General features: G+C 33.8%; 1 protein-coding gene across 4 annotated transcripts; it reads left to right on the top strand.

The window, feature by feature from the left end:
- Window positions 1–25,602: 25,602 nt before the first annotated feature.
- LOC143253653 (uncharacterized) lies at window positions 25,603–68,086 on the top strand. Of its 4 annotated transcripts, none has more exons than XM_076507853.1 (6): window positions 25,603–25,748; window positions 49,725–49,873; window positions 54,078–54,354; window positions 61,011–61,157; window positions 66,125–66,318; window positions 66,839–68,086. In XM_076507853.1, the coding sequence occupies exons 1-6, from the start codon at window positions 25,671–25,673 to the stop codon at window positions 67,095–67,097; spliced, it is 1,104 nt and encodes a 367-aa protein (XP_076363968.1). In that variant the 5' UTR covers window positions 25,603–25,670; the 3' UTR covers window positions 67,098–68,086. The 4 variants fall into 4 exon arrangements, with proteins under 4 accessions (XP_076363968.1, XP_076363967.1, XP_076363969.1 ...); XM_076507852.1 differs by lacking the exon at window positions 25,603–25,748 and adding an exon at window positions 32,468–32,829; XM_076507855.1 differs by lacking the exons at window positions 25,603–25,748; window positions 49,725–49,873 and adding exons at window positions 49,902–50,163; window positions 50,789–50,880.
- The last annotated feature ends 4,003 nt before the right edge of the window (window positions 68,087–72,089 follow it).

Genomic DNA, 72,089 nt, shown 5'->3' with positions numbered 1-72,089 from the left:
CACCGAGGTGAATGCATTTCGGCAAAAACTAATTTTTTTTGAGTCCCAATTTACGAAGGGTTGCTTCACACACTTTTCATGTTGTGAAAAGTTCAAGCAAGAAGCGGGATCTACATTTCCACACAGGTTTCCACAAACTATCCTTTCTGACCTGAAACTACGATTCAAGGAGCGTTTTTTCTGATCTTGATGTGAGTGCAATAGAAATAAGGATCTTTTAAAACCCATTTGATTGTGTTATTGATGAACTGCCACCTGAAGTTTAAATGGAAGTGACTGATCTGCAATCTAACGACATGTTGAAGGACAAATACACAGAAGGGAAACTGACAGAGTTCTATAAATGTCTTCCAAGTGATCAATATATCCATTTAAAAAACTTTGCTTGTGGATTCGTTTCAGTTTTTGGCACTACTTATTTCTGTAAAGACATTTTCAAAGGTGAAGTACGTGAAATCTAGTTACAGATCAACCTTATCTGATGAACATTTGTAATTACTTTTGATGATAGGAAACACTAACTCTGAACCTCAAATATGTGTAATTTTATCATAAAACACCAGTTTCATGCTTCTCACTAATGAAAAAAGATTATTGTCCATTTTAAATATGTGTTCTTATGAGAAATAAATTAGTGATGTTGTATGCATTCCATACTTAATTTTACTACGAACTCTCCTGCCTGTGAAAACTGAAAAGATTTACCTCCCGACTCTTGTTCAAAAAATTTGAAAACCCCTGGATTAGGCCATTGACATTTCTTTGGAAAAACTCTTTCAAGACGAGTCTCTTGTTCATAGCTCAATTAAATAACAATTTAGATATTTAATTATCCATTCTTTAAATAACAACCATTTTGTAATTAATGGAAAACTTAACGTTTGTCGAGATTATGTAAACATTATAATAAAAAGGTTATATTACATTATTATATTAACTTACTTGTTTTAAGCCTTTTGACTTGAACCCAAGTCAGCAACTGCTTACTTTTAAAACCTAAGGCATAATTTTACTGGCTAATTCCTTCTAGAGAATTCTGGCAAAATAATTAATTTGCTTTATTTTGTTTTCTTTGTACTAATACTTTTGGATCAAATTTATTTTGTATTTACTTCCACTTAATTTAACATCGGTATTTTATTTTACTAACACTTTTGATAAATCTTAATGTGTTATCTTAACACCTTTTTATTATTTCTTTCATTGATATGCAAATCTTCTTATATACAATTAAAATTTATTACTTTTTTCAATCACTTGCAGACGCTCCGAGTAGACATTCTTTGTCGAGACAGAAACATGCCTATTAAGTTAACGTGAAACCTTACGGAACATTTTGAAATGAAACTACGTATATGGAAACAGAATGTAACGTTGATAGAACAACGAGAATTAAACAATGCCACAGCTTGTATTCCAACGTATTATAATTTTATTTCGGACGACTCTCCGATTTATTGTGCTATGCACGTTTCGTATTACTATCTCAATCAACTGGAAGTTCGAATTTGAGCCTAATAGTTAATATGTATTAAATTTATATTATTTGCCAACAATATTGATACACACAATTTTTTTTCATGTAAATATATTTTAATATAAAAATAACAAAACAATTCATAATTACGGTTATTACTTTTAGTTTTTACAGATAATGGTTTATATACAACAGTTTACAAACTCACAAAAAAATACCAAGTCGTATATCCGGTTTAAAACTGAGTATTTTATCGACGATCCAAGATCATGTCGAACAAATTAATTTTGAGTTTATATTGTTGCACCTCGCTTAAGCTAATGCCGTCTTTATTAACAAGTCTCATACCCTTTCTAATTTATTTCTTTCGGCGGAGATATTTAATGTCTCATAAGGAATAACAACGTCTGAAGCTATTTATTGAAGTTAAACGGTTGATAATACTCGAAATCAATTAACGTTCCTGGTCCAATTCTGTAGCTTTCATATTAATAGACGTTTTTTACCGTTACAGTTTCCTAGGCCAACCAACATCCACAGTGAATATAGCTCTCCAACAATATTGTGTTTCTCGTCTCTCGGCTTTTTATAAGATTCGCGCGAGTTTGTAGAAATTTCGAAACTGTTCTTGATCGTGTTCTTCCAACAAATATTGTTGCTTTTCACTTTCGATAATGTAGGCGTTTAGTACTTACTGATAAGGGCGGATAAAGCTGAATACACGATATAAGATATTATCACTATTGGTGACGGACATATTAAGTACATATTTCTTAAAAAGTGTTTAATGACAGATACATAACAAACGTCACTAGTACTGGTTCTTATGAAGGACAGCAGTGATATAAATTCCCATAGCGCGCGATGATAACTTTTAATGTTTTGAAAAGCACTCAATACACTGATGAAGAGCACATTAACTATACGTATGTATGTATATATATATATATATAAACAAATCAGTACTGTGTAGAGATTTTTTTTAAATACATTAAATTCTTAATCCAGTTGTGGTGTTTGAAGTTTATCTTCAGGATACAGAAAATACTTTCCTCAAATAAAATTTATTTATTATGTAAGGTAAACTGCTTTAAGCAGGCTTTCTTGTTTTATGTTACAATTTTCAGTGAGTAGTTTAACAAGAAATTCCTGATAACCTTCGAGTAGTTTAGCTAGTAACTCCAAAAACAACAAATATTTTGTTGGCAACACATTTTTCTGTAAATACTTCACTTCAAATAACATATAGATATATATTTATCATATTTATTACCAAACAAACTGTATACGCAATACTGAATAATCCTATTCCCAACTCTGATCACAAAGAATGATTACAATGACAGTAACTACATATGTTTAACATATCTTCCTGCAGATATACAAAACGATTACAATGACAGTAACTACATATGTTTAACATATCTTCCTCCAGTTAGCTAGTGTGTTTGTTTTGAATTTCGCCCAAAGTTACTCGAGGGCTAACTGCGCTAGCCGTCCATAATTTAGCTGTGTAAGACTAAAGGGAAGGCAACTAGTCATCACCACCCTTCGCCAACTCTTGGGCTACTCTTTTACCAACGAATGGTGGAATTGACCGTAACTATATAACGCCCTCACGACTGAAAGGGTGAGCATGTTTGGTGTGATGGGGATTCGAACCCGCGGCGACCCTCAGATTACGAATCGAGTGCCCTAATCACCTGACCATGCAGGGCCTTCCTCCAGTTAGACAAAACTATTACAACGATAGTAATTACATATATATCACATATCTTCCTCCAGTTAAACGGAACGATTACAATGACAGTAACTACATATGTTTAACATATTATTTTTCCAATTGGACATAACGATTACACTCACTTGATCAAAGATGTAAGTGCTCACACACAAACACACATTAATAATATAGGGAACGTTACACAACTATATATATCCCAATACATTCAACGAATCTAAATTATAAATAAAGAAAACAGACTCATCCGGAACAGTAGTTATGTTAAGATATATCCACACTTCTTTGTACAAATGGTTTAAAATAACCACGTAGTCTAGTTTTGTATTGCCTGCTTGCTTGGTTGAAACTTATGTAAATTTCAGTAAGTATTTCAGGACCTTCCGAGACGTATCACATGTGCGCGTGACTCATAGATTTTGATTGAATAAAATTGAAAATTCATGCTTTTGAAGCACAACAGTGTAGTAAGTTACATTTTCGGAATGTTCTACTTCTATGCCATCTGTAACAAATTTTTTAGCTTGTTTCAAAATTTGCAAATGGACACAGGAAGAATTTCTTCCGTCTGGACGTTTCTGAATTTGAACTATTAACTTTGATGGAAGGCAGTTGGTCTATATCAATAAATGCCAAATGTTTTATAGAACATTTGTGCGACCAAATAGCATAATGTGATTGTAATTTATAAAGTGCATCCAAACCTCAAAGTGTAAAGAGGGCTTTTGCGCCAACGAGCGAGGAACCAAGAACCGTCGAATTCACCGTACGAGTACATTACATAAACTACCAAGTCATGCTTGATTCTAAGTTAATGGAACTCCGAAAATATGTACAATACGATATAAAGCTTACCTTTTCTCACAATATCTTGAAAACGAAGGAAGTATATTCACAAACACGAGCGAACTAACATTACACAGATATATAATACCGAAGAAAACGTTATACGCCAAAATCAATAAACCAATCACAAACACACACACACCGAATGTTCCTTCTTTTCGATTCACTCACGTTTATTTTTCTCATTCTGTGTTTTCCGTTACATAACTTTACAAATCAGTTTTTTTCCCTACTCTCCAGGTTACTGTACTTTATTTTTCTGTAGCAAAATAGAGAAGGCCAACTACTTCCGGCGACAGGTGTGCCATATAAGCGTTTTCTCACGACACAGGAAACATGTCCGACGTATAGTGGTCACTGAGCACGTGAGAAATGTATGTGAAGGAACATGAAAATAATAACCCGTAGAACTGAGTCATGAATCATGTTTCACATTACAGAAGCAGAGACAATGGCTACTAATTGGAAATCTATATGAGATGTTTGCTGGAATAGTTAATTCATAAGAGAATTCAAATATTTCTATTTAAAAACATGGTTTTAACAAGGAATAAGAAATATATGTCAACTAAAACTACGAAGCACTAATTGAGGTCGCTGCCCCTTTTATAATTTTATGTGTAGGCGTGTAGTTGAGTTATTTTGAGTAAAAGAAAGTTTGAAAATCAGAATTAAAAGAAAAAATGATAGAAAACATCAACTTTTTGAAGTAAAGAGATAAACGAATTTCGCTATAATTGTGAAGTGGCTGGGGCTTAGCGGACGTGTACCCCACCTTTTATGTAAGTTATCTATCATTTAGCTAAATTGTCAGACGCTGTTTGAAACAACATATATGGCAATACATATTCTCCAGCCAACTCAGTGAAGTGACCAGTTGCCACTGGTCATCCTTTACCTGACGACTGTACATATTGAAAACATCCCAGTTGTTATTGCAAAAGTCTCCGTCTTAAGGCTATAATGTCTAATGAACATCGTTCACTCCATTTACTTTCCATAATCTACCTAGTGTACGAGTTCGACGGTTTCTCAGCTCTCATTTCAACAGTCAGAACGAACAAATAATCCAAGGATTGTCCAACCGCCGACTTGACCTGTATTTCTACGTATGAAGTGGCACGAATGCCCGTCTCATTCTCTAGCGGCTAGAGATGTGCAACAGTTGAATGGGTATATCATGGAAATATTTTGTATACGTGTAACTTGTGTCGATTTTCCAGATTAAGATCCTTCTTCCTGTTTATGTTGCATGGAGCTCGAGGTTGGCTTTATTCATTGTTCATACACTTTTCAATAGCGATCGGTTTTCGGTATCATAACACATAACACTATCCACGTAATGCCAAACATGTCAAGATGTATTTATGATACATGCCGTTCCACCATCCGTGACTATACATCAACTGCGGTTATCACATAATTTACTAATTAAACATTGAAAACCGCTTTAATACAACGTATTCACCTTTCTGTAGAAGATTAACAACAACGTTTCTATTTGTAATGAGATACAGTTTGTTTAAATTGAAACAGAAAACTACACAATGGATTACTTGTACATTGCCTACTAAGGGTATTGAAATCCTGTTTATAGCGTTATAAATCCGCAGATGTACGCCTGTGACACCGGGGTGCAAAGTTTATAATAAAAAAATATGAAAACATTACCTTTAACACATAATTCTTTAAAGTAAAAAATATTTGAAGTAATTCTATCAACTTGAAGTATTTAATGAAATCTTTTTTTATTACAATAAAGTTGGTATTTTTGGAATACGTATTTTTCTTAAAAAATAAGAATCACGTAGTTCTATTGTTCTAAACCAGGGGACACCGAACTTTTTTCACAGGGGGCCAGATTACCTGGGGAATGAGAAGCGCGGGCCACATGATCATTATGTTCAATACTCATAAGCTAGAACTAAAGCTCTCTGTAAAAGACTTAACACTAAGTTTAGGATGCCACATTAGCCATGTGGGAGTAGCATGCAATACATACATATAATAAAAAACAAACAGAAATACAACCAACATTTTTATTTACCAAAAGGTCATCAAAGAAGGTGACATTAGTAAAAACAATTGTCACATCGCACACAGTGAGTACATATCTGAATTTCACTAAGCCGCAAACAAGTTAGTGAGATTTATGAAATTGGCCTCTGGCTTTCAAAATATCTTCAATGTTCGGTTTTGAATTGCTGCATCCAATCATTAGAATTGCTTTCAAATGTTCATCAGTCAACCTTGAACGATGTACCGAATTCACATACTTCATTTTTGAAAATGCTTGTTCACAGACATAAGTTGTTCCGAACACTGATGCCATACCAGATGCGAACTGCTTCAGCTTTGGAAAATCATTTTCAGGTATGCAACTGTAAAATGCAATAAGTTGTCCTTTCTGTGTTTTGCTTTCAACAAGTCATTTCCTTGCAAATCGATGACCTCCAGCTGAAGTTCCACTGGCACGTCATCAATGACACAATCAAAAGGATTCTGAAAAAGGAGAATGTCACTTTCGATTCTGTCGAGATCCGAAAATCTCTCTAAAATACTTATTTAAATCACCAATAATCTTTTTCTGAAACTCCAGGTTGACATCTTCTGTGATTCCAGCATGAAACTCATTGAAACACTGAAAATAAGAGAGGTTTCCTCCTTCCAAATGTTCTTCAAACAATGACAGCTTTCTCCAAAATCCTTTAATGATTCTATAGAGATCACAGACAATTTTATTCTTCCCCTAAAGTTTCAAGTTCAATTCATTCATGTGGGATGAACAAAAATGACAACTTTGACAACCAGGTTGGATCCGACAGAAGTGGATCGGCTCTATATTTCTCAATAAAAAATATATCCATTTCTCTTCTCAGCTTATAAAAACGAAACAAGACTTTACCGCAGCTGAGCCACCTCACCGCCGTGTGATAAGGCAAGTCACAGAAATCCGAATCAATTTCTTCATGAAACGCCTTGAACTGGCGATGATTAAGTGCATGACCCCGAATGAAGTTCACTGCAGAAATGACTGGTTTCAGTACGCAAGAAATATCTAAGTCTTTTCTACAGAGTGCTTGCTGATGTATGATGCAGTGTATGAACAGAGTGCTTGGAAGTTGAAGATCTACCAACTGTTTCCTGATCAGCCCCACCAGACCCTTCTTTACTCCAGCCATGTTTTTTCCTCCATCAACTGTTACACCTCTAAGCTGATTCCACTTAAGGTTATAGTCTTACAAAGTTTTATGCACCTCCATGAAAATGTCTTCTCCAGTTGGTCTTCCGTACATGCTGCAAATTGATGCCAACTCTTCCGTGACCTGAAAGTCCAAATTAACTCCACGAATGAACACGAGAAGTTGTGACGTACTCGAGAGTTCAGTAGACTCGTCCAGTGCCAGAGAATATCATAGGAAGTTTCTATCTTTTTGGCGTATCTGTAATGCGATGTTCTCCCCAAGTTCTTCTGCTCTCCGTAGAATTGAAGTTTCCGTCAGTAAAAGGTTTTCCTCGCTCTGCCATCCTATGCACTATTTTGTAACTTGTACGAGTGACAGATTCATTTTCAGCAAACTTTCTCGTGAAGAGATTATTTTGAAATTCAAAAACACCTTTCATGGATTCAAATTTCTCAGAACGGAACTTTCCTGAAAATTTCAAATATATTGATAGATGTTTTGTTTCATAGTGACGCCGAAGGTTGTACTCTTTCAAAACGGCAACACTTCCGGTGCATATCACACAAGTAGCTTTCTGGTTTTTTGTTTCCACAAAGAAGTGCTTTTCTCCCCATTCTTCACGACACTCAGAGTCCACTTTTCTTATTTTAAAAACAGCCATAACGATGGGTGAAGAAAACAGGATTTGAAAATGAAAAACACAGAACGCTGTGAGAAAAGTATTGTACTGGTCCAAGAACGCACAAACAAAATATATTGAAACGTACGTTTGCCACGACACTTACCCAAGAACGAGGTACGTAAAGCGCATAACCCGGCTACTAAGAGAAATGAGCTTGCTAAAGCGGTAGCCTTAGGAGGCTGAATTTACAATACGAGCCGATAGGACAAGGGTTAATTAAGTCTGTACTTGTTTTCGAAATCCTAATGCTTTCATACATACGTGACTCGATATGAATAAACGGTCAGCAAGGACGAAAGAAGAATTTTCCTATTGGTTAAAAATGCGCGTGACAGCCTTGTTTCTTTTTATCATAACGTCGTGTGTTTGCCAGCTTAAAGCGACCATCGGTGTGATTTATTTTGTTATGACAGTCGGACACTTGATGAAATGTCTTAATTGTTTGTTTTGGAATTTCGCACAAAGCTACTCGAGGGCTATCTGTGCTAGCCGTCCCTAATTTAGCAGTGTAAGGCTAGAGGGAAGGCAGCTAGTCATCACCACCCACCGCCAACTCTTGGGCTACTCTTTTACCAACGAATAGTGGGATTGACCATAACATTATAACGCCCCCACAGCTGAAAGGGCGAGCATGTTTGGCGCGACCGGGATGCGAACTCGCGACCCTCAGATTATGAGTCGCACGCCTTAACACGCTTGGCCATGCCGGGCTGGATGAAATGTCACTTTTTATTTCTAAGCGGCAAGCTGCTGGCGGGCCGGACAAAATGACCTCGAGGGTCGTATCCAGCCCGCGGGCCATAGTTTGGTGACCCCTGTTCTAAAGTGTGTGTGTGTGTTTTCTTATAGCAAAGCCACATCGGGCTATCTGCTGAGCTGACCGATGGGAATCAAACCCCTGATTTTAGCATTGTAAATCTGAATACATACCCCTCTACTGGAGGGGGGGGGGTTGTTCTAAAGTACTGGTGTTTGTAAAACGGCGCTAGTTCCACATGTAGATTAGAATGTCACCAGCACATTTACGTTTCTCTGGTATAGGGTTCACGATTGCAAGAGAAATCGTACGTTATTTTCAATTCGCAACTTTACATATGCCCAGCAGTACATTGTACTGTTTTCCGAAATAAAATGTATTTATTTTATATACATTTATGCACATTTATCTGTTTCTTTATATTTATATATTTATATACTAAATATAAATATAGTGAATCTGAAACATATCTTATATGTTTTCATAAAGTAAATTTCGGATTTCCACAAATATTATTCTAACGAAAACTTGGTAACAGCGACTACTAGTCCAACAATTTTATTCAAAAATAGAGAATGTACGTTGCGTAAGATCAGCACTGGTGATATTTGTAATGAAGACGAGTTCTTAGAACGAGAAAGAATTCCTAAACGTCATTTATTGCAGCCAATTATGTGTTGTTTGTTATATGTTAGACGAAATATATGAGTTCCTTTTATCACTATGTTCAAATATTGCATGACAATAAAACAGGCTGTTTCTTAAGTAACGGTGGTAGACATGTTTGTAACTAATTAAGAAAAGCCAAAAATTCATCAATGAATAGTGGGATTGACCGTTAAGTTATAACACTCCCACGGCTGAAAGAGTTGGTGCAACGGGGATTCGAGCCCGTGACCCTCAAATTACGAGTCGAGTGCCTTATCCACCTGGCCATACCGGGCCAGGTTAATAAAAGTAAAAGAGAAGTTAGACTGCATTTAATATAGAGGTGAGTGATTTGTGAAGTGTTTCACACCTTGCATGGTAATAACAAAGACAGAGAAGAATAATCTGTCTTGTCAATTGAGTTCTAAAGTAACTGAACCAGCCAGTCTATGTGGATTTTTTACGTAAAAGTATTCAAACCTAGATACAACTGTGGTAACACACGGGGTAGTATAAGTGAATTTGACACTGATTGTATTACGACCATAAAGTATAAGAGAATAACTCATGTTGTGAAAGGGTGTCTTAAAGTAACTGGACACGCCTGTATGGATTTTGAAGAAAAAGAGACAATTATTTAAAGCTGTGGATACAGCTGTTATAACCCATAGTGTAAAAAAAGGTTGTACGTATGTTTAACTTGTCTTAAACATATTATTTTAAAACAAATGGATTGTGTGCTGTCATTTTGTTGTTGAAATTTATCTCCAACAAGTCACAGATACCTATTGTAAAGAATTCGGCCCTAGCAAAACCTAATATTGGCGAGGCAGTCAGAAGTATACTGTGGTAAATGGTAGTGTAGAATAATAAAAAAAGACGTGAACGAGGGTGAAGTTGTACTGGTGGCGAAGACAGTTTAAATATTAGAATCACGCTATATAACTATGTCGACAGATTTTGATAAATAGATGGAAAGAGATAAGCAACTTGGGATAAAAGTTGATGGACTACGAGAATTTTCTGTACAACAAGACCTCGAGAGAGAAGAGTATAGGTACAAAAGAGAGAAAGAAAAAAGAAATGAAATATAAAGAGAAAGATTGAAATAAAAAAGAGAGAAAGAAGAGACAAGAAATATATACACGTATATATATATAGAATAAGAGCATAAACTGAGTTTGCTAAGCTCACCCAACAGAAAGATAAAGGAACCCAGAATGACAATGGAGGTAGGACAGCCACCCTAATCTGCCCAAATTTGATAAAAAGAAAGAAGATATGGATGCATTTCTGGCAAGGTATGAAAAATGTGCCCAAAGTTAGCACAGGACAAAGGTAACTTGGCAATCTGTTTCAGCCCAGTTCTTACAGGAAACGCCTTCAAGTTTATACAAGCATGACGTCAAAAGATGCTATGGACTAAGATAAATTAAAAGTAGCTTTACTGTAATACTATCAACTTACCAAAGAAGGTTTTTATTAGAAATTCAGAGTCAAATACGACAGCGGAGAAACTGTATTTCGATTCGAAGCATAAATACAGAGATACCTCACACGACGGACTGACGTGGCCAAGTGTGAAAATAATTTTAAGAGATTGGCAAATCTACTAACTCATGAACAGTTTATGATCATGTGGTAACTTGACATGCCACTGTTTTAAAAGACAGGACACTAAAAGGCGTGGATAAGATAATTAAACTGGCAGAACAAGACCATATATTCTTGGAAGTCCAGGAATAAGCAGTTAAAGTACAAATAAAGGATGGCTGACCAGAAACAAGATATCACCAAAAGTGATAAGAAGTCAACAAAAAGAAGGGAGAAGATTGTTTTTGGATTTCGCACAAAGCTACACCAGAGCTATCTGTGCTAACCGTCCCTAATTTAGCAGTGTAACACTAGAGGGAAGGCAGCTAGTCATCACACCCACCGTCAACTCTTGGGCTACTCTTTTACCAACGAATAGTGGGATTGACTGTCACATTATAACGCCCCCACTGCTGAAAGGGCGACCATATTTGGTGCGACCGGAATTCGAACCCGTCTGAAGGGAGAAGAGATATTATGTTTGTTTTAAAATGGGGCACATTGTAAGAAAGTACAATTCATCACAAGAAGAAATTACTGTCTTCATGATAAAGAGTGCAAGACTGATGATCAGTTCAAATTAGCAAATGGATCAACAGTGGCGGTTGTGATTGGAGCATGTGACAAACATCAAGGGATACCAGTAGATCACAAGATGTCAATAGGTGAAGGGTATGTCTGGGACAAGAAAGTTAAGTTTTGCAAGATACTGGGTATAGTATTGCAGCAGTGAGAACAAGCCTTATATCTGATGGTTAGATGATGGGCAAGGTACATCTGTGTGTGGTGATTGATGGGACAGCGAGAAATATTTCTATAAAGAGAATAAACGTGGACATTCCATATTACGTGAGAGACCTTGAAGTCAAGTATATGATGGCATCAATTTATGTCTTGCGATTAAAAATATACCAGACAGTAGAGTTTGAAGGAGTCAGACAGATAGGAGACTGTTGAGACACTTTCAGTTACCAAAAGAGCTCAAGAAAAGAAAGACAAGTAAGACATGAAGCCCCTGCAAGTCTCAAAAGGCGACATTACAAATGTAAATCTACGGAAACTGAAGGAAGCACAAAAGATAGATCCTTCACTGCAAAAACTTTGGGACAATGCCTGGAAGAAGGTCGAGTACAATACAAAGGGAAAAGGGACTTACCAAATAGAGTACAATGAGAGAGTGTTGTACCGATCTATCAAAATAGTTGTATTAAGGTAGCTAAACAGTTGTAATACCTACAGAATACTGACTCAAGTGATAAAGATGACTCATGAGGCATTTGTGGACATCTTTAACTGAAGATATTGGTAGACAGAATAAGCAGTAACTTCCACTGGCTGGGAGTCAATGGAGATGTGACCAGATTCTGCAGGTCATGTGATATCTGCCAAAGGATAATACCTAAAAGGATGATAAGCAAGGTTCCATTTAGAGTGGACATGGTCTTCATTCGGTCACCAGTACTTGTTTCTGACAAGGGCAACTAGTATGTAATGAGAGTAGCTGACTATGTGACACATTATCCAGAAGTTATAGTGCTACTGAAAATAGAAATCGAGAGAGTAACAAAAGCTGTCCTAGACGTGTTCTGGATATTAGGCTTTCCGAAGAAGCCCTAAATAACAGAGGGACCCAGTTTACTTCAGAAGTGACGCAAAAGGTGTGCAGACTCATCAGTACAAGGCAATACTTTATCACCTAATACAACCCTAGATGTTATGGAATTTTTGAGAGAATTAATGAGGTCTTAAAGAGCATGTTAAAGAAGAAGTGCCAGGAGAGACTACGTGAATAGACCAGGTACTTGCAGGTGGCATTATTTGCTAACATGCTCCCCGATACAGTGACGATAGCATATGTGTATGGAGACTTGTAATAGATAGTTAACCAGGTATGCTAGAAAAATAAATAATCAGTTCATGGATTCTAACTGACTAGAAAATATATTCAATAACTGTATGCTAAATGAAATGTACATTTTCTGTCAAATATTGAGAAATAGAATATAATAAAAACACATGTTAATTGACTTTTAAATTCAGCAACATAAAGACGTTGACCATCACAAGTTAAGTTAAAATAAGGTTGATATTAAATTTATAATCTATTGAGTCCTTTTAAATTTATGTACAAAACATAGGTAGGATATTTATATACAAATGTCATGCATTTTAATTAACTTGTTCAACTTTTGTTTTCATGGAATTTTCTTTTCTGCAATATTGAACTTTGAATTCTATAAGCTCCTCTCTTCTCAGTAAAATTTCAACACATTGTTTGATGTAATGAGTCTATCTAAGCATCGAATACGGTTGTCATGTCCACACCATTTAGTGAATGTATGTATTGACTTCCTTGTTGTATCTCGAGAAGGCTGGTATGGGTATTAAAACATTTATTAAAATAGAGAACAACGCTTCGACCGTCTTAGGTCAACTTAAGGTTAACACGAATGACATTCCTATTGTTTACATTCAACGTTAATAACCTAAGACAGAAATAAAAAGAACGCTTACATGTAGCATGTTATATTTAGATGTTGTACAATATATTAATTATAGAAATAAATTGGCGATAAGTGACTGACTTATAAAATTTCAAAATTTGCAAAAAGTATGTCATGCAAGTTAGATTTAGAATTAAAAAACCATAAACATAAGATGAGACAAGTTGAAATCTGTATGCAATCCTATGGAAGCATAGTAACACTGTATGTTTATAGAAACTCCGTTCACCTTTGTAAAAAATATGCAATATCTATTGGAGAACAATGATGTTCATAAGTTTAAAAATATCAGGTTTAATGTTTTACTTTTAAAGTGAAACTATAATCGTGATAAAAACTTTATAATATTGATGATTATAAAGAAATTGTTATACAAATTTGATCCTGTTACTACTTTTTGAGTTAAACAAACATCAATTTTAAAATAGATATATAATCGTAAATCCGTTACAATTACACATTATCACCTTCTAGTGGTTTGCTCACGAACAATATAAACAGTCACATACTAGCATAACTTATTGTGCCACTTTGTGACTTACCAACACGCTCAGTAACACTCGAAGTATCATTTCACGCCTAGCAATACGTTCTGTGAAATGATACAACTTTCAAATGTCATGACGGACTAGCAATATGCCCCTAGTAATGCACCCTTCTGGTGACGCTTCGTGGAACTGTGACGCCATCTTCTCTCCTCTCCTGGTCAGCACGCGTCTAAACAGGCCTTGTTATCGTTCCTAATTAGCCAGGCATGGCTAGATGGTTTAGGCATTCAACTCGTAATTCGAAGGTCACGGGTTCGAATCTCCTTCACACTAAACATGCTCGCCCTTTCAGCCGTGGGGACGTTAAAATGTGACGGTCAATCCAACTATTCGTTGATGAAAGAGTAGCCCAAGAGTTGGCGGTGGGTCGTGATGACTAGTTGCCTTCCCTCTTGTCTTACACTGTTAAATTAGGGACGGCTTTGCGCGAAATTTAAAACAAACCAAACAAAACAGACTTCATAATAACTTGTAATATTTCATTACCGCTATTTTATTTATTAGAGGTGAATTATTTCATTGCTTAAAAGTGTTATTTAATTATGCTCTGGGTTTAAATCGTGTTTTCTTTTTAAGTATTTCATTTCTTTATATATGTATTATCTTATTAAAGTTGTAATTAAAAGGTTTGGTTTTGTTGTGATTCATTATGAAAGTTTTTTTTTTTTTGTTTTTCCAAGTCTTAGTGATAAGGTAAATCTAACATGTTTCTGGATCATGTTGCCAGCTTAAAGTTAATTAGGACATGCCTAAATGAGAGATGGAAGGGCTGTGGCATGCAGGCATACCATGTTTCCTATTTTCCTTGTAACATAGAATTATTCCAACTTATTTATTATTTAGTTTTTTTCTGTCATGGCGGCAACACATAGTTTCGTATGTCTAACGTTATCTTAGTGTATTCACTTCAACTCTGCCTACGTTTTTTTGTCGTATGATGTCCTTTGCCCGAAAGGATACTTTAGTGCTGTATTTCGAAGCAAACTTGATCTAGATAAAACTGAAATATCCTTTGCTGGCTAAACTATGATACCCACAAAAACTGGTAGGTGGCTGGCTAATGCTGTCGGAAAGAAGAGTTTACAACATGAAGCTGTACACGACCAAAGAAAGCAAACTGATGTTCCAGGTATATTTTCTTGGTTCAGTTCTACTTTGTTTTTTAACGTAATTAGACGTAAAGCTTGTGAGCTATTCACTCATCTTTATGACTTGTATGAATATTTTATGTCGGAAAAGGATGTTTAATCTTACCCAAAAGTGATCACCATTACTTACGAACGCTAACAATGTCAAAATATAGTTCAGGTACATGACATTCTATTGCGACTTTGTATCGACTATGATTGTTATATGACTTGCTAGTTTGCATAGTCAAATCGATTAAATAAAATATATTCAGTCTAGTGTACTGTAAGAGGGCTGTTAGAGTTGTTTAAAATGTATTGTTGGATTATGTAATGTGAGAAAATACAGTCAGTTATGTAGAAGTGTGTTGATAAAGCTGTTGCTTTGTGGTAAAGTTTTGATATTTGAAATGCTGCCTGTATTTATGTTAAAAAAGTGTTACCTTTCGATTAAATTATATATTTCAAGCACATAGGTGATGTTGTATCCTTGTTGTTTGGAAGAAATTTTGAATATTTTGTGCACTCTTTCTTATTGTTTTTATTGGATAAGGGGAAGAAATGAAATGATAGCTAAGTATAAGTTCTTACTCATATTGAACTATTTCTTGACGTGCAACAAGACGTTTGTATTTAGAACAGACTTACTGTATTTGGAATAGAGTAACTTTTACACAGTTTATTCACATATAAGGCAGATAAGAAGACAGAATGAGTAAGTAAAAGTTTTGATACCGATATCATGTGTGACTTATTGGCCTAATTTATTTTTTGTCTGGCTATCATAATACTTATATGCAGACCTATATATTACTTGAATATCATATAAATATAAAAACGAAAAATAAAACAATTTTTTAATATTATTGATCGGAAAGTATCATTTTATATACTCTGTGAGTATTATTTTGCGTTCATCAGTTATTCGTACTTTTTACGTATATTTACACAATGAAACAGATATGTAGCCACGAAAATAGCATGAAACACCTATTTACGGCAAAAATGAAAAGTGCCTACTAATATAAATTTACTGCCACTGGTATTCTAGGCCTACATTGACAAAGGTGATATTTTTCCATCCACAGAGTCATGTTCAATTTCTATCTAATGATTAAAATTCGTTTTAAATAATTAATGAGTTCTCTTGTACTGGCCATGACGTTTGAGTAATAACATGCTAATATATACGTCATCGGAGTAAGTTACCAATCGGCTTGTGATAGCTGAACAAATATTTATCAGACTATCAAGACGAATAGATTCTTACTAAACTTATGACTTATCTACTAATTGTTCGGATTTCTTCAGAATAAGAAAATTTGCTTAACTGTGTCGTTTGATTACAACGTGCTTGTCTTTTATTTTAGTTATGCAACACAAAATATATCACACACAATAGCGGCAGTGTTGCAAACTTTAAATTTGTTTTATTAACTATTGTTGGACCCATGATTCTCGGAACGTTAAGTCGACGTTATTGTTTACGTCATAGCGTGTACTAAACTGTTACGATTTGGCCATTAAAGCTTGTTCAGTAAAACTACAGTAGTAACAGTTTCTATTTAAAAGCATCCATTTTCATCAGATAAGAATGATACGTCGTAGGAATAAACAAGCGAAGAGAAAACTGAGTGACAGTTTCTGCTATTTTTAAATTTTTAAGTTGAAACTAATATTTTCCATAGGTACAAAGAGTTGACTTAAGCGAAACTTATTTGCACTGTTAATTGTTTTCAACAGTTTGTCGCTATGTTTCAGTTCATCTTGATGATCAACTATATTTTTTTCTAGATTTATATAAAAGTCATTAGGTCGATTATATGTTATCAATATATTATAACTTTCATCAAACCACATCTAATAAAAAAATAATAAACTTATATTATAGTAAAAGGAAAGAATTCCAGGCCTTGCAAATGCCCGCCTCACCCCATATCCTCACTTCTACCCCTCTGTATCACTGGTTCATCTATCATATTGCCTGTCGCCGGCTACTGTCAGATTTAATTTTGTATCGAGGCTGTACATTTTTCCGAAAGTGAATGAAAGGTGGATTTGGTCTAGAAATGTCAACAGTTTTATTGAAAGTCAAAGTCATCAGTCAGATTATAAACAATTAAATATACACACGTTAATACTGGAAAACGTTTCACAAATATTGACGGCGAATCCAGTAACAGAAGTCGTGACAGTGTACCAAGTACGTATATACTATTATGTAATAACACTAACCAGATTTCTGAGAAGTTTGTATGATAAAAATACGATAGTCACGTTTTCATAAAGTTCACTGCGACAGAACGTGTAACAAACGTCACAAAATAAATAGGCCTGTCTCAAATTTATTTTATATCTTATAAATAACTTTTTAATAATACTAAAAGATAAATCTATCATAACATGAAAGAACTGAGGTAAAACAAATAAATTTGTACGTTTTACACATAATACATTTGATAAGACATCATCAGGTACCTATACTGGCAAAATAATGGTCGTAAATATATTTAATTATTATTATTATTATTTTTACAATTCTGTAATCATGGAGTTTCACCAAGTACCGACGATTTCAAGTATCACTTTTATATTAGGTTGAGGAATAATTCGTGAGCGTTTTTAAATAATTTCATTCAAGGATTACATGCAAGACTATACAATACTTCAATGCATGAACACATTACACCCAAAACATTTATTATGATACTTTATTTCATGTAATACCTAGGTATATAGTATGCATTGTTTTAAACGAAATTGCAAGAAATTAAATGCGAAAAGCAGATGGTGTCGAAAATGCTCGATTTTGTCCACTTGACATTCCATTTAATGAGCTGAAAATGAAAGCAAAAATTAAAGACATATGAAAATCAAACACACCATCTATTATAGCAAAAAATTATCTACCAAATGACATGAAATACTTTACGAAAGCGTTTCATTTATGAATATATTTTTTTAACTTGACAAAACGCTCACGAATTATTCCTCAACCCAATATTATACATGAATTAATAAAAATTAAGACTAATAATTAGGTATTATAATTTATTTCGGACGACTTTCTGATTTGTCATGTAATGAACAATATATACTAAAATTTATATTAATCGGAAATTTTAATTTTAAAGTTACTTGAATATCAATATGTATTAAGCTTATGATAGTTAATAACAACACATACACACAGTTTTCTTTCTTAAAACAAATGTATTTTAATATACAAACAACAATACAATTTATAATAACGGTTTTTACAAATAATATTTATATACAAAAATTTTACTAACTCGAAAACAATATTCAGTCTTCTATCTGGTCTGGGACTGAATATCTTATCGATGACCCAGGTTCAGAATGAGCGAATTAATTTTATGTTGACACACAGATACACTTCACATGATGGGAATGCTAGTTAGCTCTATTCTTCACACGAGTTTTCCTCGACGTAAATATCTAATGTCCTTGTAGAAATAAAAACGTCCGAAGTTAATTCACTGAAGTTTCTAATGTTCAAAATCTATAAAGGTTCGTCGCCAAATATCTGTAGTTTTTTGTTAATTAACATTTATCACACTTATATCTACTGAAGCTTATAGTATACTGGTTGTAGCAGACCATATTCTGTTACTGTCTCTTGGCGTCTTGTTATGGCTTGCTTTTATATACGCTCATTAGGCGAGATTCTCGAAAGTTTAAAAAATGTTCAAAGATACACTAGTGTTTTCGTAAAACATATATTGTTGATTCCTACTCTTAAGAATATTCTACAAATTTAGAGAACAATCGGGACTTGCGCAATACTCATCTAATAATTACGTCACGTGCATCAAACTGAAACAAACGGAGATATTAAAACAAATGTATAATAACAGTAAATACGTTACAAGATAAAGATAAGAATTTTGCAAAAACCTACTTTTGCTAGCTTTTCATGCAAGATTTGTATTAAATAGTTTTTATACCCTATATCAGACACCATTTTTAATCGATTCAAAAGAAAATTTTTAAATTCTGATTGTAACGGATTTACTGTTATGTATTTATTTTAACATCGATGTTTGTTTTATTTAAATATACATTTAACAGATGCATGTAACTTATGCTGTTAAATGTGTATTACGAAATTGTAACCTATTCACTGAATTTGCAGAAGATTCTCGAGTGTAAGAATCAACAATGTACGTATGTACGTACGTAAATACTAGTAGCGTTGCTTTAGCTGAAATTTGTAGAAAATCTCCTCTCGCGTTCATAATAGGTACAGTTTGGTACAGTTAGTATACTATAAACCTCGGACGTTATAACTGTGATTAACGCTTACAAACCGGAAGTGTATAAATATTAGAACAGGAACGTTTATAGATTTCGAACATCACAAACCCTTTAACTTCAGTGAATTAACTTCGGATGCCAGAATTTCTACGAAAGTCTAAGAAAAGTCAGATTTTGAACTGCGTGAGGCCAGCCAAGAATAACTAGCTATCTATTAAGCGAAGTGTAACAGTATAAACTTACAATTCGCTCATTGTGAACCATCGATAAAATATTCAGTTTCAAACTGGATAGAAGACTCAGTATTGTTAGTATATTTGTAAAGTTCTTATATATTATAAATTGTACTGTTGTTCGTGTATTAAAATATATTTGTTTTAATGAAGAAAATTGTGTATATCAATATTGTCAGCAAATATTATAGTTTGATACATATTTACGGTAGGCCCGACATGGCCAGGAGAGTTAAGGCGTTCGACTCGTAATTTGAGGATCGTGGGTTCGAATCCCTGTCGCATCAAACATGCTCGCCCTTTCAGCCGTGGGAGCATTATATTCGTTGGTAAAAGAGTAGCCTGAGAGTTGGCGGTGGGTGATGATGACGAGCTGCCTTATCGACTAGCGCAGGTAACCCTTGTGTAGCGTTGCGCAAAGTTCAAAACAAGCCAAGCTTTGCGCGAAATTCAAAACAAACAAACAAAATAGTTTCCGTCAATCTGAAAGAGTAATACACAACATAATAAATTAAAGAGTTATCCAAGATAAATGGTAATAAGTAACATAAATAAAATATTAACTTTTATTTTTAACAAAGTCATAGTTTGTTTTTGAATTTCGCGCAAAGCTATACGAGGGCTATCTGCGCTAGCCGTCCCTAATTCATTAGTACAAGACTAGAGGAAAGGCAGCTAGTCATCACCACCCACCGTTAACTCTTGGGTTATTCTTTGACCAACGAATAGTGGGATTGACTGTGACTTTATAACGCCCCCACGGCTGGAAGGGCGAGCGAGCATGTTTGGTATGACGGGGATTCGAATCCGCGACCCTCAGATTACGAGTGAAACGCCTTAACACACCTGGCCAAACTCATAGTCACTCATTAGAATTAGCTACGATTTTCGATGGATTTGATGTGAATAACGCTAGTCGCTAGGGCCTTATTTTCGCTTATTTTATTGGAAACAGTGCCATCTAGTCGAAATAAAATGAATCAAGACATGTCTTAAATAATGAACTGAAAAAAGTGTAAAATATAAGACATCAAGAGCATTTAGTTTGTGTAAAGAAATAGAACATGTTATGTAATATGTTAAACTTTTTAATAATGAATAAGATAAACTGGGATAACAACAATAGTATGCCATAATTCTTGCAATTAATATTTATATTTTTAGGATTGTGATATTCATCAGCTATAAAAGTTGACTTGATAAAAAAGACAATAGAATGTACAATGTAAACAAGAGTAGTTTTAGAATTTTTGAAAAACGCTTATTAAAGTAATGTGTATTTCCTCTCAGGAAAACACATTTTTACAGGTGTTTGTTCTACAAACATATGCAATCATTATTGTTTGTACACAAGGTCCAAACATAGAAAATTATAAACTTACAAAAGGTAGTTCTTAGGCCTGAAATAGTCATGTCATTAATAAACACTAATACCTGTGTATTTATACCTATTAATTATTTTTACTTGGATTTTATATCAATCTGCACCTCACTAATATTGATAACAAATAAATAGTAATGACTACAACAATGCAGAAGATTGAGTATGTTTTATTAAAACAGTTTTGTTGCAGTCGAATGGAATGTATCAGAACTACAATTTTTCATTGCTTGGCACTTTGTTAGTTGTATGATGCTACTGAAAACTGATCGCTTTGGGGAAAGGTATGTAACAATCTTTTCCGACGTAAAATATAATCATATATTCAGATAATAAATATTTGTTCAGATAGGGATGTAGAATCTTCAAGATAGTGATATACTCGTACTTAATGGAATTGAAAAACAAAGAAATATGGATTTATATGGGAAATGGACCATCCAGTAAGGGACCTACGACCAGTTGTAACCTTTTTGTGGTAGGCAAAGTGTGGCGTCTTGTGACCAAGGAAACAGCACCCAGTATAAACAAGAAGGATCTTTTCCTGGAAACAAGGCTAACATGATGTAGGTCTATCGAAATAAAGATTCCAGCCATACCTTTCGATCAAATACCGCAATTCTCAAGAGAGTGAAATGGGAATTCATGTTAATTCTGGCGAAAACGTAACGATTAAAGTACCGGATGCAATGTCTGTATATTTACATGCGACTGGACTATTGAAACAGGCGCTAGGAAATCGTCATCCTGATGCACCAGATGAATAACGGAAAACACTGAAAGACGAGTATTTAAATGTGGACATGAAAAAATTTATAACGGAGTATTTTTCAACGAAACCTACGATACACAGCTATTCCTAAGAAAATGAAAGCGTGGCGAGTCTGCGAAATCCTTGTAATATAATATACTCGATCTGTATTATATATATTAATATAGATATTAGTTATTAATTTTTCGAAGATAAACTTGATGACCTGTATGTTTTATCTTCCTTAGACACGCGTGATCGAAACACCCATTCTGATATTATAATCTGAAGAGAAAATGATATTGAACCTTATAGATTATATTACATTTTCTTGTCGTATATAATATAGAAAAATATTTTAATTTTGATACTTTATTGTACTTATGCCGTTACTCCCTCTTGTAGCACAAAAGCGATATTTGTATTTTACCCCTACGATGTTTATGTTGCATTAAGTGACGTAATAAGCTGGTATTCCACGTGTTAGGCCAAACAAGAATCGTCAACTAGTACTAACAACTGGTATGAGTTTCTGCTGTGAAAAATTAAAACTGTGTCGGAAAGTATTTTCTTTCTTTTTTTTCAGGGAAGAAATTAATATGAAAACTGAAAATTGTCATTACAATGGTATTTCGGTTCTTGAACGACTCCCTTCTCGACAAATTCGGTTTTCGAACATATTGTTTGAGAAAAATATGTATCGGTTGTCGAACACAAACTCGGTTCCTGAATCAAGCTGTTGTGGCCCGAACCCCCGAAATAACCCGAAGGACCCTTCGACCATTTTCGGCCCATGCCAAGCTTACCTAAAAAATTTTACCCGCACCTGTCGCTCAGTCCACAACCCCGCAAAAATCTGCTGTGAACGTTCTCGTTTTTCTTTATGTTTTTCTAAATATTCTGATTAAATAAGTCACCATGGGGTCAAAGAAGGATAATGAAAGCAGCAAACCAAAAAGAAAAGTTGTTAGAGCCACAATAGAGGTGAAAAAAGATATCATAGCGAAGTATGAGAGTGGTGTTCACGTGTCTGACCTTGCTACACAGTTTGGTATGGCGAAGTCTACAGTCTGCACCATACTGAAAAATAAAGAGGTCATCAAAGGAGCTGATGTTGCAAAAGGAGTGATAGTACTTACGAAACAAAGATCGCAAACAATGGAAGAGGTAGAAAAACTGTTGTTGATTTGGATAAACGAAAAACAGTTAGCTGGTGACAGCATTTCTGAGACCATCATTTGTGAGAAAGCAAAGCAGTTGCATGGTGACTTCCTGAAAAACATCCATGGAACGAGTGCTGATAAAATGATGCTTTTAAGGCGAGTAGAGGTGGTTTGAAAAATTTAGAACGAGAAGTGACATACATAGTGTGGTGAGACATGGGGAGGGTGCCGGTTCTAACAAAGACGCTGCTGATAAATTTGTTAGGGAATTTAAGGACCATGTAGAAGCTGAGGGTTTTATTCCCAAACAAGTGTTCAACTGTGATGAGACAGGCCTCTTTTGGAAAAAAATGACAAAGAGAACCTACATCACCAAGGAGGAGAAGTCACTGCTAAGACACAAGCCAATGAATAACAGGCTAACTCTATTGTTATGGAGTAATGCAAGTGGTGACTTAAAACTTTAGCCTTTGCTTGTGTACCATTCTTAGAACTCGAGGGTTTTTAAGAAAAATAATGTCCCGAAAAGTAAACTAAATGTCATGTGGAGGGCTAATAGTAAAGCATGGGCAACCAGGCAATTTTTTATGGAGTAGGACCATGAAGTGTTTGCCCCAAGTGTAAAGAATTACCTTACGAAAATACAGTTGCCACTCAAGGCCTTTCTTGTGATGGACAATGCACCTACTCACCCACCAGGCTTGGAGGACAGGTTGGTGGAGGAGTACAGTTTCATTACGGTGAAGCTCTTGTTCCCGAACACGACTCCTCTCATTCAGCCCATGAGCCAGCAGGTCACATCGAACTTTAAGGAACTCTACACCAAAGAACTGTTTCAAAGGTGCTTTGATGTGACCTCTGACACAGAGTTAACCCTCAGAGAGTTCTGGAAAAATCACATTAATATCCTCCATTGCTTGAGGATCATAGACAAAGCCTGGAGGGAAATGTTTTTGAGGACCATGAACTCAGCCTGGAAGAAATTGTGGCCAGACTCAGTAGCAGATACAGACTTTGAAAGCTTTGAGGCTGAGCCTGTTGTCAAGGATATTGTCTCACTAGGAAAGTGTATGGGCTTGAATGTGAGTAGTAATGATGTGAGGAGTTAATGGAAGACCACAACACTGAGCTCACTACGGAAGGACTCCAAGACCTTCAGAAGGAGCAGCAACAGAAGACAACTGAGGAAGTGTCTTCAGATGAGGAGGAGAGAAGCGAGGATGTTTCTAGTTCACTAATCAAGGAAATATGTGGGAAATGGGGAGAGTTACAAAGTTTTGTGTAAAAATTTCACCCTGACAAACCTGTAGCAAACCGCAGCATAAACCTTTTTTTAATGACAATGTCATGTCTTACTTCAGAAACATTTTAAAATGCAGGCAGAAACAAACCTCATTAGACAAGTTTTTAGTGAGAAATAGGTCCAGTGAGTCTCAAGCAGGTTGGAGCGGTGCAAAAAGACAGAAAAGAGAAAGATCCCCAGAAGGAGAGTTACCTGACGTTTTTATGGAAGGTGACTCCCCTTCCAAACAATAATAACCCTCCTACTCTCCATGTTTCTCACCACCTTTCACTTACGCCATCAGCTTTCCTCAGCACTGGTAAAGTGTGGTTAAATTTTTATTTATTGTTTTTTTATTGTGTTTATAGTTTTTGTTGTTGACTTTGTGCATGTAAGTAATATTATACAGGTATAAATAAGCAATATTTTTACCTAAATTGCTTCATAATGCGTAATTTTTGGAGGTCTGTAATGGATTAATTTAATTTACAGTATTTCTTATGAGAAAAATTGATTTGGTTTTCGAACAGCCTTCTGGAACGGATTAAGTTCGAGAACCGAGGTACCACTGTATTTTGTTGTGAGGCGTGGTTTGAAATACTTTAAGTACTAAGTTTTCAAGCAGATCGTAGCACAAATTACGAGAATTGTAGTGTCAATAAGTCAAAGCCACGTGACTCATGATAGGGTGAATAAACATTCCTGAGGTTGAATACACTTTTATGAAAGGTAACAATAAATGTATTTACATTCTGTTTATTTTAGCACAATAGATGAAATTTTATTAAAAAATAGCTTATTAAAATGTGCCATAAACTCACCAAAGTCATCACTCTAAATCTCTTCTATATTCCATGCAATTAGTAATTATTGAAATATACTTGACGTAAGAATAATTGTACACGGTGTTCGGAAAGTCACTGTGCAGTTTTGTCTGTTAATAAATATATAAGTGCACAGTGACTTTCCGAACACCTTTTAGTATTTTGTGCGGTAAGAGTCTTGTGACTTCCGTACATCAAACGAAATAGAAAATAGTTTAATAATCAAATCATATATTTTAATTCATATTTACATACACATATTTTGTTTCTGTATCTTAATGTAGTATATATTAGGTAACAAAATATTTTCAAGTATGTTTATAAATTGAATGTGCACACATCTGGTGAAGGTGATTCGAATCGAGGGGACGATGACAGGTGAAGATTCCTGTCTATTTTTATATTTCAAAACAAAGTAAACCAGATACCTCTAAACCAATAATCTTAAAGCATCGAGTGAATTTTGTTAAAACATATTTGGTTAGCAGGTATCTTACTGTACACTTACCGATACCCACAACTTAACCAGAAGCAGTATCGTCTCGAGAGATGTGTGCAGTATAACCGTTTTTGATTTTAAATTTAACATTTTCGATACTTCAGAAAGCCACTGGACGAAAGTGTGTTGTGTGTTTCTGACTAACTGTCTAATGGAAAGACCCCCTTTTTGGAAAATTCCACAGGAATTCTTGGAACAAGAAAAACAGCAGAAACAGGCTAAATGTCAGGTATAATAACGAATACATCCTAATGTTTAGGTTATGTTCGTGTTAAAAATATATGCCTTACATCAAAATACATATGTTTACTTTTATTCTTGTCAGTAAAATCTATATTATATAAATTATTGTTTTTTGTATTTTATCACACACATTTATTTGTACACTTGTCTTTATATACTTAAGACGAAAACATGTTTTAGGTTTTTCCGCTTTCCAAATAGATTTAGTAATAAAATTTTTTTACCAATATCAGTTTTTAAGATTGTGTTATATGAAAAATGTTAGATGCATAAAACAATATCACAAATTTCTTTATGTTATAGACTTTTGTTTTTCATTTAGGAAGAACAGAGATTCACTGTTTTAGTTTACCCAAACATGGAAATCCTTTCATATCCCACAAATTGAAAGAAGCAGTTGCTGCACAAACATTCAATGTCTTAATGGAGCATTAATTATTTCTCCCTAAACACTTCGCCAGGACAACCATTTGTCGTTGTTATGCAGTCAAAGTGTGGAATTATTTTCATATCCAGATAACAAAAAGTAACTTTCAGAGTAATTTTGATTTACTGTTCTGAGACCCTTAAGAGAATAATAAGTCATATAAATTGCTGGAAACTCAAGTGAATATTATTATTCCAAAAAATAAGAGTGTAATATGTATATAATCAGGTCAAACTCTTCCTACACATAGATGTATTATAAACTGTAGTGTTTATTAGAAACTTGGCTATTAAACAATTTTGTAACAATGTAAATATTTTAATTTTCAGTAAGACTCACTTTACTCAGAGCGATAAGACAGGTCTACCTGATAACAGGAGGTTCAACAAGATATGTTCTGTAAAGTAAATAAAGGCAAAACTGAATAATCATCACGTTAGCTACTTCAGTCCTTAATGTCAGATTTAAACACGTTACTAGTGATTCCAGATGAAATATAAAAGAGGTTGATACTTCTTGACGACTACTAGAAAATATACTTGTCTAATTTCACTTATCATAAGTGACCTGCCAAGAACATAATAACATAACATAACGTGGCTATGATGCTTTTTTGTGCTTCATCCTATGATCAAACTTTGCACTTGTTGTCAAAGCTCGTTTCCACACATTACAGTGATGCCACATATTTATTCCATATGAGGATGTCTGAGATCTAGTGGATGAAAAAAGTCTGACCACCCACGGCCGTTTCCACAGTGCATTTTGCTAATCTAAGGAGTCCTGATCTCATATGGATCTATATGCCAATATAAATTTAACTCTGACAAAACACACAGTTTATTCGTCCTTGTCATTACATTTCTATTCGTCTAATTAAAAAAATCTCATCAGCTAACTATAGATGACTATATTATCATCAATCTTATTTTGCCCCGTGAATATGTTTTGTTTATTTATTCTGATAAGATAAGTCATACAGTGGCAGTTCATCCACTAATTTGATAAAGTGTACTGACTTACCAAGTTTTACTGGTAACCCACCAGACATTGCCAATCATCATGGTAAAGGTTTGTTTTTTTTGAATTTCGCACAAAGCTACTCGAGGGCAATCTGTGCTAGTCGTCCCTAATTTAGCAGTGTAAGACTAGAGGGAAGGCAGCTAGTCATCACCACCCACCGCCAACTCTTGGGCTACTCTTACCAACGAATAGTGGGATTGACCGTCACATTGTAACGTCTCTACGGCTGAAAGTGCGAGCATGTTTGGCATGGCAAAGGAAGAAAAGAACCTTTTGAAAATCAAGGTTATTTTATTCTGACAACAGAAAAACTGACCCAAAATTGCTGTTTGCTGTAATTTGAACAATCTCTTGTAACAAGGATTTCAAGTTTGTTGATTTTAGTAGACTACTAAGTTAATTTAGGGACTGCCTTTTCAAAAGGTTATAGAAATCTACCATTCTGACTACAAGCCTTTTCTGAACAAATTCCTTAAATATCTTACCAAGCGTTTCTGACAGATCTGTAGCGATAGAAACAGGTGCTTTTATTTCAGATGTTTGACGAATTAAATTCTCCTTTTCAATTTAGAACGGCTTTATGAAATTTGCAAAATCATGTAACAATCTGTGGATATTTGAGTAGTTTTGTTTTGTCTCAATTCCTTTAGAGATATTTCATCAGATTCTGTCATTCCCACTAGTTTAAAGGCAGCTGTTACCTGGCTGGCTATCGTGTGTCCTGTCATACATCTTGGATAGTATGGAAGAAAATGCTTGCTAAAGGCGAGGAATCCTCGCTTACTTTATTGTTTTATTGTTTATTAAGTAGTAATACCAACTACATTTCTTGAAGTTGTAACTGAAGCCCGAGAAATAATCGTAATGATTGTGCTCTGGGATGTAAGGTGGACAAATTCGGCGAAAAGTGGATTAAACAGAGAGATAGCAAGCAGAAGACAAATGTTTTAATTGAACATTAGATGCATGTCGATGTTAGTTACGTTTGTAGCTTTGCGTAGGCTTAGTAGCAACAGTATACTCTCCATGAATTGAACCCAAAGTTGAGAATTTTCCTAAATTCATAATTTTTCACTTGTTTTCAAATCATTGTATTTTGCAACACAGAACTGTACTAGACTCTTTGCCAACTATTTTGAACAAACAACCTTTGTCAAGAACTTCATAACCTCTCTTCAAATCAATAACTAAAGATCTCTTTTGGTATGCTTTCTAAATGAATGAAACAAAAGTATTTTAGGGCTTCTGGTATCAACTTATGAGCATGTAGTAATCAGTTTTAGTCTTTCCAGATAAGACCTTTCCAACAGAACCAATAGCACGTTTTCGATTCAATGAAAAAAAACAAAAAACTTTTAAAACTTTGATCCACATAAAATCTCTCTCACCAAGATATAAACACTTTGGGTGAAAGATCTCTAGATGTACAATGACATCTCTTTCAATTTATACGCTTTGTAGTTCTGATTGTACTAGCCTTAAAAATGTGCATGAATAAACAATATTATTATATTATGGATCACACTTCAATGAACGTTGTAGAAATGTTTCACTTCCTAGGCTTCAGTATCCGGCATGGCCAGGTGGGCTAAGGCGTTCTCCTCGTAATCTGATGGTTGCGGGTTCGAATCCCCATCGCACCAAACAGCCGTAGGGGCGTTATAATGTGATAAAAGAGTAGCCCAAGAGTTGGTGGCGGTGGGTGGTAGTGACTAGGTGCTTTCCCTCTAGTCTTACACTATTAAATTAGGGATGGCTTTGCGCGAAATTCAAACAATCCCAGTCTTCAACTCTATAAAATCCTATGCGGGGTGATATTTTAATGAAGACTTTATAGTAAGTGTATATTTATAGATGAAAATAATTGTAAATAAATAGCTAACTAGTAACTGATTACATGTATAAATATAAATCCGTGTAATTATTAAATAATCTTCAAATTACCATTTTCACTTGTAAATAGTAACTGAAACGTTTCATGTTGAGGTACATTTTAAATTTCCAAAGAATTTTACTCATATGTTTTATAATATGAGCCCACAGAAACTATACCATTCACCATTCAAATCAGCTTAAAAAAAATGTATTTCAAATAATCAGCATTTCTTACATATTTACATTTGGGGTAGGGTAGGTTTCCCTATTTTATATATGCCGGATACAATAAATTAACGTTGGTAAGATTAAGATAATTTTATAAGAAACTCATATTTACTATAAAACCAATTTTCAATTCATATGACACGTTATAATTTGTTTGTTTTCTTGATATCGTACATAAAAGGCTATCTGTATTGTGCCAACCGCGGGCACCGAAATCAGGTTTCTACCAGTATAAGTCCGCAGACATACTACTGTGCCACTAGGGTGCGTCAAGTTATAAACTTTTTTATGTGTAATTAATCTTTTAGAAATAAATCTTAAGAATTTCTGCATTTCAGAAAATTCATTAAAATACAATATATGATGTTAAAAAATAAACTCGAAGGTCTTAAAGCTGAAATAAAAATGACAAACAAGTAAACTTTTTTCCTTGTGTATTACAAATCTGTAGAAATAAGGTGGTGCTGAAATTTACTTTAGGGAAAGCAGCTCTCACTTTCTGGTAAGTTGACTATTATTCTATTACTTGCAATGTTTGAAAAACAATGACTTAAAGTATGCCTCCCAGTGGCTCGTGGCCCGGCATGGCCAAGCGTGTTAAGGCGTTCGACTCGTAATCTGAGGGTCGCGGGTTCGCATCCCCATCGCGCCAAACATGCTCCCCCTTTCAGCCGTGAGGGCGTTATAATGTGACGGTCAATTCCACTATTCGTTGGTAAAAGAGTAGCCCAAGAGTTGGCGTTGGGTGGTGATGACTAGCTGCCTTCCCTCTAATCTTACACTGCTAAATTAGGGACGGCTAGCACAGATAGCTCTCGAGTAGCTTTGTGCGAAATTCAAAAACAAACCCAGTGGCTCAGCGGTACGTCTACGGACTTACAACGCTAAAAACCGGGTTTCCATATCCTTGGTGGGCAGAGCACAGATAACGCCTTGTATAGCTTTGTGTTTAATTCAAAACAACAACTTATAGTATTTAATTGAGAAACTCAAATGAAATTCCATATTGCAGCTAAGGTTTGTAAGTGTAAACAATTTTGTATTTCCAGTCAGTCAACACAAAATACAGTTCTTTTATAAGCGATGTGCGTTGACATTTTTTACAGATGATTTTTCTCGAACATTATGCACAAACCAAACATTTTCCGTACGACATTACCAACTAACCAGGTTAATTGTTTGATTATCAAAAATATTTAAACGTAACGTGTGATTTATTTTACATACCTATGAGAAATGGCAGGACACTGAAATTCAGATTTTTTTTAGTAGGAACATCAAAGAACTTTTTGTCTGCTTGGCTTGAGAAATCAAATTAATTTTACCGAATATTTACTGGCAATAAATAGGTATGCTGGAGTTGCTTAAAACCTCCTACCGTCAGTTTCTAACCCAAATATGTTGTTTTATTTCGTATGGCTTTTGTTTTGTGCTCAGCTAATCCCTGTTTGTTTATATTGTTTTTTATGATCTCTAACGAACAGAAGTAAAACAAATGAAAGCGGATTAATTTCAATCCAATTTTTCTTTCGCTAAAGGTACATTTCTTGTCACTCTAATTTATTTCATCAAATTATACTAAATGAGGATATTATAATGCATGAACTACCATAAACTCTCTTGTTATTGTTAACTGGATAATATAGAGTTTGTAGAACGATATTATAGTGTTAATGGGTATTGTGCTGTTTAACCTTGATAAGACGTTAGTTAAATTTATCAAACTGGCAATCAACTGTGCTTAGTAATCATTCTTCAACACCACGTACCAGAGCAGTCACTATCATTGTTTCAATAGCCACATTCCAGCGATGAGACTATTTTAAGACTAACGCTGTGCTTAAAACAAACCACACGCCACAGCAATACGCAAACGTGTGCAAACATTTAACTGTGACGTCAGCGACAAGCAAGACATTATATGACATAGTAGTTGGTCCATAAGGGTGTTCATCAACATTTTCTTTTTAATCTCATTTCTTCATCACAAATCACGTTTACAGTAAAAACAAAATAAACGACATAAATAAAGATTTACTTTACTGTTATACCGTGATAAGGATGACGTCTGAATCCTAATGCTACTCTTTTTTTTTACTGAATTTCGCGCAAAGCTACATGAGGGCTATCTGCATTAGCCGTCCCTAATTCAGCAGTGTAAGACCAGACGGAAGGCCAACTCTTAGAGTACTCTTTTACCAACGAATAGTGGGCTTACGACGCTAAAAATAGAGTTTCGATATCCATGGTGTGCGGAGCAGAGACCACTAATTGTAGCAATAACCAAATCAAATTAGCAATAACCAAATTAAACTAACTTCTGATCGACTACATGTACAGTTGTGTGTTTGTAAGCCAGTCTTATCCCGAAAGAAATAGGATAAATAGAAAAATAATTTTAAAATATAAGTCATATTTGTTATTGTTGGTTTAAAGAAGTGTACATCAAAGTTTATTAATGGTAATACTTTTGGTACAAAAATTATGTAAACAAGGCTTGCGTTTCATGTTTCCCAGTAAGTTAATTAACCAATAATCCTCTAGCTATCGGACAGGGCCTTATTGTATTTCACTAAGACTATTCTCTATGTCAGAACCTGTTTCAGAAAAAAAAAACCAAAACCTTAAGAAGACCAGTCATATCAAATATTTAGTGGTGATTATGTTCATGATTACCGAAAGCTGTGTTTTTAAGAAACGGCCTGGCATGGCCAAATGAGTTAAAGCGTAATCTGAGGGCCGCGGGCTCGAATCCCCGTCCCACCAAACATGCTCACCCTTTCAACCGGGGGGAGGGCGTTATAATGTGACGGTAAATACCACTATTCGTTGGTAAAAGAGTAGCCCAAGAGTTGGCGGTGATGTCTAGCTGTCTTCCCTCTACGTTTACGCTGCTAAATTAGGGACGGCTAGCGCAGATAGCCCTTGAGTAGCTTTGCGCGAAATTCAAAACAAACAAACTTTCCAAGTAATTTTCGTTTCATTCATGTAACAAATATTTCCATAAGAATGAAATAATTGAAATGTATATTAAAGCTTGAAATATGGAGTAAAATTAAATTATATATTGTTCGATCACATGGCTCGAATCTTTTTTGAATGCATATTTTGGAATGGAGCTCAAGGTCGTTTAAAGTTCAAATTTTCAACAGAAGAAGGAGCTAAGTGATGGCATCTTATCACGTGTAGCAAGGCTATTTTTATTCATGTTGAATTTAATGTTTGGTGCATGTTGTTAATGGTTTTGTACGTGTGTTTCCATCCTTAAGAGTCACGTTCCAAAGAGCTACAAGTTTGGGAGTTTCATTGACAGAGACATGCGATGTTTCTCATGCAGATTTTATGAAATATTACTACTATAACAATTCTATTTTCAGTACATTACATTAATGTACAACACATTATAATCCAAGGTATAATGAATATAACTCTAACTCGGGATGGCCCATTTATGCCTTGGGGCTTTCGTCTCCAAGGGGGCTATGACACGGGCCAGCCCCTGATCATCCAAAGGGTAGGAAATTTTAGTTGATTTTGTAGGTTTTTCCTTCTATTTAGTTATATACTATTTTTTGATAAACGTCGTGTTTGTTTGTTTTCGTTTTTGATTCACATATAAACAAACCCTAGTGTCTCTTGGCATAAATCTCAGTTTTATCGTCTCATCCAAGCTGAGAAAATGGAAGTATGTTTTCTCAGAGCAGAATAATTTCTGATTGAATGATCACACAAGTCTTCTGTATATATGAATATTTGTGTGTATGTGTTTGTTTAAAATATAAATATAACATACAATGTGAAGTATGTATGTTAACCGTTTTAATGCAGGTATCAATTATAGTGTTTTTGAGGTTACAGGTTCGTTCAAACACAATTTAAGAAACGTTGCAAAGTTTAATATTTATGACGTATATGCACAATGTATAGTGATTTAACAATTCTGTATAAAATCTTTGCTAATATGTATGCAAACTGTGCAAATCTACTCAATTGTCTACCTGCGTTATGCTGAGACAGTTGGAGAATATGAGCTTATAACTGGTACTTATGAAATAACTTGGTTTCAAATATTGAAACAAAGCTATCTCTTACCTAGTCTTCATTATCGGAGTATTTGGACCAATTATTAAATTATGGTCAATAATTATAGACAAATATCTACAATCTGTACATTCAAGACATTTTACAATAATATCTTAGTGGTCAATAATCACAGACATATCTCTACCTGTACGTCCTAGACATTTTACAATATTGTCTTAGTGGTCAATAATTACAGACATATCTCTATATCCAAAACATTTTACAATAGTATCTTGAAGATCACCGAAGAAAAAAAAAAGAAATATTAATGTGATTAGAAAAAATTAAGCAAAATGTGTAAAATCTTGCTACCTGAGCTAAACTTAAATGGTGTGTAATATTTCTAAACTTAAAGGGTTATGTATTATTTCTAAGCTTAAAGTTTTAGGTATTTTTCCTAAGCTTAAAAGATTATGTATTATTTCTAAACTTAAAGGCTTACGCATTATTTCTAACCTTAAAGGGCTATGTATTTTTCACAAGCGTAATGGGTTATGTATTATTTCTATGCTCAAAGGGTTATATATTATTTCTAAACTTAAAGGGTTATGTATTTTTTCTAAGCTTAAAAAATATGTATTGTTTCTAAACTTGAAGGGTTATGTAGTATTTGTAAACTTAAATGGTTATGTATTATTTCTAAGCTTAAAGGGTCATGTATTCTTTCTAATCTTAAAAGGTAATGTATTATTTCTAAGCGCCCATGATCGAAAGAGAAAGAGGATATGCTATAATATGTAAACAACACTACATTTTCCTCTTCCTAGTATCGTCGAGGCTTTTCGTTTAATACTAGGACACATCACGCCGGTTATGATACAATAGACACAGTAGTTGTCGAGGCGTTATGTACACACATATACATTATAAAATTTCATAAAAAAACATTAATTTTTCCGGTAAAATTTCAAAATAACCAATAAAGAAGTAAGGAAGAATAACTTTAGTTTTAGAACAACTCTGGTTATCAAACCTAAGTATCTCTTACAACTGGATCGAATTAAGAACAACTATTATGGTGTGAACCAAAAGAGGCAAATCAGTTTCAATCGTTATCAAGTTTTATGTTAATAACTTAAAAATCAAAGTTCTAGGTTTAGAGTGAACATCACATTATTTATTATTTTATTTAAAATTTAACTTTTTATTTACTGTTGCTCAAAATCGTTATGTTTTATTCAGACTTTCGTCATTAAAAATCTAGGTATGTGTTTAATAAAGTAATACTTTTATTTTTAACATTTGTTTTATGAGTTACACTTGATACTTGTTTCTTCTGTAAGACACAACCCTAGTCTGTAGCCTACGTAACTATAAGTAAAGGATTAAAATCTTTGGTTTTATATTCTTTGTAGAAGATTATGTTAGAAGGTTGGCGGATTTGACGTTTGAATGCTTTAATACTTCAATACCTACTCTTCCCTCGTAATTATCACAGAAAAAAAGACACAGTAACAACAAACAGTTGGGACATTAAATTTGTTCACAAACTGTATATAAATTCAAAGAGTCATCATTTGAGTAAACTGGTATTATATAATAAAATCTATTATCATATATAACAATTTTCAAAACATTTGCTTTTATTGATGAACAGTAACTTTTGAATTACTTGTCAATGAGAAATAAACTTTAATACAAAATATGAAATGGATAAACATAAAATGAGGTAGGCCTATAAGAACTTCAACCACACTAGTCTCCCGTTCAATATACTGGGTATGTTCTACAGAATAACGTGAGGTTATACAGAGTTAAACTAACTTCTCTTGCTTTTGAATGAGCTTTGTAATGAAATACACTAGATAAAAATATAAAACAGAGTGAAACAATCCTTATTAAATATAAAACATAGTAAAACTAGGTGTATACACAGAGGACAACATATTTACTGAATTATAAAGTTCTTAAAGAATCCGATTGAAGTCTTTAAAATTTTCTTGTAAAAGTCTGTTACTGACTAAAAAACTTAGATTATATGTACAGATTTACAACGATAGTTTTCTCGTGTGGCATGCATTGCGTACATTACTATTTCACATTAGGACAGAAAAATTAAATAATATATAATTTTCAGGTGTAACGGAATAGACTGTTGTCTACTTTTACGTAAATATTCTGCTTTACGACAGTCTTTCCTTAAGTGAAGAAGACATGTGACATCATAGATGAATTACCCACAACAACAAATAACTCGGGTGAAAGGAATATACTTCCTTGATAAATGTTCCACATAAAACTATATGCAATTCCACGTATGAAGTTTTGATTTTGTAACATAATGCTGTATTTTAGGTGTATATTTTGTTGTTTAACGTTTTATGGCGCAAAGAAACTGCGCTATCTGCGCCAAACAAGCAGAAAAGTATATTTTGTATTAAATTATATATGTCTTTTTCTCTACGAAATGTAATTTAGTTATTTCAGTACAATACAGTGTTCCTCTCCTTCAAACTAGAAAATATATATTTTTTATATTTAAGCACCAAGAAAACAATAGTCCAACAAAAAGACGGAAAACATTTCAACAGTTTTACAATAATTACCAACAAACTTTGGGGAACATAACGGAAAGTACACTAGTTGTTTCTAAGCTCCACATTTACGAAGCTGATAAAAACTTAATTTATGTATATCACTGTATTATTGCTATTGAGGCAAAAATAATAAGTTCTTTGGTGGATTTGTTTCTCATAAACTGAAATGATTCTTGCATATCTATCATTTTTTTTATTCCATGCATATACAAGATGCAGTTCAGACTAGAATGTCTAATTTCAGTGAAGACCAGTCCAATGTAAATTGTTTGTTTTTGTAGTTAGCACAAAGTTACTCAATGGGATATCTGTGCTCTGCCTACCACAGGTATCGAAATCCGGTTTACAGCGCTATAAGTCAGCAAACATACTGCTGTGGCATTGGGGGGCGTGAAAACTCCTTTAGAACATAAGCACTAAACACGATAACACCAAATGATAGATATGCAAGAATCCTTTCAGTTTATGAGAAACAAATCCACAAAAGAACTTATCAATTTTGCCTCAATAGTAATAATATAGTGATATACATAAATTCAGTTTTTATAAGCTTCGTAAATGTGGAGCTTAGAAACAACTAGTTAAAAACAACACGTTCAAGTTTCCAGTTCAAATATAGCTGTCTTCGTTTTGAACTACTAATCAGAAGAAGCACAACCAATCAGCATTACTCGTCGCCATATGGGTTTTGCTCGGACTCTTTGGAATGAATAAACAACTTGGCTGTCGCATGTGAGAGAAAGAGGTCTACAAAGCATCTGACCCTTCCTGGTCCATAAAAAAAAAGAAAATGAACCAAAATCACTACGCAGAAACTGAAGGCACTTATTATAACACATCCAAAACAGAGACTGTGAAGCGCGTTCAGTAACACGTCTTGTATCTTGGACCTTAGCTTGGTACACAAACCACTAAATCACACTTAATTAAATAAGAAATTGCTTTAATAACAGTTTTATGATATAAAAGGTCCCTGCCTGTTTTCTGAATTTCGCGAAAAGCTGCACGAGGGCTTGGTTCGCTAACTGTCCCTAATTTATCAGTGTAAGACTAAAGGGAAGGCAGCTAGTCATCACCATCCATCGCCAACTCTTGGGTAACTCTTTTACCGACGAATAGTGGGATTGATCGTATCATTATAAGAATCCCACAACTGAAAGAGAAAACATGTTTGGTGTGACGGGAGTCGAACCCGTGACTCTTAGATTACGATCGAGCGTCCTAACCGCCTGACAAATTAGTTTAAGATAGAAATCTAACAATGAGTTGTTACTTTGTAACAACTAACTTGTAGCATTTAATATTACAGTTTAAAGAAAAAAAAAGTTTGAAAATTGTGAATTTTAGAAACATGTAAGTGTGGTTTATTAATAATTTTCGAAATTTAAATGCATTATGTACCATAAAACATACACAGTAATAAACTATTTTTATGTTATTTCATTCTATGATTTGATGCTAAACAGGTTAGAAAGTTGTTTTTTTTTACTCATACAGACGGGAAACGACAACCAGACTCCACGGGATTATTTTTGGGAGCACTTAGACTTCCGTTTCTTTACAGTAGCTGTTCTCAGCTCCATACAGATGGCCAAATTGCGTTTGTGTAATACGAACCGTTTAGCGTTTGGCTTCATACGAGATTTTTAAACTAAGATTTAAAAAATTTCATTAAGTCAAACGTTTCCTAGAAGATCATCACAGGTACCTGTTGCTTGTCTTTTAATGTCTCAATTATACGTATCTAAATCCGAGGGTTTTCAAATGAGTACGGCGAAAAAACGTATTTAGATTTTCTTAATGCTATGAAAATCAAAACAAATCACTATTAATGATTTTTTGTTTCTAGTTCACGTGTAAGAACAATGTCTTTAAAGTAATATAAAGAGCACAGATAAAAGTACTAATAATGAATGAGTCTTCAAATATTTGTGAAAAGGAAATAAATCCAATTATGATATATTGGTTTGAATTTCGCGAAAAGCTGCACGAGGACTTGGTTCGCTAGCTGTCCCTGATTTAGTAGTTTAAGACAAGAGGGAAGGCAGCTAGTCATCACCACCCACCGCCAACTCTTGGGCTACTCTTTCACCAACGAATAGTGAGATTGACCGTCACATTATAACGCCCCCACGGCTGAAAGGACGAGTCTGTCTGGTGCGACGGGGATTCGAACCCGCGATCCTCGGATTACGAGTCGTGTGCCTTAACCACTTGGTTGTGCCAGGCCATTATAATATATAGATATATGTAAATGTTTACATATGTAATCGTGGATTTTTCATGATAAAAATTGTCATTTCTTGGATTGTTCAGGTACAGTTGTCACTATTATATAAAGAACCTTCCCATCTTGAAACTTTTCAGTAAGCCAGTGGGCCATCAAAAAATAAACTGTTTAAATCAGGCTTAATAGAATAGTTAATTTTCCGTTAATGGCATGTTACTTTTCGTGTTTATTAGTTTAAGTTCATGTAGTTCATCCACGTTTATATTTTACTGAGACGTATAGTAAAAGTAATGAACGTTGGACTGTAAATGAAAAATATTGCTTAGTGTATTATTGTTTCATTAGTGAACAATATAAATAGTACTAGTACATGTTTCATATGTTTCATCAGTGAACATTATAAATAGCACATTACAAATAGCTATACGACATTAAGTGCGCCACTCCGATCAATATTATAGGTGAACCTCTCGCCCGACCACATTGGAGGGCCATTATAAAATTTCTTTTACAATGACATTTTAAGTTCTCAGTCGTCCCTGAATAAACACATAATATCATTTTCTCTTTGTTAAATATAATCTAATTTAAAATTAGAAATTTTATTATCCTACTGAAATATTTGCATACAATATTTAAACATTTGTTGTTTCCAACCGGAATGATATCTGTTACGGTATGGAGACTAAACGGGCTGGTCAGAACCCTCTAACGTTGAGGTAAGCCATCTGTAACTTAAATATGCAGCTACTCTTAACCGAATAACAGGATACTTTCACTGTTATAAATATCCCTACAAATGAAAGTCCGGAACTTGTTTGGCGTCATATCATGGTTCGAAACTTGAAACTTCGATCAGCAGTCTGGCATGCTAACAACTAGGCCACAATGTTTTTTAAGGAGCTCGGTTTTAAGTGCGATAAAAAATGCTTTACGATGATTTACGTTACAGTAAGTCATAGAATTCAAAATTAACTTGTTAATAGTCAGTTAATAAATACACAAGCCGAGCCTGCTCAGATTGCAAATCTGAAAGTTAATGATCCGTCACTCGTTGCCTCAAATGTGTTACTCATTTGGGGACGCGCATTAATTACTTTTACAGGTATTGAACCGCGATATTTAGCGTCATCAACCCAAAACCGCTAAAGAACCGTGCGGGGAAGGAAACTTCTTGGATATGTTGTAAAAAGTATCACTATTCATTGAGATAAGAATTAGCGGTAGGTTCTCTTGCCAGGCTGCTATGTCTCAAGCCTAACAGTTCAGAATTAAAGCTGGGTATATGTAGATAACCACTCCGTAGCTTTACTTGAAAACTCTAAAAACAAAAGTGCACAACTACAGTTTTGGATATCAGTTTTTGCTATTTTAAAAGTGTACTGTTACAATGAAATGTACCGTCTAGTATATATATATATATATATATATATGAAGATTGAAGTACGTAATCGCTATGAATCCACAAACTACAGATTCTATAGTATTATTCTGGCTGAATAAATGCCTAGTTTTAGTTATACAAATACTTCACAGACGTATTAGAAGCAGTTTGGACAAGTAGCAAATTTTCTATGGGAAATCCTGGCACAAACTAATTTTTTATATATATAGCTGAAGTAGCGTGGGATCTAAGATAGTACTAACTCCTTACATTAGATTAAATGAAGTAAAAATACAATTTATATGTTATGTCTTGGGTTCTCTTGGGTACAAAAAAAAGCCCACCCTTCCATACACCCACATATTTGTATAAGTATGGTTGAGTAAATTTTGTATTATAGTGAAGTAGATCATTCTGTTCATACCTGTTAACATTTTGGTGTTAATTTTATATGAGACTAAAATTACACTTTGGGACATCATATTTTATATTCATCTCGTATTGGTCATTTCGTAACATATAGTAGGTAGTGTTTATTCTGTTTCACATACTCATTTTATTTAAAGGAAAACAAAACACAAGTTCAACAGACCATAAAAAACGTACTCTACTAACTAATACATTCTTACAAAGCCTCTTGCATTACAAAATAAATGTATAATGTGAGATGTCGGGTCACTTGTTTCAGAAGGGATTGACTTTGGTCTATATGATTGCTTTTATCTTGGATCAGGAGTGCTCTAGTGGTAAGCGTGACGGCTTATGAATCCGAGTGTCCATGTTTCGAGTGTCGTTATAGCAAAATCGCTCATTGTCATTTTGGGGACCCGGGTACGTTATAAGAGTGACACTCTAATCACATCAGTCCATTATAGTTGTCAAATAATTGGCGGTGGATGCTTTTCACAAATGACATCCTACCAGTTCGTCAAGTCAGATAATCCTTTCTTAGCTTTACTCAAAACAAGCAAAGAGTTGTACAAGAGTTCTCCTTATAAAGTTCATACGTAGCAGTATCTTCTTCCCTGTTCCTATTGTTATTTGATTTATGACAGTAGCTTCCTCCCTGTTTCTATTGCTATTTCATTTATGACAGTAGCTTCCTTTCTGCTCCTGTTGTTATTTGATTTATGACAGTATTTGCCTTCCTGTTTCTATAGTTATTTGATTTATTACTTTGATTTTTATATAAGTATATGTGCACCTTACTTCTGGACTTTTCTCTAGTAAAAATAAACATGTAATTGTTTTAAACCTCATTTAGGAAGTGGATAAACTTAATTTGACATAAAATATATCTACGTTTTTTTCAAAATATCCATATCACCTTACAAGTATCAAAACATCCAGCAATAAGCAAAGAAGAAAAAAAAAACAAGGTGAAGGACGGCTCTTGGGGAGGGGACAACCTAAAATTAAATACTTTTTTTTTCTTTTAAATAATCTCTAACGTGTGTAATCTTAACAAAGAAACATGCAGTTACGTCATTTTAGATTATTTTAGACTAGTATTGTTACGTCACATTATCTTACCGTTACCCAGTTGCGTCATTTTATATTATTTAAGACTTATCCAGTTATATCATGTTACACTATTTTAAACTTATTAGGTTGTATCATGCTATATTATTTTAGAAGTTGTATTATTTGAGGCTCATCCAATCATGTTACATTATTTAACACTTAACAAGTTAAGTACTTTAGATTTACTCAGTTCTGTCATGACATGTTATTTTAATTTTCGAGCAAGACGTTTAGTATATGTATATAATATATATATGTATGTCTGCATTACAAGATTAATAAGACGGAAATACATTCAATAGATATTCTTTACCAACAGTTATTTGTAGCATAGATATAAACAATTCTCATATAGCCGGAAGTAATAACGTACAAATATTGTGTTCATTATTGACAAATAACATTCCTCACTTTCTTGTGCCTTTTCATCTTTTACCTCAAATCAGTAATTTTGTTCCAGATTTCCGCTTAATGCTTTTGTCAAAACAGATCGAAGTATAATCATTCAAAGATTTTGCTATCACACTTACATAAAATAAGGATTATACTTTGATCATAATAAGTAACTATTATTTCTATCAGTCAGAGTTACTTATAAGTATGCATATTATATATAGTCGGTTAGATCAAATGCTCAACTAAACATTTGGTTAATAACATTTGTTACATATTAAAATTTATCTCGGACGAGTCTCCGATTTGTTGTGTGTGTTTTCTTATAGCAAAGCCACATCGGGCTATCTGCTGAGCCCACCGAGGGGAATCGAAGCGCTGATTTTAGCGTTGTAAAGCTGGAGACTTACCGCTGTACTAGCGGGGAGCTCTTCGATTTGTTGTACGTACGTTACGTATCACGATTTCAAATAGTCGAACATTTCAATTTTAATTTAGGAGTTAATTAAATGTTAATATATATCAACTACATGATATTTACCAAGACGATTGGTACACAGAATTTTCTTTCTTAACAAAAATATATTTTAATATACAAACAACAATACAATTGATATTAACGGTTATTGCAATTATTGGTTTGTATACAAGTGTTTTACAAACTTACAAACTATACTGAGTCTCCTATCTGGTCTAGTACTGAATATTTTATCGATGGTCCAGGCTCACGACGACAAATTAATTCTGAGTTGATCTTGTTACATCTCGCTTAAGCTAACTAACTGTCTTTCCTTGGCTGACATTTTAGCGACGAAGATATTTAATGCCTCGTAGAAATAATAACGTCCGAAGTTAATTCACCAAAGTTAAAACGGTTCATAATGTTCGAAATCTTTGAACGTTCCTGGCCAAACTCTGTAGTTTTCCGACCAATAAGCGTTAATCATAGTTACAGTCTCTCGGCGTCTTGTGAAGTCTTGCTTTTATATACTCATTAAGCGAGATTCTCAAAAGTTTAATAATGTTGGAAGATACGTTAGTGTCTTCGTAAAACATATATTGTTAATTCTCACTTTCTAGAATATTCTACAAGGGGATTTGGGTAATACGCATCCAACAATATACGTCACATACATCAAGCTGAAACAAACGTATATATTAAAATAAATGTATAACAGTAAATTCGTTATATATTTTGATTTTCATTCGTGCGCAGTGAGTTTGGGATCTGTTCTAACATTACTTGAAATTTTGAATGTATTTTGTTGAAATATTTTATTTTGTGAAATAAAAATAAAAATAAAAGACTGGAAGGAAGACAGCTAGCCAATAACAACCACCAACAACTCTTTGACTGCTCTTGTATTAACAACAAATAGTGGAATTAGATCTGTATTCATTTGTTTGTTTTTTGAATTTCGCGTAAAGTTACACGAGGACTATCAGCACTAGTCGTCCCTAACTTAGTAGTGTAAGACTAGAGGGAAGACAGCTAGTCATCACCACCCTCCGCCAACTCTTGGGCTACTCTTTTACCAACGAATAGTGAAATTGACCTCACATATAATGTCCCCACAACTGAAAGAACGAGCATGTTGAATGTGATGGTAATTCGTACCCGCGACCCTCGGATTACGGGTCGACACCTAGCCATGCCGGGCCTACCTGTATTCGTAACTCCAAACTGTGAGGCGCTCCATTTTTATTTCGGCAGCGAGATGCGAACAATAAATTTCTCAGATTCACAGAACGAAAGATTAACCACTAGCCAACACCAAGCCCTTTATTGGGACGAAGTTACACACAGATTATTTCAATTCATACTTTTTGTGCAATTTCATCCTCTATCGAAATTATTACTGACATGACTATTCACAACTAGTATTTCAGATGTGTTTAAATATAGTTGAGTTTAGATAATCTTTATTCTACACTAGTGATCGAATTTCAATGTGACAAAACCTTAGAGAAACGATGATTCTATCTTGTCTTTTTATAAAATAGTACAAACTCGACTAAATACCTTGTTATCTCTACCCAAGGCCCGGCATAGACAGGTAGTTAAGGCACTCGACTCCTCATGCTCGTTCTTTCAGCCGTGGGGACGTTATAAGATACAGTGAATCCCACTGTTCGTCGTTGGTAAAAGAGTAGCCCACGAGTTGGCGGTGGGTGGTGACGACTAGCTCTTTTCCCTCTTGTCTTACACTACTAAATTAGGGACAGTTAGCGCTGATATCCCTCGTGTAACTTTGTACGAAATTCAAACCAAAGAAACCTCTGTCCACTGCCTGGGATGCTGGTTTCAGTTCTCCGTGTGTCTGTAAAAAGATTTTTTTCTTGTGATTTTCATGAAATTGGGTGAAAAAAAAGTTGTCTCCAACTAAGTGATTAAATTTTGTCGAATGAAGGTCAAAAGGTAAGATCACAGTGAAGGTCAAGCACATAACTGAAAACATTTATATTTTCGTACAAAATCTGAATGTCATCCACTGGATGCAGGTCATAGGTAAAGTTCACATTGAAGGTGAACCGCTATGGTTATAAAACACACTCAAAACTCAATAATAAAATGATTATCTTGGGACGTGGACCTCCACTTTTGAGGGCAAAGAGTATTTTTTTATATATATCTTAGGTTGATTGCTGTGAAAGTAAAAAAAAATATGTATATTTTGTAGGATTGAATTGAACTTTAAGTGTTTTTTTAGTTTTATTTTTGAAGTGACATATGACTGACAGCATCAACCGTTAATATTTACATTACGAAAGTGAAAACTTTCTGACACCTTTTTGTTGAATTAGTCAAGTTCAATTTTCTATACATTCTCTTCGACTGTAGTATTCTGTTTAAAATCAGTTAAGCTGGACGTTGTGTTAGTGCGAAATGTAAAATTGAGAAATACGTCTCTTGTTTTGTTTACTGGTTTTAAACTCCAGAGTCATGAGAATAATTCACATTTTAATACAGTAAAGTTTCAGTCTTCTTCCCCCATACCTCAGCTGTAAAATCCATGTGTGACTCTAAGTGGAGCCTAACCTGTTATAAGTTGACAGTGGTGTCACTGGGCATATGTCAGATGTTCAGAAGTTATGAATTAAACAGAGACGTACTGTGGGTAGTGTGAGTGTGAGCTTGCAGAGGGCGCAACTCGAAGAGTTGCCGACAGCTCAATGAACTAACGCAGCGAATTAGGTTGATTTGTTTTATTTGTTTCAAGAATGACGTATCAGCCCCTCGATCTAAAACACCGATTCCCAGCTTCAGTACTGAGCCCTCTAACAACAGTCATAATTCTGTGTGTATGAAAATTAATATAGACTCTACTAAGACTCTAGCTTACTTCTCAAACATTAAACTAAATCTATATTACCAAGAAGCAGGTACGTATATGCAGTAAACGAGTGAACATTGTTCAGTTGAGATCATAAATACCTAAATCGAATACATGAATCAGATATACATCAATATCTGGACGGAAAACGCATGTTGTTTATGTGAATACTGCAAATGTTTTCGATGGAGATTAGAAGACAACATGTAAATAAACTTACAAAAGACTGTAAAGAATCACCTGAATCACTCACACTGGCTGGTTAATTCTTGGGCATGGATACTAGGGTAGTAAAGATTGGCTGTCTCTCTTTGGCCAATATCTCAAATGATGGAGGACAACAGTTAGTCTTAATAACGTTGCCATAAATATAAATTAAGAATCCACATTTGCTGGAAACTGTTTTTTGTTGTTGTTGAATTTCGCACAAACCTACTCGAGGGCTATCTGTGCTAGCTGTCCCTAATTTTGCACTGTAAGACTAGAAGGAAGGCAGCTAGTCATCACCACCCACCGCCAACTCTTGGGCTACTCTTTTACCAATGAATAGTGGGATTAAAAGAATGTCTCTTTTTACACAAGGCGGATGTTTAGTTATTGGCCAGGAGACAATCACTTCAAGTAAAAGATTATTGCCAGGAAGAAGAGAGATTTAATGATAATTTAATAATATCTCAAACACAACGTTCTGATGGATTTTTCACAGATGCCAAACCTCTACTTAGTTTATTAAGGTATTCAAATTGGTGTTTCATTTATTCGTAGAAACTCTTAAAACCAACTCAGAATCACACGTTCGAACCGTTCAGCTTTTTTTTAAAAAAATTTCTAACGTTGCAGTATGTTTTACAAGTCTCAGATCAAAACGTTTTGAGACTTTTTACAAATTTATTTATAACCACAGAAACATTACTGGCTGTGGCTATTATTTTATCTGTTGAACCTTTTTTTTCTAGATTTAAACTTTTTTTAAATTTTGCTTTTAACTGTTTTAAATATTTTTAGTTCTCATTAAGTTAGCTTGCAGCTCTATAAGTTGACTATTAAAACTTCATTATTTCATATAATTAATAATTGAGGGCAAACCTATGTCTAGAAGTTCGTTATCTATCTAGAGTAAAAAATATATAGAAAAAGGCCTAGCTTAGCTATGTTTACCACGATTTTACCATGTGAGAACTACTTCCTTCGGACAGATAAAGTTGTGTAAATATATCTTAAAAAGTATGGTAAAGTGCCAGAAATAATAGAGCAACCCAATGTTTTAGACGGTGACTCAGCTTTGAATATTTCCACATTATACTCAAACCGTTTTGTTCTGAGTTCGAACTTCAAAATTATTTATTTATAAACTGGAATAAAATTATTATAAAATAAAAAAGTGAGGAACGAAGTTAACATCGCAGTTTTAATTTTAAATTTAACACCAGACCTCGATCTAAGGTTTGATTATTTTTTTCTGTTTATTTCTGGTCCAGCATGGCCAGGTAGTGAGGGCGCTCGAGGGTCGTGGGTTCGAATCCCCATCACACCAAACATGCTCGTCCCTTCAGCCGTGGGAGCATTATAATGTTACTGTAAATTCCACTATTCATTGGTAAAAGAGTAGCCTAAAAGCTGACGGTGGGTCCTGACGTTAGCTATCTTCCCTCTAATCTTACACTGCTAAATGAGGGACAGTTAACATAGATTGCCCACATGTAGCTTTGCGCGATATTCAAACAAACAGTTTATTTTTACCTTTATTATCATAATCTCTTTAGATGAGGTGATTGTAGACACAAGTTGTCTATTCTATCGTAATTATATTAACATGCGCAGTTATGTAATGCTTATTTCAGAATTCTTGCTCAAAGATGGGTCTATTTGTATGTGGGTCACCGTCCAAGATTTAATCTGAAAAAAATGTAGCTATTTAAAAACATCCACCGCTAGCTCTTGGGCTACGTCTGTCTTATCAAATAGTGGTATTTGACTGTCACTTTTATAACGCATGCACGGTTCCAGAGTATGAGATAAGTTTTTGCAACATTAGACTGCCAACAACGTTCCCTCGCATACACAATACTAAGCACGCTAACAAGTAGGCCACGCCCGGTAAACCAGTAGTGTAGAGCATTCATTATAAGCTAACATATCTGCGTATGATAAGTAAGTTGTTAACATTACGCTAACACGTTTTTCTGTTTCTTCTTCTGTTGTCACATTGAATGTGGAGGTTTTAGCTAACTGATCCGACCTCTCTTTATGTTTGACAAGTATAAACAAAACCCTTGATCAAACGCCATCCTGTTTTGTTTTTTGTATAAACAAATATATTCTGTTTCTATTAGCTGGAGTTATTTATAACAGAAGTTGGCGTTGGAAAGTCTAAATATTTACAAGACTTCTTTAATGCATAGCATGTTAGTTGTAATGAAAACAATATTACTGTGGCGTGAACGTTTTTTTTTTTAAATCAAACTGGCAAAACACCAATATAATTAATTGATTTGACATTAAATATTATATTTTAAAACTTCATTGTATATCTAATCTTTATGGGTTATCAAATAATAATAATATTTTAACCATATTTTATTTGCCGTATCTAGCGTTGATGACGCGTTTCGCTTTATCCAGAGCTCATCATTCCAGCTGGGACACAATAAATACGTATTCCAATTCAATCCTTGGCAGCAGTGTTCATTTAAAATTTTTCAGACCTCGAAGAGGCCAGAAAGATAATTAGGGGCGCTCAGAAACTGTAATGTTTGGAACACTATTAATACAAGCAATTTTCTACAACAGTTGTCAGTTGTAACAATATTAATATAAGCAATTTTTACAACAGTTGTCAGTTGTAACAATATTAATATAAGCACTTTGTTACAACAGTTGTTACGGTGTGAACGTCTTTTTCAAACAGGTGAACCACGATTATAATTAATTTACTTGTCTATAGACATCACTGTTAGGCCTATTAATTATTCCAACAGGCGAGATGAGTTCTGAATTGAGCTTAACGTGTTTTCCCCAATAAATATCGTGAGCATAGTGTGATTGAAACACTATTATTATTCGCTCTTCTAATTTTTGAAAATCCCTAAGGGACTAGATATAGGATAAAATGTTAAAAATACAACAGACCTAACACTAGTTTCCAATGGAAAGTATATTAATATTATTTTATCATCAAAGTACTATATATACATTAAATAAAGTCACCTGTTAACAGAACTCCTGAAAGTGAAATTTCACGACTGCATAATCTACGCTTCTGCAATTAACCTCAAAGTTGATATTAGTAACAGTGAAATACGTACATTTCACGAATGCTAAACACAAGTACTATCACTCAATTTATTTTTCCGTTTGAACTTCCTGACCTCAACAGTCTTCTTTATTTTCAGGAGAGACCCGGCATGGCCAGGTGGGTTAAAGCGTTCGACTCGTAAATAGTTTATTATTTCATTTCTAAAGTGTTTGAGGATTAGAGTTCTCAAATAAACTAAAAACAGTAAAATATTAATTTAGAGACGAAACACGTGCTATTTTACTTTAAATCATCAGATTCAAGTAACAAAAACACAAATCCAGTTGACAAAGGTCATAAACACTTCTAATTCCTGCACATTACAAGAAGATGAGACTTTAATCAGCCTTTTCTTCTGTTCGCTTACACTTATAATGGCCGGCATAGCCAGGTGGTTAAGGCACTCGACTCGTAATCTGACGGTCGCGGGTTCGAATCCTCGTCGCATCAAACATGCTCGCCCTTTCAGCCGTGGAGGCGTTATAATGTGACGGTCAATCCCACTATTCGTTGATAAAAGAGTAGCCCAAGAGTTGGCGGTGGGTGGTGATGATTAGCTTGTCTTACACTGCTAAATTAGGGACGACTAGCGCAGATAGTCCTTGTGTAGCTTTGCGCGATATTCGAAAACAAACAAACACTTCCGGCTAATGGTCACACAGTGGACTCAGCTATATCGAGAACAAAATCCCTACTTCAGTAGCTTTCATATTTTGTCTGGATTGTCTATTGGCTGCCTACCACAGGTATCGAATCCTATAGTTGGGAGTTCACAGACATACCGCTGTTCCGGTGGGAGACATGCGTATAGTCCAAATAACATTTATAAAGAAAAACACTAATTAAAATAATGTTGAAAATATTCTGCATAAAAAAATGATTTATTTTAATATAGTAAATAAAACTTTCCAAAAACAAAAGATGAATAACAAGAAAAAATGAAAAAAATAGTTCACTTTAAATGCTTGTATCTCTCGATGGGTCAGCGGTGAATTTACAGACTTAGAACGTTCAAATCCAGGATTTGGTTTCCCGCGGCGGACAGAGAGAGCTTGGGATATGCAATTTTGCGTTGAAAACTAAACAGCCATATTTTGTTCTCTCATATTTCACCATTCCTAAAATGTATGAGTTATAGGAGGCTTCGCATTTTATAAGAATAAAATGAAACGAAACGCCATGATTTTATTTAATTTTTATAGGTGCGTAGGTGCTTGATGCATTTGTCAATAACTTCTATCATTGAACATAATTTACTATTTTCAGCCTAACGATAACATGATCTGAACAAAAATACATCTAATGTCGAAACGTTATTGGTTTTTACTTATAAAATATAAGAAATATAAAGTGGTGATTACTGTGTTAACTTCGTGTCAGTTATGTTCCTGTTATTACTATTTTTACTTGTAAAGTCTAAGGAATATAAAATGCTGATTGTTGTGTTACTTACGTGTCAGTTATTACAAGGAGGCTATCTAGTTTACGTTAACATTACTTTTGACTCAAGACTGTTATGCTTCAGAATTATGTTGTATTTTTAATTCTTCCTAAAACTGGACGTTTATGGTTCTCGTACATTGATTTGTGTATTTCTCAATGATTGTAGAATATTTCTTGACTTTCAGGTTTTCCTTGGAAGTCCATCAGAAGGTGCGCTCCAGCGAGGTGACGTAGTAATGAGAATTAACGATCAAGAAGCCAATAGGCTAACTCACCAAGAAGCTCATGACGTCATTGTCAGTTCTGGTAAAAATTTGACACTTGTTGTCCATAGGTAAGTCAATTTTTCCTTTAGCTGAAAGTGTCATGTTATCAGTTAAATTTAACTGGATCATTTTTTAAAACTATGCATTCATGAACCATTCGCATAGCGTTAGTTACTCACATCGAGTGTCTATTTGTGTTGTCACGGGAGTTGGGAGAGCCACAGCGAGGAATACTAGTGTTCTTTATTTAACTTGTGCGTAAATAGCGGCTCTCTTTATTTGTCAAGAAATTAAAGTAAAAGTTCCTGAAAACTTCGTGTTTGTGATATCAAAAAGTCTACTTTTATATTTTGGATAGGTAAGACTAGTACTACTACTATTATTACAGGACTTTTCTGTTAAAATCTGACATTAACTTTTATCATGCTTAATGCTAAATAGAAAAGTTAGTTGAAATATTTCCTTCCCGTTACAATAGATATATTGGTACATTAGATCAATTGACGTTTTGGAGTATATCAGTCTTTTTTTAAAACGTAACTGCTTTGCTTATTCGTTCATCACTACCTGTTTATTGTGAAATGTGTATCGGAAGATGGCTAGTTTTTAGTGCAGATCGTAGATGACAGAATGAGTAATAATCATGGAATTAACTTAAAATAAGCTTTATGGATCCATGAAATATTATGCTAATTAGTTATCAGGTTAAATTAGAATATAATTTTCAGTAATATTAAAACTAGAATATATTTATGGGGTATTTGTGCTGTGACTCACACGGTACTAGCACCCGATCTTTAGCATTAAGAACTTATATTACCGGGGTAGGGAAGTTAGTTAGAGTGTTTTTGTACAGCCTTTGTGATTTTCATAACTCCACCAGATTGGATCAAAATAAAATAAGCATGGTACAGTTGTATGTACAAGTCTTTTGATCTGAATTAGTAGAAACGAAACTCAAACAGGATTGTTAACTTTGACAGGTGCATGAAAAATATCGTATATCTTTACAACAAATATCAAATATGGAGGACATTGAACTGATGAGACTCTACTATGAAAATTTTGAAAGCAAGCGAGTATCTTTTAATGAAATAAAAATCCTAAAGATCTTGACTGCTTATGAGTTAACTGTTTTTTTAATTAGGAATTATAGGAATCAAATTTATTAAAAGTATTTCTAATATCGATACGTATATTACAGCTTGTAAAGTGAGTTTCATAAATTTCAAACTTACCGTTTTTCGTTGTACGTCCAAATTTGTTTGCAGGTGCAATTACATGTAGTCATTAAGTTCGTAAAATTATGGGAGCCATGTTTCGTTCATTTGGTTTATTAATACCTAAATAATAACTCCTTTTTGTGTGTTTCATGAAGCTCTACTTCACTCGCTCAAATTTTGATCTATAAATTTAAAGACTTTCGTTTAGGGTAAATTAGAATATACTTTTATCGTCATCTGGAGGAATGTTTAAAAAATAGCTGCCCTTCGTTAAAACAGACACACTCCATACCTTTGCAGAAATTAGATACGTCTTAACTGTTTGGAAGAATGAACCATATTTACGAAAAATATATAAGCTCAAAACATCACCTTAAATGATATACCAGGAATTAGAAATGTTTAATATTATATATCCTTAGATTTAATTCTGGTTCAAACATGTGAATGTTAGGTTTTTACTTATTTTTTTAATAACTTGTAATATTTTCTTTCAAACATTTTTAACTACAAATAACGCTGTTAATATCTTTAGAAATTTATTGTCATTACTTCTACGTATAGTTAGAGAAATGTCTTCATTTTGTTATGGAAAAAATCTGTTTCGGGAAAATAGATTTATTTTTAGTATAGTACGGTAAAAAGCAATCTTATTTAGTGTCATCTTAATTTCACCAAAAACAGTTTGAAGCCCTAGCGCTCTTATTTTTTTGAGGCCACTTGAATAGAGTACAAGCAAATTTGAAGTTAATTACAGAATATAAGCTAAATATTTACTTTGAAGAATTACTTTGTAGTATTGATGTAAAATAGTAGGGCTAACAAGGAAGGACAGTCGACGGCATAATAAAAAGAAAAACGACGACAAAGGTGAGTGATATATTTCTTCTTTTTCTGATCTGATCTTTACTTATTATAAAAGTAGCTAAAAATGTAAAACGTAGGAAGTTTTAGGCCAGATAAGGTTAAATAAGATAATATAAATGAATATAATGATAAAATTTTTCTACGAGCAAATGCTATAATAACCAAGGTACATAACGCTTGTGCTTCATGTTACTGAATATTTTAACATCTCTCATGGAGGGAATTTTAAACATCACAGTCCAAAAGGCAATAAAACAATAAAATCTAACTATAAACGGTTGTATAAGGCTAAAAAGTTTTAAACTATTCAATTTAAAGAAATGTTTTATGCTACAATTTGTAGTAATTCTAGAAAGACTAAATGGTACTTTTGATTTATTTAACATTTCTATGATGGTTACGAGGTCGGTCAAATTTATCTAGTCTGTAATGAATAAGAATATAATAAATAGTTGATAAAATATGAAGATTTGTTGCAAAAAAGAGTTACAACTGATGGTATGGATAGTCAGTGAAACAATTATTTTTCATGGACGTCTCTACGAGTTGGACTGTATTACAAAACGTTTTCTTGAACAGTATACACAAGAAAATGATTGTTTGTTTTGGAATTTCGCACAAAGCTACTCGAGGGCTATCTGTGCTAGCCGTCCCTAATTTAGCAGTATAAGACTAGACGGAAGGCAGCTAGTCATTACCACCCACCGCCAATTCTTGGGCTACTCTTTTACCAACAAATAGTGGGATTGACCGTCACATTATAACGCCCCCACGGCTGGGAGGGCGAGCATGTTTGGCGCGACTTGGGCGCGAACCCGCGACCCTCAGATTACGAAGCGCACGCCTTAACGCGCTAGGCCATGCCAGGCCCGAAAAGAAAATGAGACAAAATAAAGTAAAATTGAAAACAAAATTGACTATAATATTTAAAAAAAAAACAGCAGTTAAAACTATGGCTATGGGTTTATTCCTTAATAAAATTTTCAATGGCCATACATTACGTATCTTTAGTTTGTCTCATTTTCATTGCTGGTGTACATCAATCATGTCTGTAGGAGATGTGTTATTTTAAGATTGTCGAGTGCACGAGAACTCTACTTAAGCGAAGGTGTCTTCTGTTTATATAGGTGATTCATAAGCCACTTAAGCTATCAGAACAGTATTTGGCGAATAAAGAGCCCGCACATAAAAGAACTTATGGCTACTTGACCCATTTTTAAGCATATTTTATGGCAGTTGCAATTGAGAATTTCGTGTTCCGGTTCTAAGAATTAAGTTATAATTTGCTTCATAAACATAGCTTTTGGTTAGATTCTTACCTTGTTGTGAGGAGATGAAATATATACTTTAAATAAAAGTCTAGATATAGTCTTTCAGTGAATTGCTTATTTTCAATTTTTGTATAACTTTATTTCACTGTTTCGAATATTTTCATATGACCATCAGGTAACTATCGTCTATTGTGTGAAATACTGTTTTTCGTAATAGAAATAAATAGAAAAATTATATTTTAAAAATCCAAACCTTTAAATTATTTCCAATTAGGTTTTGCGTACTTAGTTCGTTTGTTTCACTTCTTACTTAAAAATAAATGAACTTGGAATATAATTGTAAGATATACAAGAAGAAACTAAATAACACGGCTTGACATCTTGTGTTATGAAAAAGTAATACTCCTGCAATAAATACTCACACATTTTAAAATCCAACTGAGAACTCAACTAGATTATCTCCGTTATACACACTAGCAAGTTTCGGGAAAAGATCAAATGCCATCTAAATTGGTCGTTCCTGAAAAATGAGCTTTTTCTCAATGCACTTTAAGTGTAAATGACTGCTTAAGTATGTTCAGTTGTATGAATACAAATCATATAAAGCTCTGGGGAGGCACTTCGAAAGAAAGACTAGAAAGTCATATACAAATTTTTCTTCAAATAAATAAACATGATTAGATTCAGCTCAACGGGTATACTTATAAAACTATTTTAAAAGCGTCCGTAAGTGTATTTTAAGCAAAATACCGTTTAAATACGCATATTAATTCAATTGTTTTAGCATATATGCATATTGAATGGGTAGCAATTATTCGCTATATACCTTGCGAGTGTATTTGATCTCAAGTGTTTAGAATAATTTTATTTATTTGTTTATATATATATGTAGTGCCTTCTTTTATTCATAGGTTGCCCGGGGCTGTTTCGTCACCTGCTACGAATCTCGCCACATCTAGCACTGCAGGGATAAGCCATCCATTAATCAAAACCACTTATTCTATGTTTGAGCCAAAACCTGCAGGTTTTTTTCGGGCTTCCTCCCCAGTAACTCTGAGCACTTTGCCAACAACTAAGATGACTTCTGAATATCGCCCGTATCGCTGCGAACCTCAGATCTTGTCTGATTACGAACGACAAGAGTATTTTTATGATCAACAGCAGGAGCAACAGAAAATACAACATCAGGTTTGTTCCAATTTCTTTTGATACATAAAACACATTTTAAACAGTACAGTTTAGTTGTGAATGTTTTAATATAATAATACTAATAAAAGGCATGTCCTTCCGAAAAGTAGAATTTACTTCGCGAGAGACTGAAGATAAATTGATTATAGAATTATCGTAGGTTAAAGGGATTATTTTGTTTGAACTGTGTATGTCAAGATGGATGGTATAGGTATTAAAACTTTTCTTAAAATAAAGTAGAGACAACGTTTTATTTCAATAAACTTAATACCAGCCGTCTTAAGACACATTTTTACTTTAAGTGGGTTTCTCGTCATCACGGGTATGATGTATATTCAGGTGATATTCTCGAAACAGGGAGCATCTCATATTAATTCTAGTGCCACTATGAAACGTCGTGGAAAGGAAAGAAATAAAAAGATATGAGATTGTAGTTCTAGAAGATATAAGTAAACGAACGATATTTAAAATATAAATTTAATACTTTATTAGACATAGGTTTCACAGCTACTTTCAGATATTACGTTGGGTCCTACAGCTGTTTGAGTAAATAAAATACGAAATACAGTTCACTCGAGCTCAAAGGAGTAACAACAATTTAATTATTCATAAAGTTAAGTACAAACTTTGTTCTTAACGGCAACTGATGAGTTTTAAAAACATCAACATTACTTCTTTCTACGTGGTCCATGAAATACCTCAATGTTGTTGGATCTATGACCAACAACTAAAAACAATAGTGAATTCCTTCACTGACACCTTATTCAACAGATGAGGTGTAAGAACAAATATAAGCAATAAATTATAACTATACAACTATGTATGAAGTTTTCTGATATCTAGGCCTATAAATTAAAGGCGTTACGTATAACTATTAAAACTTCCTGTTCGCCAAATAATATAATAGTAAGATTGATTCTCTAACCATCTATACATGGTTACGTGTAACTCATGATTAACCGTGCCGTTTAATGTGGAGCTACATAACCAAATTCACTGTTACAATACAATACCCGACTGTTAATGAACAAATTTAATAAAGCAATATTTTTAATACTTTTAATAATCCAAAATACTCGAAGTTAAGCTAAAAGAACGATTTCACACAGCTTGTCCTACATTTACATTAAAACTTATCTCATCTTTGTCAAACTAATCAAAGAAGTAACTGGAATTAATTTTATAACAGACTTAATATTATATATATATTTAGAAATGTATGTAACTTGTATTATTAAATGCGCATCCCAGTCGCGCCAAACATGCTCGCCCTCCCAGCCGTGGGGGCGTTATAATGTGACGATCAATCCCACTATTCGTTGGTAAAAGAGTAGCCCAAGAGTTGGCGGTGAGTGGTGATGACTAGCTGCCTTCCCTCTAGTCTTACACTGCTGAATTAGGAACGGCTAGCACAGATAGCCCTCGAGTGCGAAATTCCAAAAACAAACAAACATTATTAAATGTGTATTACGCTTGTCCCGACTATTGTCTTCATTTGTAGAAGATTCTCAAGGTAAGAACCAAGAATATGTTTTACGAATGCACTAGCGTATTTTCGAATGTTGTTGCCAAGTGAAATTTCGTGAGTCTTGCCTAATAAGTATAAAAGTTTGTCAACACAACACACGGAGATACAATAATACTGTTTGGTCGCTATGCTGAGTATACTATAAAACTCAGAAGCAATAATATGATAAACGCTTATTAATTGAAAAGCTACAGATATTTGGCTAGGAACAATTATAGCTTTCGAACATTACGAACCGTTTAACTGCAGGGAATAAACTTCGGACACTAGTATTTCTACGAGGACATTAGATATCTTCGTTTTTAAAAGGTCAGGTTGTAAGCTGTGTAAGGCCAGCCAAGAATAGAGCTAGCTAGCATTCTCGTCAAGTGAAATGTATCTGTGTATCAACATAATATTAATTCGCAAGTCGTGGACATTGACCGTCTATAAAATATTCAGTTCTAGGCCAGATAGATTTAGCACTGTTTGAGTTTCTAAATTTTGCTGTATATGAATAAGTATTTGTAATAACTTTATTATAAATTGTATTGTTACTTGTATATTAAAATATATTTGTTAAGCAAGAACATTGTGTATCAATCTTATTGACAAATATCATAAATTTAATACATTATCGACATTCAGTTACCTTTTAAATTCATATTCAAATTTACAGCAATTTGAAATTTTAATACATAGTGTAGGAAAGATAATAAATTAAAGAATCATCCGAGAAAAATTATAATGCGTAACATGATAAATTGGCGCTTATGTCCCAAATCTGAATCAAAGGAAAAATTATCAGGTTAAGTAATGTCCGATTTTAGATTCAGAAAGAGAGAAGGGATTTCAAACGCTTTTAATGTTATTTAATAAATAATGTATGTTCCATTATTATTAATTCTGCCAACGGGTCACAAGCTTCTGAATGTCACTTCTATAAAATTCTTGAGGTTTGGAGGAAAAGAATGTAGAGAGGGTAGTTCTGACATCTTCATGCGTCCCAAGCTCTTTTCCACCAAGACAGTTCTGCAAACTTCGGAATAGATGATAATTAGAAAGGTCAAGGACTGAAGAATAAGGAGAATGTGGAAGTCTTTCCCAGTCTAGCTCTTCAGTCTTTGCAGATGTGATCCTTGCTGTATGGGGCCATGCATCATCCTGGTGTAACACAACACCTTTACGATTGATCAAAGCAAACCTCTTTTCTTTCAGTAAAACATTCAAGTGCTCTAACTGTTGACAATAGAAGTCTGATGTAATTGTCACATTGATTGGTAGCAGCTCAAAGTGGATCACACCAAAAATATTCCATCAAATGCTTAATAAGACTCCTAGGGTGGAGGTCCATTTTGGGCTGTGCTTTAGCCAATTTACTTGCACTGAGCTATTGTCTTCAGCGCTTAACATTCTTATAATACATCCATATTTCATCTTCAGTTATTGACTGGTCCAGAAAAGATGAGTTACGTTCACGAGAGTGCAGAGACGTGCAAATGCCCTACTTTTACTCTAAGGATGGCTTCTGTCAAATCATGAAATACCCATTTTCCAAGCTTTGACACCTTTCCAAGCTGTTGCAGATGACGGTAAACTGTTGAATAGGTTGACTTAAGCTTCTGAGCTCGTTGTTCAACTATTACAACACAATCTTCAAGTGCAGCCAGCAACAACTCTTTAAACTCAACAGGACGACCTGAACGTGGCTCATCACTTAAGCTGTAGTCACCTGATCTGAACTTCTGAAACCACCTTCGACATCTTTCATTGAGAGACTCCACACCATAAACACCTTGAATATTTTGTGTAGTTTCTGCTGCACTGTTGCCTTATTTAAACTCATAAAGCATTATGTGACTAATGTGCTCTTCAGACACATTGTCTTTATCAGAGTTTAATTGATTAACGATCTGAAAAGTGGAGTTGGGTTAATTTCTTTTATTCGTCTGAACCTTTTTATACACGCCCTACTACATATTTTAGTCATTAAAGCCTTCTACAAAGGCAGAAATGATCCATTTTCTGTATTACATTTTCGGACATTACATATGGGATGATCTGAGAGTACCAAGTTCAACTCAATCCAATTTACGTATTTATCAGAGTGAACAAGATATGATCATGTCTGGTTATTAAGGCTTTCTTGAATCACCCTCCATCAAATAACTACAAAGTTATTATAAAACTGAATTGTGTGAAATTGTCAAAATTTTATAATTAAAAAATGAAATAAAAACATGTTTTTGAAATACCACTCATGATGAGGAAGTAAGAGAGTATCAGGAGAATCTCTGGTATCTCCACTACCCAATCAGAGATGAGTGATAGTTAGAGGTTGATGTAAGTGATGCTTCTTTTATGAAACAACATTCCTGTCGTATGAATCCAAGGCTGACGAAGTTCGTAAAGAAATATCTCACATGCTGAAAAATAGCATTATAGAACCCAGTAAGTGTAACTGGTCATCACCTTGTGTGCTGGTTCCTGCAGACGGTTTTGTTAGATTCTGTACAGACTTTCGCAAAGTCAATGCTTTGAAAAAAAAAGATTCATTCTCGTTCTCGATTCCAATAATGGATTGTATTGATAAGATTGGAAAAGCCAGATATATCACAAAATGTGATCTTCTGAAGGCATACTGGGCTGTTCCTCTAACGGACACAGAAATAGAAATCTCAGCTTTTATTACTCTTGATGGATTATACCAGTACAATGTGATGGCGTTTGGGATGAAATATTCTCTGGCAACTTTTCAGCGAATGAACTAATGTTTTAATAATTTGTAGATGTTGGAATTTATGTTGATTATATTGTAATTTACAGTAACACCTGGAAAGAACAGTTATGTGAAGAGGTCTAAGAAAGCCAATCTCACTGTAAAGTTGGCAAAGATACTTAGGTCATGTGGTAGGTCACGGTCTAGCTGCTCCAATTCAAACACAAGTTAATTGTATTGTGAATTATTCAACACCTACAAACAAGAAAAGGTTTAGATTTTTGGGAACGGTTGGTTATTATAGGAGGTTCTATAAATATTTTGTTGACACCACAGTACTGTTAACAAAACCATTGAAGAAAAAAGTTCAAGTGATCTGAAACATGTCAATTTGCTTTGGAAAAGGTCAAATCTTTATTGTGTATTACTGATGCCAGCGACTGTGGTGCTGGCGCCAGTTTGTTACAATCAGGCGACAGATTTATTGAACATCTGTTTATTTCTCTAAAAAGTTTAACATTCACCAAAAGAACTATTTATCTGTGGAAAAAGAAACGTTGGCTTTAGTGTTAACTTTAGAACATTTCAATGTGTATGTATCTACTTCTTATCAACCTATTGTCAATTACACTGATCACAACCCATTGGCGTCTTTGAACTCAAATGAAGAGCAAAAACAGAAAACTGTTAAATTGGAGTTTAACGTTACAAGAATATTCAAGTAAATATCTGAATAACTTCTCAGATGTCCAGCCATACTCGTATACTGTTTAAATCTAGAAACAGATGAGTGGCATCATGATATCAGCTTTTGCAAATTGTGATGTATGACTAAATTTTTTTCAAAATAAATTTATAACTGTTATTTTAGATTTCAATTTTTTTTTACATAATTTTATTACCATTTGGTTTGAATCAAATAATTAAATACATTTAATATGTACCCATAATTTTCAATTTTCAACCTCTTTGAAATTTGTATTCAGATTGTGGAAATAAATAAATAATTTCCTGTGCTAGTAGAAATACTCTAAATATACAATGAAAGACGGAAATGTGTAGTTACAACAATTTTCGAGTATAAATTATTAAATCTCTTGCTGTTAGTTAGGGTGAGGGCTAAAGCACTACTTTATTTTTAATGGGTGGACAGTGGCTATTTAGTTTCCGTATCCAGTGTCTAAGTAAATGAAGCCTCATCATTAAATCATTTACGAATACTTAATATTGTGTTGATTCCGACTACGTTCACTGTATTCATTTGTCAAACATGTTTCCATATTAGAAACATACATACATGAGAACATGAGTGTTACTAACATGCTCTCACCGTAAAAGTCAGCGCGTGGCAATTAAGTAAACTTTTAGTGTTCTATAGATTGTTAAACATTATAGATAAGAAAATGACAAGGTGTAATGTGAGCGTAAAAAACAACTATAGACAATGAGAGTACTCAACAGATATAACAATACTTTTACAAAAAAATCTAGTCAGACAGAACAAGGCCCGGCATGGTCAGGTGGTTAAGGCACTCAACTCGTAATTTGAGTGTCGCGTGTTCGAATCCCCGTCACACCAAACATGCTCGCTCTTTCAGTCGTGGGGGCGTTATAATGTGACGTATCAATCCCACTATTCGTTGGTAAAAGATTAGCCTAAGAGTTGGCCGTGGGTGGTGATGACTAGCTGCTGTCCCTCTAATCTTGCAATGCTAAATGAGGGACGGCTAGCGCAGATAGCCCTTGTGTAGCTTTGCGCCAAATTTAAAATAAGCCAAACCAGAGAAAACAAATGATTGTGATTCCTGGCTGTGCATGGCATCCCTCATAAAAATATACATACACAAATTAATGAGACTGTTAGGTATTATACGCAATACACTTACTGCTTCTAAATAAAATAGTCAACCCCAGAAACAGGGTTTTATTACACTCATCAGAAAATTGCTGTTTCATAGATTTTAAGTTACGTACAGTTTTTGTCTCTAACACATACACACCATGAAGGCTTTCTGATACTGATCAGTGTAAATTGCAGAATGAATTCGAGAGAATGGAAATCATACATGGTCACTAACGACAAATTAATAATTCCTCATGTTGTAATTACAACATTATATGTGATCAATCGTAGCCTGCTTTAAACCAAAAAAGTTTTATCAATAGTTGAGTTTAAGTAAAAAAGGTCCAAGACGTCATAATCTCAGTAATATCACAACTTTTCATGACGAGATGAGTCACACGGTTTGACATTTCAAGTCACAGCATTGCTAAAGATTTGGAGACTATACAGTGAAAACAATATTGTAACTTAAGAGTAGATCGAATTCTAAAAGTGATATTTACCAGTTGAAATAGGTTTACACTGATCAGAGCATTCCTAAAAGAAAAACCAACAAATGAGATCATTTTTGCTTTTGTTGTTACCAGCCATATCGGACAGTTCAGTTGGTTTTCCCTCAAGCTAAACCAAGACATGATATACCCATGGGCTCCTATCTTCGACATATACATGATCCAACCTGGAAGAAAACATACCAGTCATCCAGCGGAGTGCAAGGTGCTCTTGTTTCTAAGGTAAGTCAGCAAATAGTTTACTCCGGATTAAAGATTCGTTTGCGCATATAGCAAAAAGACTAAACGAATGTTTGGTGTTTTTTTGAGATTTTCATTTTTCTTGGGTCTCGTATGTTCTACATACAAGACATGGTAGTATCAACCACGCAAAATATGTGATTTCCAGAGTCAACTCTTATTATTTGTGGTATGTGAGTGCTGTAAGGAAAAATCGTGTTCGATACCTGGAAGTGGATTTTTTTTTCTTTTCATACATTATAAATTATAACATTCCATTTTGTTTGTACTGCATTTCATACATAAATGTCCTAATGTGAATACTATATCTCATTCGTAGAAATATACTAAATTTATATTAAAGCAAATTCAACATATTACATAGATGCTTACATTTAAAATTTAAATACTTGAGGAAGGAATACATTGGATGGGTGAAATAGAGCTAGGTTTACCCTGTTCGCCAGAGGGGGTACTCATACTATATATGATGATATAAATATTCCACATTGGCATATCTATCCTTGTCGATTAAGGTAAAACAAAAAAACATCGTTCATAAGGAAGCTCTGATTTAAAACAGGATCGTAGTTTATTTTAAAAATCAAACTTAATTTTGTGTTTTCTTCATAAATTCACAAAATATTTTTACCTATCGAAATATATAAGGGGGTGACGCTGCTTTTATAAATATAATACCAATCATTCCAGTATAGTTCAGTAGCCCCTCCAGCCTAGTGTTTATATACTTACCACATGTTTACAGGGTATAATTATAGCGTATATATAATATAGTGATCATATTTGCAGTATCGCTATCAAAGATAATATGGCAGTGATACCACGAGTAATATTCGTCCAATCTGCATGAAGCTAATTCAAAAGTTGTTATTGTTTTCACGAGACAGCATCACACACCAACTAGTATGTTATTAAACTAGACTGTTTTAAATAGGACAGTATTACAATTATACAGGTTTACATGTGTGATGGGTATAAAACTTAAAGAAACTAGATTATTAAAAATTATTTATTTCAAAGTGGAGAATACGGATCTTCAAAAAATTACAGAAACAAGATAGGAGCTTAATGTGAAAATGCAATCGCAAAAAAGCAAACAAGTTTAAGGATTGAGACATAGTGTGAACGTTATATCTTCAGGCTACAAGTCGCAATATTGACTTCATGTCTAAAAGCTGTAATATTTAGAAGTTAAAATAGAGGTTTGTAGCTTGAGGGAATAACGTTAACACTGTATCCCAAACCTTGAGCTTGTTTGTTCACTTTTTCTTTTGCTATTTCATTTTAACTTGAAGCTATCTATCTGGTTTCTTTTAAATTAACGGTTTGTTTTTAAACATTTGTAGAATAGATTATAAGAAACATCAGTATACGAGTACACAAGTAAAAAAACTTTATTTTCTGGGCTTCATAACCAAACAGTAAAGTCGAATAAAGGACACAGTGAAGATAAGTTAGATATGTAACCAAAAAAAAAAAAAAATGAAACAACAACAACTCGAGATTCAAAGGTATAGTTATAGATACTAAACATGCTAGATATACTGAGACGACACAGGCGTTAGAGCTTTCTGAAAAATAAAATGTTGTAACTAAACTTCTCAGGTATTATAAAGGAAGGAATATGACAGTAGAGCTTCTGAAAAGTTAGTTATTAAACGTATTAGCTATAATGTGTAAATTAACTTTAACAGGACTAATAAAATACAACAAAATTATTCTAAAAAAATTTTGTAAAAGAAACTTCTGCTCGTAAACACAGGGAAAATTAATGCAATAAATACAAACAGAATTTGTCGTAGATATAACTATGACATTTCAAAATTGCGATAGAAATACCCTATTTTTAATCACCCAGAAAAAAAACGAGGTCAAGGACGTTTTACACAGATAAAACCCACTGTCCTCAAACACGACGCTATAAGGATACAAGTTCGGAATCCCTGACATATAATGTCTAACAGAGGTTTTGACTGTGGAAGTAGTTGTAAAATAACATCACTTTCCAACAAAACTTATGGGAACTAAACGTATCAGATATACTGCGAGAACAGGGCAGTAAAATTTTCAAGAAAAAACTTGTTATTTAATGTGTTAGATATAACATGTTGAAAGAAAAAGCTTTGTTACTTAACGTGTTAGATATAACATGTTGAAAGAAAAAGCTTATTGTTACTTGACGTGTCAAATATAAAATGCTGAAATAAAGTTATTGTTATTTGACGTGTCAGATATAAAATGCTGAAATAAAGTTATTGTTACTTGACGTGCCAGATATGACATGTGGAAAGAGCAAGGGGAATAGAGCTTTCCAGAAACGTTATAAGTACTAAACTCGTCAGATATATGTGAATTAACTATAAAAGTCATTCTGAAGAATTATAATTGAGACAAATTTCAGTTGTCACTACAGAAGACAAAATAAAATTCGTAGGACGCTGTGTTACACTTAAAATTTCTGGTGTTCAGTTATTATTCTAAAGAACTAAACATTCGTTTACTTGTATATCTTGTGGTATTTCATTAATAAAAGAATTAATAAACAATTTAAACGGCATTCGTGATAACGAGAAACCCACTTGAAGTAAAAATGTATTTCAAGACGGCTGGCATGGGTATTAACACTTACTAATAAAGCGGAGAACAACGTTTCGATCTGAAGATGACTTAGGAAGGTAGAAACAGTGTACTCTGCTTTATTAGTAAGTGTTAACCATACCAGCCGTCCTGAGATAAAATTTAAACAACAGTTACTTGTCATTGTGAAGTACCTTTATTTTGCAATAATGAATAATAGTAGTTTAAACTGTGTATTGATTATGAATCCTAGTGAAAAAGGCATTAATCACCAGAACATGAATGTGCTCACCAATAAATAATTCAAGTACATCAGGATTCCCAGATTTCTTTGAAGATTAGTTTACATTTAAATCTCTATACATCACACTGGTGTTGGCGTCACAAACAAGATGGAATAATTGCCTTGTGACAAACAAATTACAAACAATAATACTTTCTGAAGAGGTATTACAAATATGAAGTGGAAAATACAATTTCTTACAAAATAACGATAAAACAGGTGTGAATATGGCATTATTATCATAGTGTTTTTAAGATGATTAACATGTCAGTGAGTAGTAAACATAGTGATTGATCTCTTGCGAGGCCTCGGACTCTGAGCATTGAGTACGTTGCAAAACTTTAAGGAAGTCTATTATTATGAGATAAATCACAAAATTATAACCGACTGAGATAGGCTTGGGTAACCAATGCTCATATTAAACTTTTCCTCATACAATCCAAGTAATCTATTTCGAAAATGGTTCGACATCTGCTCTCCGACTTCAGAGCTATGATTTAGAGAATATGGAAACTTTTTAAATTCTGGAATGTTTGTGTTCCGTTGTGTTATAAATAAACAACGTTGTTTATCTTAAGTGTCGTTATCCTTTTTATTGTATAAGAGTGAAGTATTGGAAGTTCAAAGATTACTGAACATAAGTAGGAAACAGAAGACAGGCTACTTTGAGCATATTTTGGATCTGAAGGAAGGAAGGTCGGCAGATATTCTGATGGTAATCTCGAAGGAAGAGTAGCTAGAGGCAAGTAGAAATTCAGTTTGCTCAGAGGGATGAGAAGCTTGAATTAGGAAAGTTTGCGTAAGCAGCAAGGAGTAGTGAGCAGTGTAGGTAGTTTGTTGTCAATCTTCAGAATTTGGAAGAACACCATGACTTGTTGGTTGGAGTAACATGTTTGAACGGACCTGAGTGCCATGAATCATTATGTTACTAATAGTGAAAAGGATGTAAGACTCAGTAGTACTGTGAAAAAAATTGAGTTATATGCTTCACAGACTGAATTGAAACTGTTTTAATGGAACTTGATCCCAACGGACATCACTTGAGCAGTAACGTATTATTTACTCAAGTATACACGATATTTTAATTAAAAGAACTTTCGAGAAAAATGTTACTTCTGTCACAATCGTTTAAACTCCTGGTCCGAAACGGCATGAGAATAAACTTATGGCGCGTTCTGGCCCATTATTTAAACTCTGTACAGAAAACAACAAAGTGCACTTCTGCAACGCCTTCCCAGGATGCCACACTTTCTAACTCATCGTTTTCTACTGAATCATGGAAATCAACTGACTTTTTCTTTCAGTCAATTCCTATTTGTGTTCAACGTACGATACTTGTATATCAACTAATTCTACAATTAATTTTGGGTATAATATCTAAACTGAAACGTTTAGCTGCAATAGGAAACGTACCTTGTCGCAACTTGAATTGCTTGTCTTTTTTAGTAATTTTTGCGAAAATATTTAAGCATAAACACAATATCACTAGATATAAATGTATTAAAACATATCTCAATTATTCAAATATTTAACGAATGTCGAGAAAAAATTATTTTCAAGATAAAAGTCCAATTTCCGCAAGAAACAAATCCATCTGGTGAATTTACTTTATTACACTGATAAACTTTTTTTCAGGTTTGCACATGTTTTAGTTTAATAGTTTTTTTTCAGGTTTGCACATGTTTTAGTTTAATATTAGTTTTTTTCAGGTTTGCACATGTTTAGTTTAATAGTTTTTTTTCAGGTTTGCACATGTTTTAGTTTAATATTAGTTTTTTTTCAGGTTTGCACATGTTTTAGTTTAATATTAGTTTTTTTTCAGGTTTGCACATGTTTTAGTTTAATATTAGTTTTTTTTCAGGTTTGCACATGTTTTAGTTTAATATTAGTTTTTTTTCAGGTTTGCACATGTTTTAATTTAATATTAGTTCTTTTTTCAGGTTTCCACGTTTTAATTTAATATTAGTTCTTTTTTCAGGTTTGCACATGTTTTATTTTAATATTAGTTTATGCAAATTTCCCCCTTTTTTCAGTTCAAATATTTGTTGCTTTATTTATGTTCAGTAATAAACAATAGGTGATTCCTCAGGTATACGAACCACAAAAGGGAACTGGAATTTCTTCAGCCTCCATAAGCCCTGGACGAACACCAACTCCTGATTCGGAAGCTGGTGTTTCCAACTTTGAACCGAAGATTGTGCACCATCAGTACAACACACCCATAAATTTTTACTCTAAACAAACAGCGACTGACACATTTCAAAAACAAACTGGACTGCAGCCGTAAGTATCAAATGATGGTATTATTTTGCTGTTAAAACCAATAAAATTGTTCTCTTTTAATAAACTATTGAAACCACAACTCGGTATAAAACTTTCAAAAAAGGATTGTATAGGTGTTTTCAAAAAGTGAAATCATTTGTAAATATGCTGAATAACAGATTGTAGGCTTTGGCTCAGTTTTTATACTGGAACTTTTTGTTGCTTGGTACGATATAAATGGAAATCAAATTTTTCATTTCAAAATGCATTCTTTTAGTTTATAACACCCTTCTCTTCCAAAATTCCAGTTACCCATAAACGGGAAGTATGGATAACTTGCACTGTTAAGTAATATTTAAAATAATTAGTTGCTATAAAGGCAATTATGGTAGCAGATTAATAGGTGCTATTTAAACTTTTTACGTGTTTTGACAATATCTCGTTTAAAATCAATTAGCTTTACGTTAAAAAATATTTTGCTGCTTCACTTCTTTGTTCCGAGTTTGAAGGTGTTTTTTTCATTTCGTTATACATTTAACAGTGACCGAGACAGCCCCCAGCCTGGAACCCAAATTCGGAAAAGTGTAGACATTACAACGTCTCCAACATATATGTTGTTACAAGAAGAAGAAACAAGTCGACCTAAGGGACAGAAGCCGATTCGTACCCAGCATTACGCTACTTCTAACCCCAAGAGTCACAGGATTAATGCATTTGGTATGCCCAAGGACAAGATTCTTCAGTCTGGTACTTTCAACACTCTAATGACTAGTCTTGTCACCGGCCAGAGTGACTTCTGACCGACGTAATCAGGCTGAAAAAAGTTAACTCTTTTTTAGCTTTATTTTAGGTTGCATGTTACACGCAGTTAGTTTATAAAAACCTTAATTTTATAAATTAAACTTACATTCTTAAGTTTTACGCTTCATTTTGCAACCCTAAAATTCCATACCCCTTTTTATGAAAGTAAATCCTTTTGTTTATGACATTGTGTAGTGCAAGACACTGCGAACATTTTGATTTTTTTTAAATATCTTGTTATAGCAAATTTTAGGTGGTATGTTCGGTAATCATCCTGTGGTTGTACTTCTTAAGTTATTTAAATTAAGTGGATGATCCTGAAGATTTGCATTTTTTCACAAACATTGTTAGGCTTCTATAATCACAAGAGCATTTTAAACAGATTATTTTACGTCTCGGGAATTTGCGTAGAAAATCTGAGTACAGAGTGCATCTAAGCAAGCTGTATAGTTTCCTCTGGTTCTAAATTATTCAAGTAGTAACTTCAGTGATTCATTAAGTTGACCAAACCAGTCTAAATCATGATAATTTCTTCTATTTAGCCAAGGGTTAGATAAATATAATTAACGGATTTACAGTAGCCTAACGACCGCAATTGTACCGGTGAAAAGAATAAAGACGGAACTAAACAAACAAGGGTCGTATCCAAATTAACACGTAATCAGTGTTGGTTTCTCTGAATGCGTGTTGAAGAATATCTCTAACACCTGAAAACTCATTATGGATGTCAAATAATTATTTTAGAAGTTAGGGAACACGGGAATAATTTAATAAGGCATATCCATCATGTACTAGATATCACGGTGGACGGAAAAGGGCCTTGCTTTGTTTTATCAGCACTAAAGTACGGATATCAAATGTAACGCTCATGAAATTGAAGAGTTTCGTTAAAAGTAATTATTTGAATTGCTTTAATAATTTTAACTTGTATGTAATGGAAAACTGTATTTCACTGTTTGTCTTAATAAATATTATTATACGAAAAAAATTGTTTTAATTTTATAAATATGTTCTTCAGTGACGTGATGACAATGGTAACATTTGAATGCAAACTTTTTTAATAGTGTAGGCATACACTTAAATTCAACTAATAAATGCAGAACATTAGCCTTCTATTTCACTTTAGTCCCGTATATTAAACCTTACATTATATTTAAATATGGACTAGTGAGGAAAGCTTTTAGTAAAAGTTAAGAAACCACGATTAACTTCTTAATAACAGAGTGAAAGCTTCTTGTAACATGGGGTTTTACTGAACTATGTCCAATTTGTAAGTTGTTTCTCCTAACATTGAAATCACTAACAAAGTTTGATGAATTTTCCTTAATACTGAATTCACATTTTACAAGTATTTTGAAGAAATATTTATATATAGTAAGTACTGATTACATATTTGAATATTCTACTACTATTCGCTTTCTTAAATATATTGCTTATTTTGTGTATTAAACTTCTATTGGATGTTCTTTGGATATTGAAATTTAAGTCATCCAGTTCAAACCAATCATTTTTGTCTTTATATCCTAACATTTGTGCCGATGTATACATATAGAACAAATAAAAATAATCAATTTTTAATTAAGATAGTTAATACTACATCAACAAAGAATAAAACATACCAGTCAGAAATTATATAAAAAATTGGTATTTCCATTTTAAAGTTAAGCTGTGGCTTGTGAAAAAAATTAAAGAAGAAAAACTACAATAAATTACAAGGAGACAAGTGCATTTGCCACTGACTCAAAATTTCTTTTGTGTAAATATGTACAATAAGACCAACATTCTTCAACATTAAAATTTTTGTGCCTACCCTAATGGATATCATTGTATGTAACATGAAGGTGAATCAGAGTCGTATTTCTCGTAATATAAAAATAAACGTACAATTTTTCAGCTATATTTTATATACAAAGCTAATCCATCTACATCAGAATTCGAGAATGATCTACTCATTTATATTACTTATGTTTATAATTTGGTGTTTACAGCCTTCTAACATAATTATCAGTACTGTTCATAAATCCCTTAAAATCTTTAAGTGGAACTGGTCTCTAAAAATAACCACCACTAAAGAGGCAGGAATCTGCTTGTTTTAGTACCAGCTGTGTAACATTAACTGATTAAACCAATCACAATGATAAAGAGCTATAAAGTCAATATAACCTAATTACCAATACTTAAACGTATACAAAGTTAAACCATATAAAGGTACAATATTTCACTTTTAAAATAATGAAGGAAAAATGCAGTAACAGAGAAAATATAAACACTCTCCAAATAATTGCATTGAATAACATATGGTGTTATCTAGATTTTCTCATCACAATATGGAATAACCTTTGTACAATCATACAATGAAGAAATGAAGTATAATAAATCCGCAAGGTGAAAAACGTTTTAAATATCTAGTTAAAACTTTCAATGAAATGAAACACTGATGAAGACACTTAAAATCATTTAGTGCCATCTGGGTTGATTTTCTCAGCACAATATAGATTAACCTCTTCACACTCTAACACTTAAAAAGTTGAAGAAAAGTATATGAAATCAACAAGCTGAAAAATATTTGAATATTTACAGGAAATAATGATCTCTCTTATGTTGAAGACTCTGACACACAAACTATTTTAACTTTCAGAAGATTGCTTTAATAACAGGCATTCTACAACAAAAATATTACAAGTAAACTACTGGTAAGAATGAAAATGGTGAATAATTGTATGCTTTAACTAAATATACACATAACCAATGATGTTATCTTGTGTGTTAACATCAAAATTGTATTTAATTATAACATTTATATGTACTATAAAGTGTGGATGTGAAAAACAGTAAAAGAATTTTTAGATCAATTAAAACTGTCTTGTAGTTCAACTTTATTCTCAGTGTATATCAATCAACATCACAACAAAGTGTCGTTAATAAATAAGATTTGAATATAAGATTTAATTTCGTATGTCAAAAGGAAATATTAAAAACTACTTAATACTTTGTAATGTGATATGTATTTGCTTTAAGTTGTTAATTTTACATCTTATTACTTCTCACATACAGTGTCAACTTGCTTAACCAATTAGAAACTCAAACTTTATTAGCTAGAATATAAAATGATAACCTTCTACACTCTAATTTGCTATCACCATACTTATCAAACCTAACAGAGAACCCTTCCCTCTTCTTCATTCTTTTGAAACTACTTATTTATTGACTACAGAAATAAGGATCACAAGATGTAGAAAAATACTGAAAGAAATGGTAGAAAGAGTTAAAAACATGTCTATAACATAAATTGGTTTTGTTTACTATGTTATATAATCTACAGATTCTTTAAAGATATCGATTTTCACACATTTTGAATGCTGTTTTGCAGTCTTTGGATAGTGACTTCATTACATTACTCCTATATATATATATATATATATATCACTGTAAACAGTTTCTACATCAAACTAAAATATAATGATGAAACTGTTTGTTAACTTCCCATTAATAAATTTCTACATGTCTTAGTCTGTGGCTAATAACTGAAATAATTTTTTGTGTGATATGTGTAGAAACAGGGTACAGAAAACAAAGCAGCATTGTAATTGCAGCACCAGTAAGATGTTCCTTTCCTTATAAACTTTAAAACATTTATGTTTCTGTTTTTTTGTTAGTGGTATGACTTCTGTAAGGTGTCTCTCCAGTAACAAAAAATGTTTAGAATATTTCGAATACCATCCTAGTGTAGCTACAGGCCTTGGTGAAGGCATTTTTTATATTACTTAAAAAATAATGGCTTGATTTTCTTTCTTACAATTTTTTCGTGCAGATAAAGAAGGATACAAGTGTTTATCATAGTGCAGAAAAGTTTCTATCAGTTTCTTGCCATCGCAGAATAAAGACCGTTGTCAGCAAAGTCTATACCTACCATCTCCTTGTTATAATAGATAACAACTCCTGGATTTTCCATGGCATGTGTTCCTGTATCCATTTGGTCAAGGTACTAACAAAGGTGACATTCGTTCCACTCTTCAATATGAAGATCATTTACTTTCTTCTGAATGCTGCTGTTGTCTCTCTTTTCTTGTGTATTGCATCTACCACTTTCTTTGGCATGTTCCTCTTACTGAGACGCAATGTTCCCACACTAGCAGGTTTTCTCAGACGAAACTTGTCTAATAGGTCTGGATTTTCAGAAAACATTTGACAAAGTGCCACGTAAAAAACCTGTAAAAAAAAACGTTATATTTACGGATGCGTGGATATGTTGACTAACTAGATAGAAAAGAGGTTGGATGGAAGAAAGAAGAAGGCTGTTATAAATGGATTTCAGTCAAACTAATGTCACAAGTGGGGTGCATTAGGGATCAGTCTGAGGACCTTAGCTCTTTTTGATTTACATTACTAACATAGGTGAAAGAGTGATCAGTAAATTATTTAAGCTTACTGACAAGTCCTGATGGCTGTGAAGAGGACGTTGCTGATTTACAAAATATTTTAGATCATTTATTAAGTTGGAAATTAAATGGCAATGGGTTTTAATTATAATAAATGCAATATAATGCAGGTGGGTTATAACTTTAAATTATAAGAATAATTTGGATGAGAATAATCTTTACTGTGTGTGTGTGTCTTCTTATAGAAAAGCCACATCAGGCTATCTGCTGAGCCCACCGAGGGAACTCGAACCTCTGATTTTAGCGTTGTAATTCCGTAGACTTACCATTGTACTAGAGGGGTGCATAATCTTTACAGTGTTATGAAGAAAAGTGATCTTGGTGTAATGGTTTGAACAGTCTCTTAAGTCACCCAACTAGTGTAATGTTGCTAGTAGTAGGGAAAATTGTATTTTAGGTTTATATACAGAAACACTGAACATAAGCCTAAAGAAGTTATAATTTAATTACAAAATCGCTGTTTAAGGAATATTGAGGTGTTTAAGATTGTTAAGATAGTACTGATGTATCATTTTTTTCCATACTTAATAGTGAAAATATGAGGACTAGGGA

Source organism: Tachypleus tridentatus, chromosome 6 (genome assembly GCF_004210375.1).
Source record: "Tachypleus tridentatus isolate NWPU-2018 chromosome 6, ASM421037v1, whole genome shotgun sequence".
In the NCBI taxonomy this organism is placed as follows: Eukaryota; Metazoa; Arthropoda; class Merostomata; order Xiphosura; family Limulidae; genus Tachypleus; species Tachypleus tridentatus.
This window is presented reverse-complemented; position numbering and strand designations above follow the sequence as displayed.

What these genes read in the sequence shown, in the direction of transcription:
- LOC143253653 (XM_076507852.1), top strand. Translation starts at nt 32,734, where the DNA reads ATGAATATAACTCTAACTCGGGATGGCCCATTTATGCCTTGGGGCTTT. An exon ending in AGCCCCTGATCATCCAAAGG is followed by an intron (nt 32,830 to 49,724) that starts GTAGGAAATTTT and finishes CTTGACTTTCAG; the next exon opens with GTTTTCCTTGGAAGTCCATC. An exon ending in AACAGAAAATACAACATCAG is followed by an intron (nt 54,355 to 61,010) that starts GTTTGTTCCAAT and finishes TGTTGTTACCAG; the next exon opens with CCATATCGGACAGTTCAGTT.